Source organism: Microcaecilia unicolor, chromosome 2 (assembly GCF_901765095.1).
Source record: "Microcaecilia unicolor chromosome 2, aMicUni1.1, whole genome shotgun sequence".
Taxonomy (NCBI): Eukaryota; Metazoa; Chordata; class Amphibia; order Gymnophiona; family Siphonopidae; genus Microcaecilia; species Microcaecilia unicolor.
In genome coordinates this window covers 404,974,550-405,046,638 of record NC_044032.1, presented here as the reverse complement: position 1 = coordinate 405,046,638, position 72,089 = coordinate 404,974,550, and the positions used below count along the sequence as shown (strand labels likewise).

Here is a 72,089-nt window from a genome sequence, read left to right as displayed (position 1 = left end):
CAGTTGTCTCCTTCTCGCCCAGCGTCTTACTGATGGTTTTGTAGCCCATTCCAGCCTTGTGCAGGTGTATGATCTTGTCCCTGACATCCTTACACAGCTCCTTGCTCTTGGCCATTTTGTAGAGGTTAGAGTCTGACTGATTCACTGAGTCTGTGGACAGGTGTCTTTCATACAGGTGACCATTGCCGACAGCTGTCTGTCATGCAGGTAACGAGTTGATTTGGAGCATCTACCTGGTCTGTAGGGGCCAGATCTCTTACTGGTTGGTGGGGGATCAAATACTTATTTCCCTCTGCAGAATGCAAATAAATTCATATACTTTCCACAATGTGATTTTCCGGATTTAATTTGTGATGTGCTATCTCTCACTGTTACCAATAACCTACCCTTCAATTATGGGCTGCTCATGTCTTTGTCAGTGGGCAAACTTACAAAATCAGCAAGGGATCAAATACTTATTTCCCCCACTGTATCTCAGTAATATACTTTCTGAGCATTTCCCTTGGTAAAACTCCAACTTTTGGGGGGAAATTTAAAAAGCGGATATTGTTATTTCTGGTTACATTCTCCAAGAATTCAGTTCGTCTCCTCAAGGCAATTAAATCCTTAATCATAGTCTCCTGGTTTGAATGAACCTCTTTCACTTGTCTTTCCAATTCCTCTTGCCGATTCGATATTGTCTCTACCCTGAGTTCAGTCTGTTGAACCTTTTGGTCCAATTTAGACATTTCTTGAGATAGTTGTTTAATTTGTGGACTTAAGGAATTCCCCAAATTCACAATCAAGGTATACAGAGTCTCTAATATAATTTCAGTAGGTTTCTGAAACTTAGGAAATTGTACCTCTGCAGCTACAACAGCGGTCCGTTGTGCTTTATCTCCAGCCACAGCTTCCATCCGGTCCTGGATATTAGTTGTCATTTCTCCCCCTCGAGAGGCACCTGGGTCACGAAAAAGGTCCATACTGTCTGCAGTTCGACTCTCCTCCTCGGCCCGCTGAATGACTACACTCTTCGGTGGCGTCCTACTGGGATCCGGCGTCGACATGCTCGCTCCCGAGGGTTGCGGGGGAGGTGCCCTATCATCGGGGCTGAACGATAGCTCCAGTCCAGCGGTCTCCGAAGTGTTACCATTTCCACCCGGTCGACCTAGCGGACCTGCTCCCGATATCCCTGGAATCTATGCTCCACGAAGGTAATTAATCATAGTAGATTGAAGAGGAAGATTTTGCCGTGGAGGGGCAGCAGAGGAGGACAAGCGGCCCCTTCTCTTTGGCATTTTTACTCTCGGAGCTTTGCTGAGCGTCCGATTTAGTCAGTGGCCATTTTGAATCTCCGCTTTTTTTCATGTGCAACTTTCTTTAAGTTAGTTCCCTAATTTTCTAACTCATAGTAACATAGTAACATAGTAGATGACGGCAGAAAAAGACCTGCATGGTCCATCCAGTCTGCCCAACAAGATAAACTCATATGTGCCTCTTTTTGTGTATACCTTACCTTGATTTGTATCTGTCATTTTCAGGGCACAGACCGTATAAGTCTGCCCTGCACTATCCCTGCCTCTCAACCACCGGCTCTGGGACAGACCGTATAAGTCTGCCCAGCACTATCCTCGCCTCCCAACCACCAGCCCCACCTCCCACCACCGGCTCTGCCACCTAATCTCAGCTAAGCTTCTGAGGATCCATTCCCTCGGAACAGGATTCCTTTATGTTTATCCCACGAATGTTTGAATTCCGTTACCGTTTTCCTCTCCACCACCTCCCGCGGGAGAGCATTCCAAGCATCCACCAATCTCTCTGTGAAAAAATACTTCCTGACATTTTTCTTGAGTCTGCCCCCCTTCAATCTCGTATCATGCCCTCTAGTTCTACCGCCTTCCCATCTACGGAAAAGGTTTGTTTGCGGATTAATACCTTTCAGCTATTTGAACGTCTGTATCATATCACCCCTGTTTCTCTTTTCCTCCAGGGTATACATGTTCAGGTCAGCAAGTCTCTCCTCATACGTCTTGTAACGCAAATCCCGTACCATTCTCATAGCTTTTCTTTGCACCGCTTCAATTCTGTTTACATCCTTAGCAAAATACGACCTCCAGAACTGAACACAATACTCCAGGAGGGGCCTCACCAATGACTTATACAGGGGCATTAAAACCTCATTTCTTCTGCTGGTCACTCCCCTTTCTATACAGCCTAGCAACCTTCTACTTATGGCCACCGCCTTGTCACACTGTTTCGTCGCCTTCAGATCCTCAGATACTATCACCCCAAGATCCCTCTCCCCGTCGGTACCTATCAGACTCTCCCCGCCTAACACATACGTCTCCAGTGGATTTCTACTCCCTAAGTGCATCACTTTGCATTTCTTCGCATTGAATTTTAATTGCCAAACCTTAGACCATTCTTCTAGCTTCCGCAGATCCTTTTTCATGTTTTCCACTCTCTCCCGGGTGTCCACTCTGTTACAAATCTTAGTATCATCTGCAAAAGGCAAACTTTACCTTCTAACCCTTCAGTAATGTCACTCACAAATATATTGAACAGAATCTCCTCCTACTCTCTTACCTATCTATGGGGCCCTTTTACTAAGCCGCGTAAGCATCTACGAGAGCCCAATGTTGCCAAAATGGAGTTACTGCATGGCTACCGGGCGGCTCTTGCGGTAATTTCATTTTTGGCAAATGTCCGATACGTGCATCTGAAAAATAATTTTTATTTTCGGCCGCGCATATCAGATGGATCAAGTGGCATTTGGCACGCATAGGTCATTACCGCCTGGTTACCATGTCAGTCTTTATCGCTAGGTCAATGGCTGGCAGTAAGGTCTCAGACTCAAAATGGACATGCGGCAATTTTGATTTTGCCGCATGTCTATTTTTGGCAAAAATTATAAAAAGGCATTTTTTACAGGTGCACTGAAAAATGATTCTGCACACGCCCAAAACCCGCATCTAAGCTACCGCAGGCCATTTTTCAGTGCGCCTTTGTAAAAGGACCTCTATATGTTCCATCTTTGCTTTTACCCTACGCTGTCTATTAAAATGTTCTATTATGTATTGTGTTGACATTGTAAGTAGTATACTATGAGGGGCATAATCTAATGGGGACGACCATCTCTAAGGGAGCCCATCTCTAAGGACGTCCTGACGAGGGGGCGGGGAAACCGCTATTATCGAAACAAGATGGGCGTCCATCTTTCATTTCGATAATACGGTCGGGGACGCCCAAATCTCAACATTTAGGCCAACCTTAGAGATGTTTGACCTAAATGTTGAGATGGGCGACCTTAGAGATGGTCGTCCCCGGTTTTCAACGATAATGGAAACTGAGGACGCCCATCTCAAAAACGACCAAATCCAAGGCATTCGTAGTGCACTGGTCCCCCTGACATGCCAGGACACCAACCGGGCACCCTAGGAGGCACTGCAATGGACTTCACAAATTGCTCCTAGGTGCATAGCTCCCTTATCTTCGGTTCTGAGCCCCCCAAATCCTCCCAAATCCCACTCTCCACAGCTGTACACCACTACCATAGCCCTAAGGGGTGAAGGGGAGCATCTACATGTGGGTACAGTGGGTTTCAGGTGGGTTTTCAAGGGCTCACATTTACCAGCACAAGTGTAACAGGTAGGGAGGGGATGGGCTTGGGTCCGCCTGCCTGAAGTGCACTGCACCCACTAAAACTGCTCCAGGGACCTGCGTACTGCTGTCATGGAGCTGGATATGATATTTGAGGCTGGCATAGAGGCTAGAAAATTTTTTTTTTATTTTTCTTTAGGGTGGGAAGGGGTTGGTGACCACTGGGGGAGTAAGGGGAGGTGATCCCCGATTTCCTCCGTTGGTCATCTGGTCAGTTTGGGCACCTTTTTGAGGCTTGGTCATGAAAAAAATGGACCAAGTAAAGTCGGCCAAATGCTCGTCAGGGACGCCCTTCTTTTTTCCATTATCGGCCGAGGACGCCCATCTCTTAAGTATGCCCCAGTCCTGCTTTCGCTACGCCTCCAACATGCCCCTGTGAACTTTGGTCGTCCCCGTGATGGACTGCAGTTGAGTACACCCAAAATCGGCTTTCGATTATGCCAATTTGGGCGACCCTGAGAAAAGGACGCCCATCTCCCAATTTGTGTCTCCTCTTCTCTTTTGAAAATGCCCCTGTATGCCATACTTTGTATTGTTATTTGAATATTTTTACTGCTGTGCTTATGTTTGATTTATTATTATTGTACACTGCCTTGAGTGAATTCCTTCAAAAAGGTGTTAAATAAATAAATAAATAAATATAGATGTATTCTGCATGTATTTCAGAAGAGATCTACGATGGCAGATTCTTTTCAAAAATACTATTAGAATTGCATGTTTTTTTCCTAGTCATATCAATTCTGATTTCTATGTTCTATCTAACATGGACCTTATAATTAAAATTACTTGTAAGTTAATATGAAAAGAAGAGGTTTTTTTTAGAATCAATGATTGAAGAACTGACCGTATGAGTTTTTAACTCTGGAATGGAGGATATTTCTGAGGCCCTTTTCTTCTCTATGAAGTGACCATACTTCTTCCCGTTGCTGCCGAATTGATATAGATATTGATTGACTTATGTAAAGGCAACTGTAATTAAAAAAAACAAAACAAAAAAACAATGGTTTCCCAGGTGGGGACCACAAGGCCTTCATAGATTTTTGGCAATGTATAAATAATCATTTGTGTGGATGAGTCGAAGTAAAAATAAATAAATAAATGCTAAATATGCTTAACTGAAAGTAATACAACCATTATGCAAAGTTATTGGAATAGACTTCAAAGTAGTTCCCAAACAACTTATTGTTCATTTGGAACAAAAAAAATTGGGAAATGACTCATAGAATTTGTAACATATGTATTTTAATTTGACCTTTATGCAACCATGAATATGTTACCAAATTACACAGACTCTCACACAGAAAAGCAAAGTTAAGACAGTAACTTGACACTTAGCACACACTGATTCCCATGTTAACCGCATAGAAGGGCCTAATCGAACACGAACGCCCATCTCCATGGGCGTCTATGTCCGAGAACGGGTACGTGAAGAGGCGGGACAAACTGTATTTTCAAAAAAAATGGCTGCCCATCTTTTTTTTCGATGATACGGTTGGTGCCTGGCAAATGCATCGGATTTGTGTGGATTTGAGCTGGGCGGTTTCGTTTTTCAGCGATAATGGAAACCGAAGGTGCCCAGCTCAAAAATGAACAAATCCAAGGCATTGGGTCGTGGGAGGGGCCAGGATTCGTAGTGCACTGGTCCCCCTCACATGCCAGGACTCCAACCGGGCACCCTAGGGGGCACTTGTAACAAGTAAAAAAAAAGTTAAATACCTCCCAAGTCCATAGCTCCCATCCCTTGGGTGCTGAGCCCCTCAAATCCCCCCCAAAATCCACTGCCCACAACTCTACACCATTACCATAGCCCTTATGGATGAAGGGGGGCACCTACATGTGGGTACAGTGGGTTTTGGGGGCGGTTTGAAGGGCTCCCATTTTCCACCACGTGTAACAGGTAGGGGGGGATGGGCCTGGGTTCACCTGGGTGAAGTCCACTGCACCCACTAACAACTGCTCCAGGGACCTACATACTGCTGTGATGGAGCTGGTTATGGCATTTGAGGCTGGCATACAGGCTGGAAAAAAAGTTGTTAAAGTTGTTTCTTTAATGGTGGGAGGGGGTTAGTGACTACTGAGGGAGTCAGGGGTGGTCATCCCCGATTCCCTCCGGTGGTCATCTGATCATTTAGGGCACTGTTTTGGGACTTGTTCATGAAAAAAAGGGTAAAAAAATGACCCAAATTCGCGCTAAAAATGCCTTTCTTTTTTCGATTATCGGCTGAAGGCGCTCTTCTCTCCTCGGCCGATAAACACACCCCAGTCCCGCCTTCACCACGCCTCCGACACGCCACTGTCAACTTTGTTTGTTCCCGCAACGGAGTGCAGTTGAAGACGCCCAAAATCAGCTTTCGATTACACCGATTTGGGCACCTTTGCGAGATGGGCGCCTATCTCCTGATTTGGGTCGAAATCTGGGCGCCCATCACTTTCGAAAATAAGGCTGATAGTGTGAAATGGGCTGGGGAATGGGCACGGACCACACCTTGCAGTTAACATACGGTAACTTACTGCATGTAACTGTTAATGCTGCAGGATAATGCAGCCCACTTAAGACCAGTTCAATAAGTTGTGTTAAATGTATGGCAAGTTTATTGTTTCTGTGTTACCTCATGGGCAGATGCTGAGTACACCCTGGCACAATTAACAAAGAAGTTTTGCAGGTCCCACACAATAATTTGGACAATTATGTATGGTAATTATATAAAACTCTACTACACTTTAAGGGCCCTTAAGTGTCCTTGCCATATTGCTAGACGAAAAATGTCAGGTGCACAGTTCTGAAGGTTTTAAATGTGCAAAGATAATACTTTCAGGCACAAACCTCAGCACAAAGCTATCTGATCTCATTTGCAATTGGACATATACCCTCCTCTTGGAAGCATGCCCTAATTACCCCTTTGCTGAAGAAACCTAATCTTGACCCTTCTCTGTCCTCTACCTCCAATCTCTCATTCTTCAGGAAAATTTAGAGAAAATTGTCCTTGAACATTTTCTTGATCAGAGGAACATTCTTCATCCTTATCAGGCGGGCTTCTGGATTAATCATAGCACTGAAACTCTCCTTGTCTCCTTGTGTGATATTATCCGTGTGGCCCTCGACCAGCATTCTTCTGTCATAATTGTCTCATTAGATTTATCTTCTGCCTTTGGTCTGGTGGATCATTCCCTCTTTCTAAAGTATCTTTGTGCTATTTTAATTTGTGGCTCTGTTTTCTCTTGGTTTACCAGTTATCTCTCTTGTCACTCTTTCCAGCTCATTCGCTCCGATTTGAATTCAGCCATCTTTCTGGTCATGTCTGGTGCTCCCCAAGGAGCACCCAATGTTAAACAGGCATATAGCATCCTGTTTAACATATTTCTCACCCCATTGCTGTCATTCAAGAACAAGGTTGCTTGTCATTTTGTTATGCAGATAATATCTAAATTCTCTATCATACCACTGATCCCACCTCTTCTCCTGATCTCTTAAGTTCTTGCCTTGCCACTGTCTCTACATGGTCTCTCACCGGTCCCAAATGTTTCTCACCTCCTGTGCAAGTTTTGGATAATATTCAGCTTGCTTTTCAAAGATTCTGTCAGAATTTTGGGCGTAAGTTTTGACTCAAAACTCACCTTTAAGAAGCAAATAGATAATGTGGTCAAATCATCTTTCTTTGCACTACATCAGATCCATTCAGTTTGCCCTTTTCTCTCCCCCAAATCCATCAGCTCCCTCATCCTGGTCTTGGTCATTAGTCGAATAGATTATTATAATTCTCTGTATGCTGGCCTCCCATTATTCACTTTAAAACGCTTACAATTAGTCCACTCCATGGCTGAGAAACGTATTCATCGTGCTCATCGTTTTGACCCTGTGACGCCTCTCCTCCATTTGGAACTGGCTCCCCATTTCATATTGCATCCATTATAAACTCCTCATACTCACCTTCAAAGGGCCATTCACCTGATGCTCCTGTCTATTTGCACAGACTTCTTGTTCCCTATTATACCGCAAGACTTCTTCAGTTTTCCTCAGATAATCTTCTCCGTGTTCTATCCCTCATGGCTCTCCATCTCACACTCTCTCATGACACAGCTTTCAGTTATCTGGGTCCAAGCCCTTTTAGAAACCTTTTTATTTTCTTCTTCTTTCCCCTCTGCTAATTAGTTGTCTTCCACCCTTCTCCTTCCTCTTCACACTTCCATCCTTTCACGTCCATCAACGCATCCTCAGTGCAGACTTTTATGATTAGATGGTTGTATGTAACCCACTTAGTTTACCTGTAAAGGACTAATTTGTGGTATATCAAATGACTGGAATAAATAAAATAAATAATGCTCAAATATGAGCACTATTCTATAAAGGGCACATGACCTTTATTAGATGCACTTGATATACTGCTCAAAGCCTACACATAGGCACTTTCTGTCCCAAATGGGCTCACAATCTAAGTATTACTTGTACCTGGGGCAATGGAGGGTTAAGTGACTTGCCCAGAGTCACAAGTAGCTGCGGTGGGAATCGAACGCAGTTCTTGAGGATCTCAACACACTTCCCCACTTGTTAGGCAGCAGCGGGAATTGAACCCAGGTTCGCAGCCCACTGCATCTAATCACTAGGCCACTGCTGTTGATTCCTTTGGGTGCCAGACTTATGCCTGCTGAAACCTGGTGTAAATGCTGGCAGAGTTATGTGCACTTGTCCAGTGTTCTATATATAACTACATGTGTAACTTTTTGGGATGCCCCTGACATGCCCATGTCACTCCCATGGCCACACCTCTTTTGGTATACACGCTAACCTGCTTATAATCGAAAGAGAAAAACGCCTATATTGTGACCCAAATCGGGAGATAGACGTTTATCTCCCAAAAACGAATAAAGCGGTATAATCAAAAGCCGAATTTGGACGTTTTCAACTGCACTCCGTCGTGGATGCGGACAACATTGATGGGGGTGTGTCGAAGGCGTGGTGAAGGCGGAACTGGGGCGTGGTTATCTGCCGATCAGAGATGGGCGCCTTTCGCCGATAATGGAAAAAAAATATGCGTTTTTAGCGAGAATTTAGGGCACTTTTCCTGGACCCTGTTTTTCCACGAATAAGGCCCCAAAAAGTGCCCTAAATGACCAGATGACCACTGGAGGGAATCGGGGATGACCTCCCCTGACTCCCCCAGTGGTCACGAACCCCCTCCCACCACAAAATATGCCATTTCACAACTTTTTATTTTCACCCTCAAATGTCATACCCACCTCCCTGGCAGCAGTATGCAGGTCACTGGAGCAGTGGACTTCAGGCAGGTGGACCCAGGCTCATCCCCCCCCACCTGTTACACTTGTGCTGGTAAATGGGAGCCCTCCAAACCGCCCCCCAAACCCACTGTACCCACGTGTAGGTGCCCCCCTTCACCCCTTAGGGCTATAGTAATGGTGTAGACTTGTGGGCAGTGGGTTTTGAGGGGGATTTTAGGGGCTCAACACCCAAGGGAAGGGTGCTATGCACCTGGGAGCTGTTTTGCCTTTTTTTTTTTATTTGTAAACCTGCCCCCTAGGGTGCCCGGTTGGTGTCCTGGCATGTGAGGTGGACCGGTGCAGTACGAATCCTGGCCCCTCCCACTAATAAATGTCTTGGAGTTATTCGTTTTTGAGCTGGGCGTTTTCGGTTTCCATTATCGCTGAAAAACAAAAACGCCCAGCTCAAAAAAAGATAAACGTCCATGTTTTTTCGAAAATACGATTCGGTCCGCCCCTTCGCGGACCCGTTCTCGGAGATAAACGCCCATGGAGATAGGCGTTTCTGTTCGATTATGCCCCTCTATGGGAGTTAGGCATCCTGCCTTACAAAGTAGCATGTAGCCAGATGCATGTGCAATTTTTAATGTCAATTAATATCAATAATTGTTTGTTGGCACCCAATTATTGATGGTTACGAACTCGTTAACCAATTTATTTGCAAACACACATCTCAGTAGTGCGCTCAAATTTGGGTGCCATATATAAAATCTGGAGGATAATGTCAAAGAACTATTTCACTCTAATGCATTTTTAAAAATCTATATTTAAAGCACATCAAAAGCTTCAGCACACTGAGGCATCCTGGAGTTTAGTATTTGAACATATTAATTCCATCTTTTCAATGTCTGGAACAGCTGATGTACCAGTTCTACTGATTTGGGTGGTCAGATCACATGTATTTTTTGTTTATCAATTTTCTACAGCTGTTTTTCATGTTTTTGAGAGTTGGCTATAATGAAAGCTGAAGGAAAACAATTTGATCTTACTAAGTCTCCCACCACAACAATAATTAAGATGAAAACAGAAAACAATACGCCAGCAGTTAATGATTGATGGCCATGCTGAACAGCTCATGCCAGGTGCAGAGGAGATAGCAGTGCAGTCAGGTCATTTTGCAGTAATGATGAATTTTCTAATCCTTGACGTCATGCTAAGGGTCCTGCGAAAGTTTTCTCTTCCCACTTACTGCATGTCACTGAACCACACTATTCAGTAATTACACCCTGTGGCTCAGACAGGCAGCTTACTGTTCTGTTCTTATTAACTCGACAAAAGAGTCCCAGACAATGCTGCTAATCAGTTTCTCAACATTATCACAGTCTTCTGCTTTACCTTATGGACTAAATTGTGATCTCTGTCTGGAATGTCTGGAAGCAATACTCAGCCTCAATTTCTGGAGATGGTGCACAGAGTGCATGCATATAGAATATATATAGTTCTAATAGTTTTCTATAGTGCTGCAAAGAGTATATGTATTATTTATATCTCTTTTTTTATTCATTATTGTTCCACTAAAACAAATTAATTTACTGTATCAAAAATTTACAATATCATAACATTATCAATTTAATGCAATTGAAGGACTACAGATTAATAACTTAGGAGGGTAGTTATCAAACTATGTTAGGGCACTAGCCCATAATATTTGCCCCTTAGTGGGTGTTAAAGAGCTCTGACTCTGGTTTCAGTGCCCTAACACAGTTCTTTGCCCTTATATGGAAACACTAGTAAAAAAGGCCAGTTTCCGAAACCAATGAAACGGGCGCTAGCATGTGTTTTTTTTTTGTGTGTGTGTATGTGTCACAGAGTTATTTTGTGTGTGTGTTTGAGTGTATGAGGGTGCGGTGTGTGTGCAGGTTGTTGATGTGTGTCTTTTTTTGTTTTGTTTTTTGCTTGGGGGTTGGGGGATGTGCTGTGCTGTGCTGTGCTGGCAAAGTGGGTTGGATTGGTGTGTGGCTTTGACTGTGTGTTTCTGTTGCATTGTTATGTGTGGTTTTGTCTGTCAAGGAGGTTTGTGGAGGGGGGTCTTTCTGTTGGTGAAATGTAAATGTGGTTGTAGGGGGGGTCAGCCTTTGTTGAGTGTTGTTTTTTTTTTTCCATGTTTTTTTTTTTTTGTGTTGTGCTGAGGCAGCAGTGTTGTTTTAGATGGGCGGAAGGTAGAGGAGCACGTTCTTTGTCTGTCGGTATTTTTTGGCCGTTTCAGGGCTGCTGTAGGGGAATGCTGGAAGAGAAATGTGCTGTTGGAAGCAGCGCCATCTTTTTCCATTGGGCTGGGGTTCTGGGCATCCTGGAGGTGGGTGACGGCTTGCCTGAGGACGGGGATGGTTGTTTTAAGTTTGCGGAAGGGAGAAGAGCACGGTCTTGGGCCGTCGGGGGGTGATCCAGTATGTTTGGTCCATTTCAGGCCGGCTGCAGGGGAATGCTGGAACATTTATGCGCTGCAGGAATCAGCGCCGTCTTTTTCTGGGTGCTCGGGGAATCCCCGAGGTGGGAGACAGCTTGCCTGAGGCTGGGGATGGTTGGGCATGTCCTTGGCCGCTTCGGCAAAAGGGGAAGAGGAAGGGGGTGGGGAGTTACCTGCAGCCGCCTGAGAAACCATGTATTCTTTGTTTGTTTTGTATTATTAGTTTGCATTTCTGTTGAAGAAAGAGTGGATGCCTTTCGAATGATGAAGGTGGTGCGTCGGTGTGCGGTTTTTTCGTTAGTTTGGCAGCCAGTCTCCAGCGATTCCTAGGCAGGGAAGGAGTACTCCTCCCCCTTCCTTGGTCGCTGTTTGCTGCTGGCTGGGTCGTGGGTAATCCTTCCAGCTGGGCCACAGCTTGTCCTGTTCGCCCACGTCCCAGATGGTGACGGGCACGTTGTTTTCCGGCTCCTCTGACTCCATGTCAAGCAATCCCAAATATAGTCTGTGCTATAGGCCCTCTGGCACTCTTCAGTACTGGCATTAGGCATTTAAAAATTTCTCTCCCCCCCTCCCCCGGTCTATTTTTGCACATACCCACAGCAGGAATATTCTTCTCTCGTGCCAGCGGTGGTTCTGTGCTCTCCGTGCTGCACAGATAATGAGCCATTCTGCTGGGGAATGCTCCTCCCTTATTGTCACGCAGTTTCCTCTGATTGTTCCGTCTTACGTTGCTTAGTGTTGCCTGGGAATGGTGTTGTGATGGTCCTTTGTGTTACAGAATGTTGAGGGTGTTTTTTCTGATTGGTCCATCATGCGAGGGCGGGGCAGAGAGACATGGTCAGTGTTGTGGCTTCACCACCATGAATCCATGAACCCTTCAGTGAGTGACTGAGTGACTTCAGAACGTTGTCTTCAGAACGTTGAGGGTGAGTTTTATTATAGTAGATGGTCTCTAGTGCAGTACAGCAAGACTGCCACTAATGATCACTGGTGCCATTTTTAACCTGGCGCTGGTGAGGGCAGGAGCAACTGAGGTAGGGATCAGGGATTTTCAAAGGTAGGCCTGGGGAGCCTTCAGGATTGGGAGGCTGGCAGGGGGCCAGGAGTGTTTGAAGACTTGGGAGGTATTTTAGTTAGGAGGAACCTTCTGGGTAGGGGGTTCTACATGGGGGGGTCAGGTTGGGGGAGCTTCTGGTTAGGGGGGCTTGATTTGGAGAGGGTTTTTGTGCTTGAGGGTATGCTTGGGGAATAGTTATTTTGAAATGTTGCTGGCCTCTTTAAGATGTGGCCTGGAAGATCAGGCTTCAGCTGTGTGGCTCGATCCTCCTATGACAACGATATAACACTGCTTGTGAGGTGGTTCATAAACAGTGCTACTCATTTTACATGGGTATCAACAACCTAAGGTATTGAGATACAAGTTGGTGACTCTTGTGGTACATCAGGGTGCAGTAAAAGCTTGTCTTTTTTTACTGCATCTAGATAACTAAACCCTTAGAGGGGCATAATCGAACAGGGCGCCCTTCTATAAGGGTACCCATCTCTAAGGACGGCTCCGTAAAGGGATGGGGCATAACATATAATCGAAACAAGATGGGCGTCCATCTTTCGTTTCGCTAATATGGTCAGGCCGGCCAAATCTCAACATTTAGGTCAACCTAAATGTTGAGATCGCCGACCTTAGAGATGGGCGGCCTCGGTTTTCGCCTATAATGGAAACTGAGGACGCCCATCTCAAAAATGACCAAATCCAAGGCATTTGGTCATGGGAGAAGCCAGCAATTCGTAGTGCACTGGTCCCCCTCATATGCCAGGACACCAACTGGGCACCCTAGGGGGCACTGCAGTGGACTTCAGAAATTGCTCCCAGCTGCATAGTTCCCTTACCTTCGGTGCTGAGCCCTCCAAAACCCACTCCCCACAACTGTACACCACTACCATAGCCCTAAGGGGTGAAAGGGGGCACCTACATGTGGGTAAAGTGGGTTTCAGGTGGGTTTTGGAGGGCTCCCATTTACCACCACAAGTGTAACAGGTAGGGGGGATGGGCCTTGGTCCGCCTGTCTGAAGTGCACTGCACCCACTAAAAACTGCTCCAGGGACCTGCATACTGCTGTGATGGAGCTGGGTATGACATTTGAGGCTGGCATAGAGGCTGGCAAAAATGTTTTTTAATTTTTTTTTTTGGGGGGGGGGGTGTCAGGGGGTTGGTGACCACTGGGGGAGTAAGGGGAGGTCATCCCTGATTCCCTCCGGTGGTCATCTGGTCAGTTTGGGCAGCTTTTCGAGGCTTGGTCATGAAACAAAAGGGACCAAGTAATGTCGGCCATCTCTTAACCACGCCCCTGTCTCACCTTCAGTACACTGCCAACACGCCCCCTTGAACTATGGCCGTCCCCATGACGGAAAGCAGTTGAGGGCGGCCAAAATTGGCTTTCCATTATGCCGATTTGGCCGGCCCTGAGAGAAGGATGCCCATCTCCCAATTTGTGTCGGAAGATGGGCGCCCTTCTCTTTCAAAAATGAGCTGGATAGTCTCTGTATGCAAAGAAATTAAAACTTGTAACTTAGTTGAACAGAAAGCACATAACATTTTGGCAGTCTTAGGGGTCCTTTTACTAAGCTGCAGTAAGCACTAACGCATACTTACCGCAGCTTAAAATGCCTTACCATGGGTTGCGCTCAGGAGTTGCACGGTTATTTTGGTATCACCATGTGCTTCCCAGGTGCTAATAAATAGTTTTTATTTTTTAATGCTTGCGAGGATCCTGGGGCAGAGAGTAGGTGTGTCTTTTGCTAATTGATTAATGCAGATAGATTGGCACATGCTAGCCAATCAGTGCGTGGTTAGCGCATAGGTCCTTATCTCCTACAAAATAGGTAGCAGTAGGGGCTCGCAGGCTAATGGCCACGTGCAAATGGGAAAATTAATATGTGGCCATTAATTGAATAAATAGGAAATTTGGCCATTTTACCCATGCGGGAAAAATGGCGTTAGCACGTGGGAATGACCCATGTAAGCACGCGCTAAGGCCAACCTTTACAGCATAAGGTCCCCTTAGTCTAATAAATAAAAATCCTTTTCAATTACAAAACCACAAAATACAGTAAATAATCTTAGGTCAGCAAAACACGAAGCACTCCAGCATCTAACTAATAATACTGTACTCTCACAATAAATACCATTGTATTGGGGTGCTTTTGGTTTGAAGATGTATACTATGAACAAAGATATGGTGTGGCTATGAGAGCCTTCCACTGTTACTTTGCATGTAGCACTCTTCGAAGAAACATATTATGCTTCTTATTTTGAACACATGTTGGTCTGAAAAGCTTCCCTGGATGATGTGTTTTCCCTTTTTACAGGTTGTGCCTTGACCTATTATAGCTTTCGGGGTATACCAAGGTTGAATAAATGATAAATTTGTGGTTTACTTTAATATTTTGGATCTCCATGACATATGATTTTATGGAAATAGATTTTTTGGATTTACATATCTATAAGTCAAAGGGAGTTTTGCATACTACTTCACATCTTTATGGAAGCAGGATACTGAGCAAGATGGATCACTGGTCTGACCCAGTATGACTATTCATATGTTCTTAATTATAGCCTGCCTTTATCCAAGGTGGGTAACAACTCAACATACATAATCTAAAAAACAACAAAAAACAGATTATTCAAATGTAACAAATAAATAAATAAATAGGACTGTAGACCTTTACAAATTAACTAACATTTCATAGTTTCCATCTTTATTGATTTAAAGCCAGCTTACTTATAAGTCAGTTCCTATACTTTGCTTTGGAAGAAATTAAATTTCAAGTTTTTTTTTTTTTAACTTACAGAATGATGCTATCAGTGGGGATACTCAAAAGCTATTGTTAAAACGAGCATAACTTAGAGAGAGATGTAATTTTACACTCTCAAACAAAGCAGTCAGTGGATATTTTGTCATTTGTTCTACCATACTCTAGGCTATCTTGTGCCATCAGTGATATTGTGCACAGACATTGGTATTTATCAGGGCTGTTCCATATATTTCCAGAGACACTACAGTGAGGTAAGAATGTAAGAAAATTTCTGTGGACTGCCCATAGAAAGGATATTGGAGATACCCACCCTGTCATCATGTGAAATGTGGATGTTGTCAATGGTGTGCCTACACCTTGGAGGGACCACACTGGATTCATCCTACCACAAATATGAACACGTCACGAATCCCTACCTCCTGCACAACTAACTATGCTGTGTACTTTTTATATGTACATAAGTAATGCCATACTGGGAAAAGACCAAAGGTTTAGTCTTTGTACTGTGCACCACTCAACTCAATCAACTGGGGCGAGCAATGCACAGTATAAAAAATACAAGCCTACGGCTAAACTGAAAACTTAATGATGTAGTCAGTACAGGGCAGTGCATTGCCTGCAGACACATTCTTTGACTAAGAGCCACAACATGCAAAGGACTGTAGCCCCTCACTTGTCCTTTGCTCTCCCATTCTCTCTCTCTCTCTCTCTCTCTCTACCATTATAATTAGTTGATTCCAAAACATTACTTTGCTTCTAATCCAGTGCACTCCTATATCTTTTACTCACCTTCAGAAATGAATAGGTTATCATTATGTCCACATTTTTCTATATAGCCGTGTAATATCATTATGAATTTTGCCTTTAGTAATTAGCGTCTGTCTCCATGGTAATAGATTATTAGTATGAACATCTGTACTGAAGTGACCACCTTGCTAACTATTGAATGCAAGCACTTTTTCCATGACATCAACATTAAAGTATACAAAGTACTTAATAACTGTCATCTCATTAGGTCATGAATTAGCAAACCGGAAAAGTGTTCTCTTCTTCAGTTCACTTCAGACCACTTTTCACTGCCTCAATACACTTGTTTTTACACATTTAAGATGCAGTGTTGCCCACTGATATTTTGTGTTATTCAGGGTTCTGGAATCCTCTTACACAGAGAAAAAAAAAATCCTTCCTTCTTTTCAATTATAGGATGATATCATAGAAAACCATATCAGTTTGTCATTTGCAATATGCTGACAAGGCAACAAAAACCTGTCTATCATAACTCAAAAAACGTAGCTCAGGTACAGATGTTATGTTCTGGATGTGCTCTTTTCTGATTCATGTTGTCTGGATCCCATGGATTTTGAAATGCAATATCGTCAAATATTAATAAAGGACATTCGGGAACTGAAAAAGTTTGAAAGACATATCTAGATGGTACATTTTGTTTATGCACATTTGTGTCTCTGTGCAGTATGTGGTGTGTGTATTGTTTATGTATGTGTATATCTGCGTCTATGTGTTTGCATACGTTGTGTCTCTATTGTGTATATGTGCTCATCTGTGTGTGTGTCTGGTGTGTATATTTGTGAGTACGTATTTATCATCTAACATACAAGAGTGAGTCGCCCCAGGTGTAGACAGCAAGAGGATGCACTGAGCAGTCGTGTGGCTATCAGCTTTGCAGGTCCCCTGCCTACTCTGTCAATTTCCTGTTCCAGGGCAGGGGATCGGCAGCAGGACTGCTCAGTGCACCTCCCTTGCTCGGAGGAGGGGGAGGCAAGAGGCTCCACCCCAGGTGGCAACCAAGGTAGGTACACCACTGTATATATCCCTGTCTGTTTCTGTGTGAATAGGAAAGGGGAAAGGCAGTTTGAAAGGAGTAATTTTTTAATTTCTGTGTTTCAGTGTATCAAAGTTTCTATGCCTTAGAACGTGGAACTGATTCTTTTTTGGGAAGCTTATTTTTCTGAAACTTCCATTGTGATGCAGCTCATTTTAAAACACAGTCCCCCCCCCCCCCCCCCCCCCCCGATATTCAAAACCATTTAACCAGCTAGGAGATAACTGGCCATATCATGCGATATAGCCAGCTACCTTTGAATATTCAGCGCATAGTTGGCTATTGCAAACAGCCACATTGGGCCGCTTAAATAGCTGGAATATCTTTGTCCAGTTTAAACTTAACTGGTTATCTCCAGATATCATCTTAGCTGGTTAAGTTTAAACCAGCCAAAAATAAAATGGATATTCAACGCTGGTCACCGGAAACAGCCCGGCATTGAATACCTGGGCTGACTGTTGACCGAGGAGGTTGGCCGGGCTCCCTCCTGCAATCTGATTATCAGCCCCAGTGTCTTTTCACCATTTACAGAAACAAAACATAGAAGAACACCAGAACTTTGCTGTACCTCATAGGAGAAGAAAAGGCGGAGATGGCCAAAAGGAAACAGGGATGTCACAGGAGCCACACTTTTGGAATCAGTTTATTGATGAGACCCAATACGGACGTGTTTTGGTGTGTGCCTGCATCTGGGGTCCTTAATACACTTAGCTCAGAATGATCTGTATAATCTATCAGCACAGTGACGAATGTTCAGAAAGATGTATGGTCCCAATAACGTCTTTCCTATCTACCATGATGGAATAATAAACTTCACATGAAACATAAAATCACAACTGGCAATCATCTGTCAAGCTTTTTGTAAGAGCTTCAAAAAAACCTGACAGACTATTGCCAGTTGTGATTCGTTGTTTCATGTTCAAACCTAAATACTCCTCCCCCAATGAGGATTATCTTCCGCCAAATAAACACAAAATACAGCAGAATAAAACTCATTTACAGTTATACAAATACATAAGTACATAAGTATTGCCAAACTGGGAAAGACCAAAGGTCCATCAAGCCCAGTATCCTGTTTCCAACAGTGGCCAATCCAGATCACAAATACCTGGCAAGATCCCAAAAAAGTACAAAACATTTTATACTGCTTATCCCAGAAATAGTGGATTTTCCCCAAGTCCATTTAATAATGGTCTATGGACTTTTCCTTTAGGAAGCCGTGCAAAACTTTTTAAAACTCTGCTAAGCTAACCGCCTTTACCACATTCTCTGGCAACAAATTCCAGAGTTTAGTTACACGTTGAATGAAGGAAAATTTTCTCTGATTCGTTTTAAATTTACTACATTGTAGCTTCATTGCATGCCCCCTAGTCCTAGTATTTTTGGAAAACATAAACAGACGCTTCACATCTACCTGTTCAACTCCACTCATTATTTTATAGACCTCTATCATATCTCCCCTCAGCTGCCTTTTCTCCAAGCTGAAGAGCCTTAGCCACTTTAGCCTTTCCTCATAGGGAAGTCATCCCATCCCCTTTATCATTTTCGTCGCCCTTCTCTGTACCTTTTTTAATTCCACTATATCTTTTTTGAGATGCGGCAACCAGAATTGAACACAATATTCGAGGTGCGGTCGCACCATGGAGCGATACAAAGGCATTATAACATCCTCATTTTTGTTTTCCATTCCTTTCCTAATAATACCTAACATTCTATTTGCTGTCTTAGCCACAGCAGCACACTAAGCATAAGGTTTCAACGTATCATCAACGACGACACCTAGATCCCTTTCTTGGTCCGTGACTCCTAATGTGGAACCTTGCATGACGTTGCTATAATTTGGTTTCCTCTTTCCCACTTGCATCACTTTGCACTTGCTCACATTAAATGTCATCAGTCATTTAGATGCCCAGTCTCCCAGTCTCGTAAGGTCCTCTTGTAATTTTTCACAATCCTCCCGCGATTTGACTTTGAATAACTTTGTGTCATCAGCAAATTTAATTACCTCACTACTTACTCCCATCTCTAGGTCATTTATAAATATGTTAAAAATGTTCACAATGGGGCTCTGTTTTCATCAGGCTCACCCTTAGTGCTTTCTGATTGCAGTTTACACCATCCTAGTGAGCTGTTTCATCTGTCTCTGTCTAGGGAAATGTATAGCACCAGACTTACTTGGCACCTGGCTTTCCTAAGCCCCATCCACGGGCTGGCATTCCTTGCCTTGTACAGCTCCTCCAGCTTACCTAGGAGAGAATAGCACTAGGTACTACATTTCCCACTATTCCCTGGGACTTCTTTCTCTCTAAGAGCTGGAGTTGTCTGCTTTCTGGAGTCTTGCAACTAACCCTCCCCTATCATGGATCACAGCAATGCTTTTCTTTAGACTCTTACCTGTGACCTGGCTGCTGCTTCTTCAGGTAGGTAGGCTTATCTCAGTTTCTTATTGTCTTCCTTTCTTCTAAAAATAGAATTTCGGTGGTGCCTTATGGAGAAATACGCAACCCTATCCCTTGCAGCAGGCTGTGAGTGAGGCACTCAGTCACAATGCGTGGAACACCTTCACAATGTAGGTAGTGGACAACTATATCTGAATTCAGGAAAGCATGGGACAGGCACAAAGGATATCTGAGGGGAGGACAAGACTATAGAACTTGATAAGCTGTATGATCTTTATCTACTGTCATTTTCCATGTTTTTGTGTAAGGAACAACATAGTTACATAAAATTGTTTCAAATGAATTTATGAAAACTTCACAAAATAGAATCATAGGTGCCAGCTTTCTAGGTGCTGTGAGTACCTGCACACCCCCAATATTCTTTCCTGTAACTTTGTAAACTTGCAACAGAAAACTCCATGCAGCATAGCTACAGAGAAAGCAGGAAGAAAGTTTTCTGTATCCTAGCTACTGCTGCTCCTGCCTTCACCTGCAGCCTATTGGCTGACTGTGTCTGACCAATGGGCTGCAGGGAGAAGAGGGACCTGCTGCAGCCATTGGTTGGTTGTGTCTGACTGATGGGCTGTAGAAAGAGAATGAAGTTGTTGTAGCCTAGGATACACAAACTTCCTGCCTACAGCTGTTAGTGAGGGGAAGGACAACAGGTAGCTACTGAGGAAAAGAAAGAAGAAACAAAAGATAACTATATTGACATGACAATTTTTACATGTGTTGCCAAAGTAACACATTTAGTAGTTAAGGTGAAAAAGACATAGAAACATTGGGAGATGAATAGAAAAGCCAGGAAGTGGTGAAGGATAATGTGAAGGGCTGGAAGAGGCAGAAAGGAGCTATAAGGAGACTAGATGATAGGATAGTAGCTGGGAGTGGAGCTGTGGGAGGGGAATAGGAAGGTGTTACTGCCTTGGAGATAGAGGGGTCCTTTTACTAAGGTGCGCTGAAAAATGGCCTGAGGTAGTTTAGGCGCGTGTTTTGGCCGTGCGCAGAATCATTTTTCAGCATACCTGTAAAAAATGCCCTTTTGGCTGAAAATGGACTGCGGCAAAATGAAAATTGGTATGCATTAATTTTGGGTCTGAGACCTTACCGCCAGCCATTGACTTAGTGGTAAGGTCTCACACGTTAACCGGGCAGTAATGATCAACGCACGTTCAAATGCCGATTACCGCCCACGTGCCAGAAAATAAAAATATTTTCCGGTGCGCGTAGTGGACGCACATAAAAAAATGAAATTACTGCTCGAGCCACACGGTAGTCGGGCGGTAACTCAGAATTGATGCACATAGGCGCTTAAGCGGCTTAGTAAAAGGAATCCAAAATGCTGCTGTAAAGTGTTGGAAGAGGCAAAAAGGAGCTGAAAGGGGAAGATAGGCTGGATGATGGGGATAGGGACTGGGATTATGTAAAGGTTTTAACTGAAATCTGTGCTGAATAATTTAATGAATAAGCAAAGTTTGCAGAACATTTGCAAAACTGCAATGTTCAATTTTCATTCTGTACAAATCCTTGCTGTGCCTTTTTGAGAAAATCGATCTTCCAATATTCATGTGTCTTTGTTATGCATTGGTGTGCATCTGTATATAGTATTTATAGAAACAGATACTGTAGATATAATGGCTTCTCAGAATTTGTCTTGGTGACCCGACTGTGCCCTAACTGGGCTTTTAAGATATTCACACAGAATTTGTATGAGATAAATTTGCTTATGCTGGAGACCCAGTATATGAAAATGTATTATATGCATATCATTGTGGAAATTGTGAAACCCAACTGGCTGCGGGGTCACCAGGACAGGTTTGGAAAGATCTTAGGTACATTCTCTCTTTTTCTCTCAGTCTCTCTCTCTCCCCCCCCCCCCCCCCCCCCCATTTATATTGACACAGATATGTAGAGAAATGCATACATAGATGCACCATTCAATTAGAAAGCTTTTAAAAGTACATTTGAAAAGACTTATTATATTGTATACTATAGGTTGAAGCATCTCCACTGTCATCACTATTTGTGCTGGATTGCATAAAAATTCTGCTGAAGGGGGGATGTGAAATATAGCCATATTAGGAAGATATCAACTGGATTAATTTGCTTCTTGGCTGGGAATGACTCCTCCAGAGCAGTTACTATAAGTATAAATTACTGACGGAATACCTAAATGAGGTAATAATCATTTTGCTGAAGAATGGGAATCAACAAAATGCCTTGCAGATTATGGAAGGGGTAGTTAGCTGAATAATTGCTTGACACTGAGTCATCTTGCTCTAGGAATTATGATTGGCTGTTTGGAAGTGGAGACAGAGTTTAAAATGCATGGAAGAAGAATTTGCAAGCAAAGCCAAAACAAGAAGAAAGGAAGGGTGACCCTATCACTGTTCCATTTCCTATCATTGTGAGGCTAAAGGCAAGGTAAGGTTATGAATGAAATACAAAGCAAATTGAATATTTTTGTGTAAATATGTCCCTTTGTTGCACTTTACAATGGTTTTCTTTCAAGCCTTATTGAAGGGTACAGAAGTTTTTTTTTTTAATCAGTTCTGCAGGCAAAATAGTGTTTTACCGATCAAAATGAGTGGTTTCAAAGAACATTGTTCCTCAACATTGCACTACAACTCGGGCATTCGGCACACACTCAGACCCTTTATCGTATTCTATCGACCACGCTGCGAGGCCATATGTTTGTTAAAGTTGGATTTATTTTGGCTGCAGCCAGGAACATCAAACATTGAATGCCTGATCTGTGCCACAGGTTGGGCCGTCCCAAACCCCTGTGGCTCCACTGTGCTGTCTCTCATAGCACACGCTGTCACTTTGTGCCTTCCCTTGAAGGAGGCACTTGCCATCTTTTACAATCCGACCTTCTAGTCCTCCCGGCCGTCGAAACCGGGAGACAAGCTGTGTCCACGTTGCTTCCTGTTTATAAGGCTGCTAACATGCAAGCCTAACTTTGCATAAACTTGTAACTTGTTAAACAACTGTTTCTGCACACGTAGTTACCACAACACTTGCAAGTGTTAACTGCTAAGCTGCTGTGTACCCACTGCTGTCCCTGGGTAAAATTGTAGCCAGACGCCTTGCTGCGACAAGTTAGCCTTCGCAAAGTGGGTGGGTGGGCAGGTGAGCGCTGCTCTTCTCCTGCCTCCTAATTCTAAAATGATTTCCCTGTGTTTTTCCTATCCCTTGCCCCTGCTCCTCCCCTCTTCCTCCTCCCCTTCCTATCCCTCCCTTATCTTGTTAACCCTTTGTTGCCCTATCTGCTCCTACCTATACTCACTAGCTGGCCCACCCCACCCTATACCCTCCCTTTCTCCTCTGTCTTCGCCGGCCTTCAGCCCAGTTGTGTGTGTCCCCCCTTAACGGGTGTGCCTATTTCTTTACTTTCACTCACATTGAGAGGATGCATTCCCAGGGAAGTGAGCAGTTAGGGTGGAGATTATAACCCAACCAGGTGTCTGTATTTACAACACTCATCCTGTCATTTTAGGCTGGAAAACATACCTTCAGAAAAAGTATATGCAAGTGTCAGTGGGTACTTTCTCTGTGGAGGATTTTCAAAGTAAAAGCATACACATGATTTCCCTTACAAAACTGATGAAAAATCTGCCAGAAAATAAGTCTCTACAAACTTCAACAATATGGGCAGTTTGAAACTTGCATTCTAAAAACCTGTTTTTTTTCCCATTGATACAGAATGGGGAAAAGTCTTTTTTTTTTTTTTTTAATAAAGTCCTTGTATGGGAAAGGTTCTCCGAGAATTAGAAATTGTAGAAGTGAATTCTTTGCCAGTTATAATACCTTTGCTTGAATTACTATAACAATTATTACAAGCAATAATGTTGTTCCTGAGTGTTTGGGACCACAAAAATTGCAAAAATCTCTTGTACAGGACCATCTTTGGATAATTTTACAGTTTGTTAATTACATTTAACAACATAAACAAGATACAGTTTCCTTCAGTAAAAGCATTAACTGAAATTTTAATTTTGATGGCACAAAGCAAAATGCATTTATGTAGATTTAAGTGTAGATTGTTTAATCTGTGAATATGCAGAATGCTGTAAAAAAGTGTGGTCCAGCCTAGTGGCTCAGTGGCAGTGTTGTGTACTGCCATGCGCAAAATCCCCAGTTCAGTTCCCAAATTGGGTTTTCCAAAACCCAGATCAGCTGGATATAAGGATATTGTGCCCATATGGATGCCCACCTTGCATTTACCTGCTGTGTCTCTTACGTGCGCCATTACAAAATAATGAATAGGCATGCTGCTGTCACTTTCACAGGTACATGTACACTATGGGTGCTCAATGTCATTCCTCGAGGTCTACAACTTAGTCGGATTTTTAGGATTTCCACAATGAAGATGCATGAGATCTTTTGCATACAATGGAGGCATATGCACTGGGGAAATCCTGAAAACCCAACTGGAATACGAACCTCGTGGACTAATGTTGAGCAACCTGGTGTACACTTACACGTGGAACTGCTAGTATTCTAATCATTTACATGCACAAGGGATGTATGAATACAAGCACGTAGATTATAAGAAGTGCCCTTCAAAAGGGCAGGTCTGTAATCTAGGTATCCCTATTTGCATCCATTATGCACATAAATGTCTAGAACAGTGGTTCTCAAACCTGTACTGGGGGAGCTCCAGCCAGTTGGGTTTTCAGGATATCTGCAATGAATATGTATGAGAGAGCTTTACATGCCTATTACCTCCATTATAGGGGTTTGTTGGAGGCCCAAAATTAGGATGTCTTTCAGCAATAATGGATTGGGAAGAAATGTCCAAGGCAAAAAAGGAGGAAGTTTGTATTTCAATCATGTCCATTGTACAGAAAGGTGCCCTGCTTGAGCAACTGACCACTGGAGGGATGAAAGCATGACCCCTCCTACCCCCCCCCCAAGAAGTGAAACTGACAGTGGATACCAGGCTCTGACAGCTTCAGGTATTATGGCCATTCCTAATAGAGCAGCACGCAAGTGTAAGGAGTTGCCTCAGAAGCATAGCCAGGTTGTGTTGTCGGGGGTGGGGGGTGGGAACAGAGAGAAGATTGCATTGGCACACGTTTACTGCATAGGCATGGCACACTGCGTGAAAAATAGGCGCCTGTGCCGGCTCAAGTCCATTTGGGGGAGCAGTCGCTCCCTTTGCGCCCTACTAGCTACACCACTGAGTGGCCTAGTGGTCAGTGCAGTGGAATTTAAACAACAGGACCCAGGTGTAACTCCCACTTTAACTCTTTTTTTCTTTTTAAATATGTGAGCCCCCCCCCCCCCCCCCCCGGAACATAGAAATACTTACTGATTCTGAATTTATAAGACACCTGCAAGCTTGATGGCTGTTGTAGTGGTGTACCTTTAGTTACAGTAGGTTTTTATCTGTTCCTAAAAGGCTCACAATAACATCATGGAATTAAGGTAGGATCTGTATCTGGGTCACGTTGTTTAAAGTCCACTGCACTGACCATTAGGCTGCCCCTCTGCTCTTCAGCATCATATATGTTCATTTTTGTACACATGATGCCAGACAGATGTTTCATTTTGGGAAATGGCTGTTCATTTTGGAAGTTTTCAAGAACTTCCTTCTCATGTATTTTTGAACAGGAAATCTTAATGTTTTTTCTCGCAAAAATGGCTGCGAGATGGTCGTTTTGGGGGACATTATGAGCAAGACATTCTTTCACAAATGCCCCTTTAAGTATTATATTAAGAGGACATATTTAATAAGGGCTCTATTAAACTGCAGTCAGGTTTTGCAGTTACTGAGCGTAGTAACTTTAAAAAGCCTGTGTTAACTCTAAGGCAATGACACCAGCTGTTTCCCATTCATTTAATGCATAGAAAATGTCATTACCACCTTAACTTCATTGTTGATAATGCAATGCACTTAGCTACATTATTCATGTGGCATTAACTGTGCTGCCTTAACAGTTAACGCAGTTTAGGAAATATGGCCCTCAATGTTTTTCTCAATTTTGTGTCTATGGGAAAATGTTTAGTAACCATGGGGATCGATATTCAGCTGACAGAAATCAGTGTTTTGCCAACAGCCACCAACACTATACCTAGAAATTCAATGCCAGGCCATGTTCGGGCACTGGCATTGAATTTCTAAGTACATGGTGCTAGTGAAAACATAGCCAATTGAGTGCGATAATCGGCACGTAACCAGCTATGAAGAATTGCATAAAGATAGGTCTGTTTTTTATGTAGTCCCAAGGCCGCTGAGAGGGAGGGTAGGAGGAGCAAGATTCTCTTGGGCTCAGCCTCCAAGGTGGGCCCAGTGCCGGCAAGGCTTCTGATGCAGGCAGGCAGGCACACACAGATAGAAGAAGGCTGAATTGATCTCCTTCTCTTGTGTGCCAGGCCCGGGACCTGGGTTACTGTGTTAATGTGTTAACTCTGCTCTTCCACCACAGGTCCTTCTTCCTGCCTTGTCCCACCTCCTTCTTGTGAAGTACTTCCTGTTTCCGCATAGGCGGGAGGGGACGTGGCAGGAATAAGGACCTGTGGAACAGAGCACAGTACGCATTAACACGATAAATTGGGTCTCAGAACACAGGAACAGGAGACAAAAGACAGACCAAGGGAGCAGACGCAGTAAGTGGGGGTGTGGGGTGCGAGGATGGCACTGTGGGGGAGGGCACATGGGGCCCTTAAGATTGTTTGCTCCAGGCTCTGCCCCATCTCTCAGCAGCCCTGGGTGGTCCTATTTCTGTAGTTATCTTAGCCGATTAAGTGTTGAATATTGGCACTTAACTGGCTAAGTGCTGACTTCATCCCTGGAACACTTACAAAATAGCTGGTTTCAGCTTGAGCGCTAACCGGGCATTTTCAGCAGCATTATGCAGTTAAGTGCCATTAAAAATGTCCAGTTAGCCCCGGACAGGTAATTTGAACAGCCGGGAGCCTTTCCTGGCTGTTTTCATCATTTTGATTGTGGGATCCATTATCCTTCAGCTTTAATCAGTTCAATTGCACAGTAGTATCAGTATAATTGTAAAAATAAAGACAAATGTCACTGAAAAACATTTATTAATCTTTTTCAGCATTTTTCTTGAAAGATGAAGATTGTGACTCTTTTTGTTTGCTTATTTGGAACAGCATTTGCGTTACCAGTAAGTACCATTCTCAGGCTAAGATGCTGCATGCTATGTGCATGATAGTTTTTGGCATATTTAATGTATACAGAATTTGCATATGTAATCTGAACAGTAAACCATCATTGTTATATATCTTTTTGATTTTTCTTTTTCAGCTTATTCCACAACGCTTTGCATCTGGAAGTGCCAGCAATGAGGTCGGCCTAACATCTTTCTAAAGCATTGCATTTTCAAGTTTAAATCTCAAAATATGTTTAAAACTGAAAACTCTTCTTAACAGTAGAGCATTAACATATATTCAAGCTATATGAACCAGAAAGATTATCTGAAGTGAAATAAAATTTTATGATAATGGATACATCAATCAAATTTTCCAACAAATTAGGTTATTCATTTAGGGCCCTTTTACTAAAGGGTTGGTGTGTGGCAGTGGGCTTGCCGCTCGCCAATCTGGAACTACCGTCGGGCTACCACAGGAGCCCGTCAGTAGTTCCCACCCCCAGCATGCACCATTTCTGTCGCTACAAAAATATTTTCTATTTTTGTAGCGCTGGTGCTTATCCGGCGGTAATCGGGCAGTGCTGCGTGTTACCGCGGGAGCCCTTACTGCCACCTCAATGGGTGACAGGAAGTGCTCCCCCCCCAGTGGCGTAGCTAGGGGGGACACAGGGGGAGCAACTGCTCTCCCAAACAGATTTGGATAAAAATGACGCCTATTTTGCTGCTGGACCCAGTCCCTTCACTGGTCTCTCTTCCTCCCCTCTCTCCTGATCATCTTTTTACAGCTTTCAAGTTCAGCGGCAGAGCAGCAGCGATATCAGATAAGAACAAATTGAAAGCACGCAGGACCATTTTCCTGTATGCACCGCTGCTGCTCTGCCGGTCACGCGGCACACCCCTCTCTGATCTCATCTTTTCCCTACGCTATTTTCCAACTCACGGTTCAGGCACATATGCCCCTGTTCTGAGTTTGGACACGCTATTGGCACGCCACGATCATGCGTCCAAGTGTAATGCAATCTTATTCACTGACTGCAGGGAAGGCGTGCAGGCATTGGCTGTGACAAGCGCAGGGGCTGTTTTGTTTTTCCCTGCGCCTCCCTCCCTCACTGCTTGTCTGTTGTCTCTGTTTTTGGCCCTCCTCCCAGAGCTGTGGCTGCTCAGCTCCCAGCCATGATGCTGCTGAGGAGGCTGTTGCTTTTGCTCAGGTTGGCGGTGACTGGCACAGGTACTCATTGACTGTTAGTTGTGGATTGTGTGACTGATGCAGCTTCCTGGGTCAGAGGGAGCATGACTGCAGCAGCAGCATGTGCAGGCACGCACACAGGAAAATGGTCCCGTATATGCTTTCACTTTGTTTGCTAATACCACGCTACTCTTCCGCCGAACTTGAAAGATGTTAAAGAAGATGATGGTGAGAGAAAGGGGAAGAGACAAAGAGGATGACATTGAATGTTGGGGTAAAGAGACAGACAAAAGGGATAAGAGATTCAGAAATGAGGTGATGCTTGATGAGAGAGACGAGTGATGGGGAGATACTTGATGGGGTGGGTGGGGTGGGGTATGGGGAACAGACAGAAACTGCACCATGCTGGATGGGATAGCAGAGAAAGAGAGAGAGAGATGGGGTGATACTTGATTGGGGGGGGGGGGGGGGCAGAGGCACCAGAGAGAGAGAGAAAGAGTGAGAGAGAGAGAGTAATACTGGATAAGAAGAAGAGAGATGGTGATGCTGGGGGGGGGGGGGGAGAGAGAGAGACAGGATAATGCTGAAAGCGGAGATGGGATGATGCTGGATGGGGAGGAAGATTAAGAGATGCTGGATGGGGAATGAGAAAAGGTGATGGTGCATGGGAAGAGAGAGAAATGGGGGATGGAAGGGAGACAATGATGCTTGGTACGGGGTGGGAAGAGACAGACAAGGTGATGCTGTATGGGGGAGGAGAGAGGGGCTGATTTGGGATAGGGAGGAAGAGGGTGAGATGCTGGATGGGGGAAGAGAGAGAGACAGGGAGATGGTGGATGGGATGAGAGATAGATGGGGTGAAGCTGAATTGGATGGAAGAGAGAGAGAGCAATGATGGATGGGGGAAGAGAGACAGATCACAATGCTGGATGGGGTAGAAGAGAAAAAGACACTGTAATGGTGAATGGGGGAGGAGAGAGATATGGGGCAATTCTGGATAACAGGGAAGAGAGAGAAAGATGGGGCAATGCTAGAGATGGGGAAGTGAGAGAAAGAAAGAGAGATGTGGTGATGCTGGTTGGCAGGGGGAGAAAGAGATAGAGTGGTGATGCTGCATTTAGGTGGGGAAGAAAAAGAGATACTAAGAGGAGATGCTGCATAGTGGAGGGGGGGAGAAGGGAGAGAAAGAAACAGAGAGGAGATGTTATATGATGGAGGAAAGAGTTAATGAAAGACTGGGGACTAAGCAAAAGGGGAATGGATAGGCTTGAGTGAGGGGAACATATGGAAAAATGTAGGTAAGATTCAGTGGAATAAAAGGGAGCTTAGTACATAAGTAATGCCACACTGGGAAAAGACCAAGGGTCCATTGAGCCCAGCATCCTGTCCACGACAGTGGCCAATCCAGTCCAAGGGCACCTGGTGAGCTTCCCAAACGTACAAACATTCTATTCATGTTATTCCTGGAATTGTGGATTTTTCCCAAGTCCATTTAGTAGTGGTTTATGGACTTGTTCTTTAGGAAACCGTCTAACCCCTTTTTAAACTCTGCTAAGCTAACCGCCTTCACCACGTTCTCCAGCAACGAATTCCAGAGTTTAATTATGCGTTGGGTGAAGAAACATTTTCTCCGATTTGTTTTAAATTTACTACACTGTAGTTTCATCGCATGCCCCCTAGTCCTAGTATTTTTGGAAAGCGTGAACAGACACTTCACATCCACCTGTTCCACTCCACTCATTATTTTATATACCTCTATCATGTCTCCCCTCAGCCGTCTCTTCTCCAAGCTGAATAGCCCTAGCCTCCTTAGTCTTTCTTCATAGGGAAGTCGTCCCATACCCACTATCATTTTAGTCGCCCTTCGCTGCACCTTTTCTAATTCTACTATACCTTTCTTGAGATGCGGCGACCAGAATTGAACACAATACTCAAGGTGCGGTTGCACCATGGAGCGATACAACGGCATTATAACATCCTCACACCTGTTTTCCATACCTTTCCTAATAATACCCAACATTCTATTCGCTTTCCTAGCCGCAGCAGCACACTGAGCAGAAGGTTTCAGTGTATTATTGACGACGACACCCAGATCCCTTTCTTGGTCCGTAACTCCTAACGTGGAACCTTGCATGACGTAGCTATAATTCGGGTTCTTTTTTCCCACATGCATCACCTTGCACTTGCTCACATTAAACGTCATCTGCCATTTAGCCACCCAGTCTCCCAGTCTCGTAAGGTCCTTCTGTAATTTTTCACAATCCTGTTGCGAGTTACCGACTTTGAATAACTTTGTGTCATCAGCAAATTTAATTACCTCGCTAGTTACTCCCATCTCTAAATCATTTATAAATATATTAAAAAACAGAGGTCCTAGCACAGACCCCTGAGGAACCCCACTAACTACCCTTCTCCATTGTGAATACTGTCCATTTAACCCCACTCTCTGTTTCCTATCCTTCAACCAGTTTTTTAATCCACAATAGGACATTTCCTCCTATCCCATGACCCTCCAATTTCCTCTGTAGCCTTTCATGAAGCACCTTGCCAAACGCCTTTTGAAAATCCAGATACACGATATCAACCGGCTCCCCTTTGTCCACATGTTTGTTTACTCCTTCAAAGAATTGAAGTAAATTGGTCAGGCAAGATTTCCCCACACAAAAGCCGTGCTGACTTGGTCTCAGTAATCCATGTCCTCAGATGTGCTCTATAATTTTGTTTTTGATAATAGCCTCTACCATTTTCCCTGGCACTGACGTCAGACTCACCGGTTTATAATTTCCCGGATCTCCCCTGGAACCTTTTTTTTAAAATCGGCGTTACATTGGCCACCACTCCAATCTTCCGGTACCATGCTCGATTTTAAGGATAAATTGCATATCACTAACAGAAGCTCCGCAAGCTCATTTTTCAGTTCCATCAGTACTCTAGGATGAATACCATCCGGTCCAGGAGATTTGCTACTCTTCAGTTTGCTGAACTGCCCCATTACGTCCTCCAGGTTTACCGTGAAGTCAGTAAGTTTCTCCGACTTGTCCGCTTGAAATATCATTTCCGACACCGGTATCCCACCCAAATCTTCCTCGGTGAAGACCGAAGCAAAGAATTCATTCAATCTTTCCGCTACGTCTTTATCTTCCTTGATCGCCCCTTTTACCCCTCTGTCATCCAGCGGCCCAACCGATTCTTTTGCCGGCTTCCTGCTTTTAATATACCGAAAAAAAATGTTGGTATGTTTTTTTGCCTCTAATGTTATCTTTTTTTTGTAATCCCTCTTGGCCTTCTTTATCTGTGCCTTGCATTTGTTTTGACACTCCTTATGCTGCTTCTTGTTATTTTCAGACGGTTCCTTCTTCCATTTTCTGAAGGTGTTTCTTTTAGCCTAATAGCTGCCTTCACCTCACTTTTCAACCAAGCCAGCTGTCTTTTGGACTTCTGTCTTTCTTTTCTAATTCGCGGGATATGTTTGGCCTGGGCCTCCAGGATGGTATTTTTAAACAGCATTCACGTTTTCAGGCCTTTCGCAATGTATACATTTTTTTTTAAAAAAAGAAAAACCTCCTTCTTTTGGTAGCTTGAAAAAAATAGAGGGCTGACTAGCCTGAATTGGAGGTTCCATGGACCTCCTCCCTCAGAGGACTTTAATGATCTAGAGGCACAATGAGTTTGATCCCCCTCTAGTCCTGGCATAAGACTAAAGGAATGAAACCTCCTCTTCCCCAAAGCCTTGCCCCTTAAAAGTTGAGGGCATTGGCATAGACACAGGTGGGGCCTAGGAAAACCTAGCCCATCGTTTTTTGGCTGAAGCCTATGCACTAGAGGCGCTCCATTGGTTTGTCTGGAGGGGAATTCCCAAGCCCTGCCAAGTGAAGAGAACTGAGCATGTACAGGGTGCTGATGTTGGCAGCTGGGACTGCTGCAGCTGACTACCATGATGCTCTCTGATGGTTCAGGTGTTCAGTGGGCTGAAGATGTCTTCAGAAGGTAGGACTTGGGGAACCCTGCCAGCTAAGGTATTCAGGGGATCATTTACTAAGGCACACTCACGTTTTTAGCGCGCGCTAAACGTTAGAGACGCCCAAAGGAATGTATGGCATCTCTAACGTTTAGCGCGTGCCCAATTTTAGGGTATGCTAAAAACGTGAGCATGCCTTAGTAAAAGGGGGTCTCAGTTTTTAATTCTGGTAGAGTGGGGGGAGGGGGGGCTTAATGTTCAAGTAGCACTTGCACATGTAATAAATTTACATATGCAATTGGCACTTAGTTTTGGGCACCAAGTTTATTTATTTATTTATTTATAACATTTATATCCCACAATATTCCCGCCCATGGGCAGGCTCAATGTGGTGTACAATAGTAAATAAACAAACCATAATACAATAACATAAAGTATAGTGGACAAGGGCCACAGGAGGGAGAAAGAGATGACTGATGAGGGAAAGGAAGAGAGGGTGTGTGATAGGGAGTCACGGAGTGAGCTGTGGGCTAAAAGGCTGCAGCTCCTGCAGGACTCGTGGTAAACGCTCTGCCAAAAAGGAAGGTCTTGAGATGCTTCTTAAAGGTCGGGTGATCTGAAGTGAATTTGATCTCACGAGGCAGCCCGTTCCACAGTTGAGTGCTGAGATAAGGAAAAGAGGAGCCATAGATGGCCTTAAGTTGAGAATAATGGGGGTATATGGATAATGCTACAATGAACATAATGTCTAACTGCCTTAGCACTATCTATATAGTGAAGGGGTGGAGAGAAGTTACATAAGAATATAAGAGTAGCCATACTGGGTCAGACCTATGGTCCATCTAGCCCAGTATCCTGTTTTCCAAGCAGTGGTCAAGCCAGGTCACAAGTACCTGGCAGAAACCCAAATCGTGCTGCATTTAGTTTAGGCCTACTGAATAGCAGGACTAAACTAAATGGACAGCTGAGGCAGCAATCAATGGCGAATCACTATCTTTAGTGACACTGGCTATACATAATTTGAAACAGAATGTATAGCAATTTAATGCCATGGCTGGCATTTAAGTTAAAGCACTGACTGTCCGCTCTCCCCCATATATTGTCCATAATTTCTTAAGTAGAGGAGGAATGGTGAATTTGTTTGTAATATGTTTATGTTCTTTAAACAAATATTTTATTCTTTGTTTCATATCCTCTTTACTTTTTTTTCACAGTTGCTTGTAGGCCTGGGCTTAGGATTGGGTGCCGGTGCAGGTGGCCTGGTGCCACCACTGCAACAGGTACAGTTATACCAACTATCAAATCTTTTGTCTATATAGTAAAGAAATTTATTCAAAGTTCCTTTTTCCATAAACTCTCATTATCCAGAACAAATCACTTCTATTATCCACAACTCCCAGGATCCAGAACATCCATGTGAGCACTTACTGCCACGCATTTTATACATGATAAGGACTGAATTGGTATTTCTGTGCTAACCAGATAGCACATGGTATTATAGATGCGCTGTTTAATGCAGAAACTCCCACTCTCCACCCCCTGACACACCCCTAAAATGTATATTTTTTAATTCCATAATTGGACTGTGCTAATTTGGCAGTTATCGCTGGACGCCTGAATGCAATCAGTGGCACACAATTTTTAGCTGCCTTAGCTGCACATTAGCACTTAACACAGCTTAGTAAAAGGACCCCTTAGTAAGTATTTTTAATATGTTATAGTTTCAGCAGAATTAAAAAAAAACTGCAATATACTTCACTATAAGTCAAATTTAAAACAAACACAAGGGTTTCAGGCAGTAAATACAATATGGAAAAACACCCTTGTGAAGAAACTAGGTTAGATTGGTGTCATGCAATACATATTTATAAATATAAATTAACTTTAAAAAAGAGAGTATTATTCCAAATTAATAGGTGATCTATGAGATATAAAAAGAAATTTGCTAGTGGGGATGCCAAAGCCTTGCCAGTCGAAAGAATCCACTACCAAAGCAGTCCCCTTCCTCCTTGTGCTGCCTCAGAAGAGAGGAAGTCAGCAGGGTACCTCCAGCCACCGATGCCAGCACTCCTAGAGCATGCTCAGTTCATGCACGAACGAGGAGGAAGAGGGTGACTCAGGCAGCAGATTTCTTTGGCTAGCGGGGATTGAGCTACCTCACCAGCTATTGAACAGGTACTGCAGCTCTGGAGGGAGCCTGAGCCCCCAAAGGAGTTCTTCAAGGCCCTTCCCTCCCATCTCCTGTGCCTATGCCAAACATCTTCTTTTCTCCCACCTCCATGTCCAACTCTTTCTGTCTTCTTCTCTTCTACCCCCAGAGGTCCATTATCTCTCTCTCTCTTCACGCTCTCCCAACCCCCCCTCCTCTTTTTCTTCTTTCTTTCCAGACTCTGTACCCCAGGTAAATTATCCTTTCTCTCTGTCTCTGTCTCTCTCTCTGAGCCTAACATCTCTCCCTCTCTCTTCTTCCTCCACTTCCCTCCCTCCATCCTTCTCTCCATCAATTTGGCATCTCTCCCTATTTCCCCCTTCCCCCATGCACAGCCCAGCATCTCTCCCTCCCCTTTTAGCACTGCCTGAGGTTCTTTCTCCCTTCCCCCCAGCCACCCAATGTTCTTGTTCTCTCTCTCCTCCCCTCCGGCCACCTGAAGTTCTCTTTCCCTCTCCCCCAGCCACCCGAGGTTCTCTTTCTCTCCCCCCTGGCCACCCAAGGTTCTCTCTCCTGGCCACCCTTCCCACCCATTTTACCTTTTCAGTAAGTCTTTGGCCCAGCAGCAGCCATACTGAAAAGCTGCCTGCGGCTTGCACTAGGCTTTCCCTCTGATCTTTCCCGTTTCCCTGATGCAACTTCCTGTTTGGGATGGGTCAGAGGAAAGGCCCGGTGTAGGCTGCAGGCAGCTTTTCAGTACAGCTGCTGCTGCTGCATGGCCGAAGACTTACTATAAACTGAAAAAGTAAACCAGGTGGGAAGTGAAGGGGAGAGAGAGCCGCCGGCAGTCCAGGGGAGGGAGGGAAGGATGCCAGACCATGCTCAGCAGGAGGGAGGCAGAAGGTTAATTATTAATTGTAATTACATTTTTTAATCACAATTAATAATTAATGTGTTAATCACGTTAACCGCAATTTCAAAAGGCGTTTGACAAGGTACCTCATGAAAGGCTACAGAGGAAATTGGAGGGTCATGGGATAGGAGGAAATGTCCTATTGTGGATTAAAAACTGGTTGAAGGATAGGAAACAGAGAGTGGGGTTAAATGGGCAGTATTCACAATGGAGAAGGGTAGTTAGTGGGGTTCCTCAGGGGTCCATGCTAGGACCGCTGCTTTTTAATATATTTGTGAATGATTTAGAGGTGGGAGTGACTAGCGAGGTAATTAAATTTGCTAATGACACAAAGTTGTTCAAAGTCGTTAAATCGCGACAGGATTGTGAAAAATTACAAGAGGACCTTACGAGACTGGGAGACTGGGCGGCTAAATGGCAGATGATGTTTGGTGTGAGCAAGTGCAGGGTGATGCATGTGGGAAAAAGGAACCTGAATTGTGGCTACGTCATGCAAGGTTCCACGTTGGGAGTTGCGGACCAGGAAAGGGATCTGGGTGTCGTCGTCGATAACGCACTGAAACCTTCTGCTCAGTGTGCTGCTGCGGCTAGGAAAGCGAATAGAATGTTGGGTATTATCGGGAAGGGTGTGGAAAACAGGTGTGAGGATGTTATAATGCCGTTGTATCGCTCCATGGTGCGACCGCACCTTGAGTATTGTGTTCAATTCTGGTCGCCGCATCTCAAGAAAGATATAGTAGAATTGGAAAAGGTGCAGCGAAGGGCGACTAAAATGATAGCGGGGATGGGACGACTTCCCTATGAGGAAAGACTAAGGAGGCTAGGGCTATACAGCTTGGAGAGGAGACGGCTGAGGGGAGACATGATAGAGGTATATAGAATAATGAGTGGAGTGGAACAGGTGGATGTGAAGCGTCTGTTCACACTTTCCAAAAATACTAGGACTAGGGGGCATGCGATGAAACTACAGTGTAGTAAATTTAAAACAAATCAGAGAAAATCTTTCTTCACCCAACGTGTAATTAAACTCTGGAATTCATTGCCGGAGAAAGTGGTGAAGGCAGTTAGCTTAGCAGAGTTTAAAAAGGGGTTGAACGGTTTCCTAAAGGACAAGTCCATAAACCGCTACTAAACGTACTTGGAAAACTCCAAAATTCCAGGAATAACATGTATAGAATGTTTGTACGTTTGGGAAGCTTGCCAGGTGCCCTTGGCCTGGATTGGCCGCTGTCATGGACAGGATGCTGGGCTCGATGGACCCTTGGTCTTTTCCCAGTATGGCATTACTTATGTACTTATGTACTTATAATGTGCAGCCCCCCCCCCCCCCAAAAAAAAGAAAAATCAATGCAAGAGTAATAGGAATGCGGCGGAGAATCAAAAGTATATTCTTGATCTGTTGAATGAAAAAGTCACCATGGATCAGAAAGATTAAAATGTTTTATCAAATTATGTAGTTCATGCCACTTTAGATAATCTGTCTAATGTATGGTTTAGAATCATATTATAATCACCTCCAATTATATATGGAATATCAGTATCAGTGGAGAGTTGGTTGGCTAATGCATGAAAAAATTCAAGCTGATCACCATTAGGAATCCAAGGGCCCTGTTTACTAAGCCACACAAGCATTTTTAGCGCACAGTAAAATTAGTATGTGCTAAATGCTAAAGTCAACAAAAAACAAAACAGCGAAGATAACTAACAGGAACAAAAAAAATAAAAAAATATAAAACATCAAAATGTAAAAATAATCATAAAATATGTATTTAAAAATACATAAAGTGATAAAAATTACATTAAAAAGACAACACTTTGTTTGTTAAAATTAAAAAATCAACTTTATTAGCCAAAAGATAGCAGGGAGAAAAGGACTCGGCACAGCTGTGTTTCAGCCGTACAGGCATGCGTCAGGAGTCTATACAAATCAAAACACATAATGTGAAATAGATAATAACATGTTTATATAGTAATATAAAGAGACAATACAAATATCTAAAACAATCTTATTGCAAGAGATGTTATCAAATTAACATAAAACCAAATACAGTAAACAAGTACTGACTTAACAAATCTATTACAGATCAGAAACAGTCATACTTCTAGAAAAGTTCATGATATAGGAATAATATATGAATATTGAAAGAAATTTTTTTTTTAAATTATATTCTATTGACTGTACACAGGATTGTGTATATATATATCCCTACCAATTATCAAGCGCAATGGGCCATAAACAATGCACAGTAAATCATTTAAGAACTAATAAAAATGAAAACAATGTTCAATAACAGAACCTAATATCAAGTTAAGTATTAACAATTTTTAAAATAAATTTTTATATAAATAAAATTTTATATGAGCAGTATCTAATATTACATATTGCGAAAATCCAAAAACATAAAGAAAACCTAAGAAACTAACAACTTATGTTGTGCTAACAAAGCCTGTTAACTGTATGGAATAAAAGAAATATATAATTTACCTTCTCACCGTATGCTGATTTCTAATTCTATCCAATTGTAGAAGAAATATATGTGTCTACAAAAGATTGTCATAGTAAAGATTGTGGAAACCTAATGAAATTGTATAGAAATGTAAGTACTCTAATAAAATGAAATCTTCAAGGGTTAATCATATGATAACTTATAGAAACTTTCTTTTAAGCTTATAGTGGTAAAAAACGTATTATCAAATATGTTTTAAGTGTTTACCAATATCATAGTCAGAATCGTTATTACTAACCTAGATCGCTTTTTTTGGAAAATATGATAAATTTATTGAAAATAAATGTTTACCTTCTATAGATAGCAAACTACACTTTTCTGATATTAAAAACACGTTATAAAAGATAGCGAATAAAATAAAGCATTGCTGTTTAGAACCGCTAATCTTCCCTTCTTACTGATGTAATAGCGCTAGATAATACTCAGGACAATTTTACTCGCAAAAGCTCAAGACAGCATAACATATCTAAGCGACCAAACAGGGCTAGTGTTTTTTGTACCAAATGCTAAAGTCATCCATATGTTCTTATGGGCGACTTAGCATTTACCACATGCTAATCAGCGTGTGCTATAACTGCTACCATGCTGTTAGTGCTGCTTAGTAAAAAGGGCCCTAATTGTGATAAATAGATAAGGAAAAAGCACCCATTTTCAATGTGTAAGGTCTCTTTGCCTTCCCCACGTAACAAACAACCAGATATCTATGGCCTGGAGTGTCCACCATTCCAGACAATATCTGTACTTATCATTTACCAAGTGAGGAGACAAAAAGATACAGAAGGCTACGGATATATGAGAATACTCATTTATTTTTACTTACCATGCAATGTAATGATACAGGATATAATCAGATAAGCTGAGTAGTACAAGTGTGATCATTGACATCAGCTCTCTGTTTACTTTGGTTCATGTTTCTAATTTTTATAACTTCATGTCCCATATACTTATCATTGAAACTGCAAAATCATCATGTCATTGCATATTTCATTTGGGTTACAATGGGTTACATACAAGTCAATCAAATTGTTATTGCAGATTCATCATATAATAGTATTTTTACTTAACATCAGCAAGTCATTCTGCTTTGCAAAATCATCTTCCTTGTAACCATATTTGTGTTTCTCCACCCATCTGCTTCCGTGATTAACAGAAAATTCCCCTTACAGAAAATTCCCCTTGCATCAACAAAGTTATTAATCATGTTCTCCAGCAAAGCATATTTCTATTATTTGTTAATGTCAGCTTATTTTTCCTTAACATAAGCAGAAAAGTACATGATATTCTGTGTCACCCTTGTTAACCAGCTTCTCAGTAACTTGCCCTCTTGACCTGTACTGTGAGGCCTAGCTTTACTCATAACTGTTAGGCTGCCATAGCAGTCCTGTCCTTTAGGTTCATGTCCAGCATGTCCTATATCCACAAATGTGATCTTAACCCAGCAACCATTAGGATCAACAACTTGTGACAATAATCAACATCTGTCCTCTGTCTTAATAGAATTAAGACACCACACTTTTTGTGCACAGCAAGTGAGAATATAGAAGGTAAGGACCATGATTTTTTGATTTCACATCAGTAAGATATGTCTCCTGAAAAAGTACAGTCATAATATAATAACATAAAATTAATATCATTGTAACTTAAAAGTCAGGATTGGGACAACCCACAAAATATAGGCTTATCCTGTAAAAAATATAAAATTTCTGAGCAATGAAGGGAAAAAGTACAAATAACATATGAATAAGCTCATTCAATAAGTCAAACCTATCATAAAAACTAGAAACAACAGTGCACATAACCCCCAGTGTGGAGAGACAGCAAAATAAGATGGCCTCCTGTGTATAAATCTACCATAATGCAAAAATATTTTCAGTGTTCCACAACTAGTGTTGAAGTACAATGCAATCCATAAACCAAGATCAAAAAGATATGCTAAATAGGTAGAAAAAGGAATACAATGGAGCAGATAATCACACTATCAGTGCATAATATCATTAAGGTATAGAACTTGCATAGTACAACAAGATATAAAAAAAATGTAATCTATCATTCAAGTTAAAGTGTTGAATCATCTGGCAAAAGTAAGGTAATATAGAAAAGGCAATTCAAGAAAACCCTCACTCAAGCATTTTAGGATGATCAAGTTGCCTCCATATGCACAGAAGAGTTTTCATTCAAAAAACCTCCAAATGTTTTGGATCATCAACAATTTTTGTACAATTAAACAAAGTTATGCGCATACGTGCCAGAATAATCCAAAATGTGTATCAAAGATCTAAAAATTGTTTCCTTTTATGGACTGTCGTCTTATTATGATCAGGTAAGAATAATAGCGTGTGACCCTCGTATTTAATAGGAGATTTAATGCGCACTTTCTGCATAATTTAGACCACATGCGTATAATGCAAAACTTTTATAAAACAATGTCTGGGATATCTCTCTTGTTGTTTGTGTTGTGTTGGAATTCTATGTACACATTCAATTTCAAAATCTCTCTGAAATATTAAATGCAGAATAAGGTCTTCAAAATCTTTATAGGAATGCACAGAATATGAATATTATTCCTTTGTGCACTATTATTCATATCATCCAGGTTTTTTTTCAAAGTGTTTCACAGCTTTAGTGGTGTGTTGTAAGCCTGTAATAGTTTCCATTGCTACACCAGCCTTGATATCAAGGGTTTCAATGCATGAACAATAAAAACTCAGATCTCAATTCAGAAAGTTCAGCTTTTATTGCAGTTGTATCTTCTTTCATGTTGGTAAATAATGATTTTAATAAATGCATCTCTTCTAAGAAAGAATTTAAAGTAAGATCACTGCCCGTACTCAGTTCGCATTTCAATGGTGAAACTGTGTCAGATCTATTTCTCTATTACCAATTGTGAATGATGCAGAAGTGTCTTATTTTTCAGATTTGCCAAATGCCATACTAATTGTAAGTGGTTATAGATTGAAATTTGAGGGGAGGAAAGAAGTCTCCAGGAACTCACCAACTAAGTAGCTATCTCTTCCAGTGCTCACTAGAGCCCCATTAGGAAATTTTTTTATTCCTTTACTTTCAGGCTTTTGGTTCAGACTCTGATTCTATCAAAAATCTATTATTGAAATATTACTTATTCAGGATGCTCAAAAACGGCAATTAAGTAATTTCAAATTATTCAAAATTCAACTGTCCGCCTGTTTTTTCAACTGTATAAATGTGATTCTGTTTCTCCTTTTTACGTTAAACTTCACTGGCTTCCACTAGTCGCTATTGTGCAATTTAAACTATGTGTTATGATTTTTAAAATATTCAATAGTGAAGCTCCCTGCTGCATGTCAAGCTTAGCATTTCTTCAGGGGCCTAGTAAATTTTATTCTACACAAAATCCATTACTATTATGTTACCCAAATGTGAGTAAGATAACAACTGATAGACAGCATTCTCTTTTGTTGTCTTACCAGATTGTAACAGCTTGGAATTCTCTTACCTTTTTGAGATTAGATCATGAAATCATTATCTTATGTTTCAGAAAAGGCTTAAAACTTTTCTTTTTTGTAAATATCTGTCTCTAGATTGTTGATGGAATTTTCAGAATATGTTTGAATGTTTATTTATTTATTTTTTTACATTTTTGCTGTTATTCCTGGATTGTGCTCTGGCGTCTTTAACTGTAAGTCACCTAGAACTGATGTGGTATTTGGCAAACTATAAGACCTGGATATAATGTAAGATTGGGCTTAAAATTTGGCACCAAAAAAAATTGTCACTGAATGGTATTTGTAATGGGCATTCTGGGATCAGCATCTTTTATAGAAAAGCACATAACATTGGGATTCACACTCAACTTGGGCATGAGAAGTTACAACAACCAAAACCAGGTATAAATTAGAGAGCTGCACGGAAGCAGGGATCCTGCAGGACACGAGTCCATCCCTGCAGATCCCCGTAGACCTGGAGGGGATCTTCAGGGATCTCATCCAGGTCTACGGGGATCTACAGGGATGGACTTGGGTCCTGTTGGATCCCTGCAGAAGTGTCTTCCCTCCCCCAGGTGCAGGGTGCCCTCCCAGCACATACCTCAAGGTACCCTGGTGGTCTAGTGGCTTCTTCAGGGCAGGAAAGATCCCAACTGTTTCTTGCCCCTTTCTGCGGCATTGAGCCTCTCGTGTCTGCTTTTTAAAAATGGCTGCCAAGACTTCCAGTGGCTGCCTCGTGAGACTTCCGCTGAAGTTTTGCAAGGCTACCACTGGAAGTCTCGGCAGCCATTTAAAAAAAAGCAGAGACAGCAAGAGGATCAGCAGCAACAGGCAGGAAAGAGTGAGGCTCTTTCCTGCCTCAAAGAAGTCACTAGTCCATCAGGGTGCCTTGAGGTATGTGCCAGGGGGGCACCCAGGGCCGGAGGGGAGGTGGATGGATGGAGTTGGGATGATAAAAAGTTAAAGCCATTTAGGTGAGTCTCTGTTTCCCCTTTCTCACATAGCCATCATCACCGTACACTGAAAACAAAGCAACCAAAACAATGAGCTGCTGCATCCACATTGTCATTCTTTATTGTTGGTAGCATTTTTATTTAATCTCACTTATATTTTCAAACATGCTTACTTGTCAACATACGGATGAACACAGATGAAGTATAATAATAGAATAACGTTTCATAGGTAGAGTAATAATTTGTTATAAATCATAATCAGTGTTTCATTTAGAGGGGCTGGTTATAGGAACACCCAAGGACTGTTATATTCGTGCAGAGATTATTTTCTCCTGATAAAGGGCGACTAAAACAGACATCATATTATAAGAATCAGGTGTTCAATGTTGAGTTTCTATTTATTTATTTATTTATGACATTTATATCCTATATTAAACATGAATTAGATTGAAACCTGGGAGCATTTAAAATCCTTTTTTTTTTTTTCCTGAGCCTATATCAAAAGAAAAAGATGGCATGTGGGAACTTGCTTCTTTTGTTTTGTGGATTGCAGTGGTATATTATAAAAATACACTTGCCTTTTTTAGTACTACTTTTTCACAGAGAGGTATTGAATAATTAGAGAAGGGCTTCCTTCATGCAGAAGTTTTGTCCAGCATCATCATCAGTCTAAATGTGCCAGCATTTTGCAGTTCAACACACTATTAGCCACCAAGTTCATGCAAAGTTAATTATGTTCAGTAGAAAGTAAATCTGTTGTCTCAGGCTTCTTGCTATGTGAATAGTCCTTCACTGTTTCATTATTGCTACCAAGTATTTCATATTAAGGGCATTTGCTTTAAACTTTGCTTTAATTCATTTATCCAGTCCTCACATGCACATGATTTTTAAACCCAAAGGTGAATTCTAAGGGTGATTGAACAATTAGGTATAAACTGTGTTGTTTCTGACTTGTTTTTGAATTTGGACTTCTTTGGTTCCTGTGCTGATCTGTACATTTGCTGTCTTTGCAGAGTATTTTTACTGCATATAGAATTTGGCTTTCTTGGGAGGGGGGTCAAGATGACTGCAGCATGGCAAGGGTTGGGTGGGCCAGGAGCTGGGGTGGAGGAGATTACTTGTGGTGGGGATGGGTTAGATTCCTGCGGGGACAGGTTAGATTACCCATGGGGACGGGTTAGATTCTGGCGGGGATGGGTTAGATTTCTGTCCCCGTGCAACCCTCTAGTGTAAATCCTGGCACACAACTTGGGTGCAGATCCGCACTTTTTTCTAATACTGTGCACAATTTAAGGGAATGCTCCTCACCTGCCCATGCCCCTCCCATGTCCACTCCCCTTTGCAGATCCATAGGGAAGCACTTAAGCATTATTCTGTAAATGTATTCTATAAATGTTTTGCATGGATCTGCTGTTTCTGCCCCATTTCAGTGCCTTCATCTGTTAGAACACTTTTCCGCGCTGAATTTAGCACCTAATATTTGGCACCATATATAGAATTCCCCCGATTATGTGTAATTACATATGTAGTTTGTTTCTCAGATTAATGTCCAATAATTTTGTGCTCCCCTTGTGTTTGAAATATCTAGATGAAGAATGCATTACTGTATGTGGCCATCTGAAACACAGAACATTCCACATGGGAATATAATAAATCTCTATTGTTTTGCCTAGATGAAATGCTACATATAACATTGTGATAAATTGGTATCTCTGTATTTTTACTTTTTTAGCTGCGTACCATGAACCCATTCATCCCTCCTATTTTGGAGCTTGTTCAGCAGCAACAGCAGCAACCACAGAACCCTGTTATGCCCCAGAATCCGTTTGCAGTACGGATACCATTTGCTGCTCGACTCACAAATGCAGTTGGCATCCCAGGACAGATGCCTTTCCCAGGCCAGGGTCAATTTCCTCAGGTTCCTCAGGGAACCCAGCAAGGCCAACATGACCCCATGCAGTCTCAAATACCTCAACAGAACCAGCAGCAGCCTAATCAGGTACTGTAACATGTGCTTGCTTGTGTTTCAAGTGCAGGGCAAGAACCTCTCAATAATCCATTAATATACTTACTTCAGAGTAGATGGGATAATGTGTCAATTATAGTGAAAAATGTAAATAAATATTTCTAATAGTAAGGAATATGCCAGCCCGTATTCATAGAGCCCACTACTCTCAAGTCCCAATGCATCTGGCTACCCTTATCTCTCCTTACACTCCGTATCAGTCAATATGCTCCTCTCAAGCTGCTCTTCTTTCCCTTCCCTCACCTGTAGACATATCCAGAGACTCAGTATTGTCTTATTTGGACCCACACCTCTGGAATGCACTTCCTATGCACATTTATTTTGAACTGTCCTAAATGTAAAAAGCCATTAAAACTTGGCCGATTCAGCAGGTTTATTTATTTATTTATTTATTTATTTGTGACATTTGTATTCCACATTTTCCCACCTATTTGCAGGCTCAATGTGGCTTACATAGTACCATAAAGGCGTTCGGCAATTCCGCACTTTTTTCTGATACTGTGCACAATTTAAGGGAATGCTCCTCACCTGCCCATGCTCCTCCCATGGCCACTCCCCTTTGCAGATCCACAGGGAAGCACTTAAGCATTATAAAGAGCGCACTTACACAAGCGCGCTCCAATGCCAACCTTATACTAGTGTTCTATAATGCAATATTGGCACCATTATAGAATTGGCACAAAACGCGAAGCATTGAAGCGCATAGACTTTGGTGCCAGTTTATAGAATTACCCTGTTTGTAAACTAAATTATGAAACACCTTGTGCAGTGTACATGCATTGTAAAGGACGGGGACTAAACTTGCACTTGAAAATGTTTTACCTTGACTTACTTAGCAGTATAGAATATCAATTCCAGTATGCTCATCCTTTTCAGTATTCCTAGTTAGCACCTCTAATGGCTTCATTCTCTTTCATTAGTTGATGCCATACATTATCTCATATGGAATGCCACCAAGAATGGACCAGGTAACTTCAGAGTTATTTTTTTTCCAGTCAACTGACATTTTCAAAATGTTATGTTTGATCTTATCTTGAAAGATGCCAGGGAATATATTTTATAGAGTTTTGGAGGAGTAGCCTAATGGTTAGAGCATCAGGCTGAGAATTATGGATGTCCCATTCAAATCCCACCGTGGCTCCTTGTGATCTTGGGTAAGTCGCTTAACCCTCCATTCCCTCAGGTACCTGTATATATATACTATGCAAACTGCTATGAATATAGTTGCAAAAACCACAGAAAGGCGGTATATCAAGTTCCATTTCCCCTTTCAACTATTTGGAGGGCTCACGGTTTCCACCAAAACAGAACTAGATAAAGCGGCATTTGCACTGACCACTAGGCTACTTCTTGGACCTGCTTGCTGCTGTGTTGGGTTTGCCTACATTACCTGAAGCTGTCATAGGTCCTGGTATCCCCTTTCATTTTCACTTCTTAGGGGGGGTGGGAGGGAGACAGCAATCACTGGGGGATTCATGATTGAAACATGTCTAGATAAAAGTGCCCTTCTTTTACCCCTTGGGCATTTCTTCTCTTTCCATTATTGCTGTTGGATATCCTAAATTTGGGCCTTCTCTAGCCAAGCCCTAAACATGCCCCATTGCTACCGGATGAACTGCAGTTTAGGATGTCCAAATTTTGCCTTTCAAAATTCATGATTTGGTCATTTTTTGGCAAATGGACTATTTTTTAGGCATTTTGAGAGGTCCATCTGCTTCAAAAATGAGCTCAATTAGCACGTATGCTGCCTTAAGAAATAAAGTATGTAGGTGTCCTTCTATAAAATTACCCCCCATGTGTGTACATCGTGCATTTTATACAGTTGAATTGCATATCACAATGCTGCCCTAGCTCCAAAAAATCTACATCCCTGAGTATGCCTATGTGCAGTTGCTCTCTTTCGAAGTGCCTGAATTTTACAGGTTTGATTTTATAACAGGATGCCTATGTGAGAAGTCTGTAAAGGTGCTTCATTTAAGCCTGTTTTAGATAGACAACATAGATACCTACCTGTCTTTATGAAAATATGTATCTCCGATCCAGCTTCAACAGCACACAAATGCCAATGCATAACTTTACATCTGCTCTGAAAAAGGTACACATTTCAGCATGTACTCTACACTTATACACATGTATGTATGTATGTGTGTATTTATTTATTTTGCATTTATATTACATTCAAAATAAATTGAATAGGATAAAAGATTAATACAGAAAAATTAAATCTAATTAAGACATTAATTACTGTGCCAAAAACTAAGAAAACATTAATCCTATATAGTCTACAAATAGGGAGAGTCAAAATCCAATAACCTCGAGGGAATGGGGAAATCAAAGAACCATGTACACATGTATTTTATAAAATATGAGCTTATATCACAATTCTGCATCCACTCCAGCTAAGGTATACCCGCAGGAACACCTACATACAGAGGGAGAAATTCAATAAGTGGCATCTGAAGTAGAGAGCTGCACGGCTTCCATCCCCGCGGGAATCCCGCGGAACCCGCGGGATTCCCGCGGGGACGGAGGCAGTTCCTGCGGGGTTCCCACGGGGATGGAAGCAGTTCTGCGGGGTTCCCGTGGAAGTGTAAGCTGCACCTGCACCAGCCTCTCATCTACCGAATACCAATTTATTTGAGTGCTGTCTCCTCCTCCTCCTCCTGCTTCTTCCTTGCTTTAACAGCATAAATGTGGAAAGTCTTCCATTAAGGAGGTGGTAGAGTCACAAATGATGACGGAATTCAAAAAGGTGTGGGATGAACACAGAGGATCTCTAATTAGAAAATGGAAGTTATATAAAAGCTAACCTTAAATGGCTGCATGTGTGTGGATATGTCAAGTGACACTTAGATGGCGACTCTGGCTGTGATTAACTAGAGCTGATACCTGGCAGACTTGTATGGTCTGTGTCTCATACATGGCAATCTGGTGTAGGATGGGCTGGAAAGGGCTTAGACAGCAACTTCAGTGGCTGGAACATGAGGACAGTGCTGGACAGACTTTTACGGTCTGTGTCCCACAAATGAGAACATGACTAGGCTGGAGTGGGCTTCGATGGCAACTACAGCAGTTGGAACATAAGGATGGGCCAGATAGACTCCTGTGGTCTTTGTTCCAGAAACACGAAAGAAAGACCATAATCAAGTATATAATATCACACTCGTTGATTTAATGATGAATTGATCATGAGTGTGACTATTGGGCAGAGTGGATGGACCGTTCAGGTCTATTTGCTGTCACTTACTATGTTACTATTAATCCTCTTTGCTCCCAGGCTGGTGCACAGACCTCAGCTCTGACACAGGCACGAGAATCAGATGTCACCTGACCTACTGGCGCGTGCATGTGGCGGCCTCTCAGCACACACTGCCAATGAATCAGAGACAAATCTTACATGTGCGCACCAGAGTGTTCCAAGTTCCAACGTCCATTCCTTCCTTGCCTACAGTGCTGTGGCTCAAATCCAGAAAGAGACTGAGGGAGCTGACTGGAACTTTCTTTTATGTACTATTAAATTCTTACGAGGATGGGTGGGGATGGGTTAAATTCTTACGGGGATGGGTGGGGATGGGTTAAATTCTTGCGGGGACGGGTGGGGACGGGTTGGGATGGTTTAAATTTTTGCGGGGATGGGTGGGGATGGGTAAGATTCCAGTGGGGATGGGTGGGGACGGGTAAGATTCCAGCAGGGATGGGCGGGGATGAGTTGGATTTCTGTCCCCGTGCAACTCTCTAATCTGAAGTTAGATGCCGGGGTGTTCTGTGCTAAGCTAGTATTTTGTAAAGGGCGTGCTAAATGCTAGAGACGCCCATATGAAAGTTGTTGGTTCTGATACAATTTGAAGGACTAATAGAAAAATAATATAGTACTTTAGATTTTAAGACCACCTCATAGGCTTCTCTTTTACAGGTTCCTAAGGTCTTGGATAATAATGTGCTCCAGCTTGAGTTGGTCCTTCCCTTGATATCACAACTATGAAGATTCCAGTTTTCTCTAGAATACCGCACTAAACTAAGGCCCATATGTACTAAGCTGTTACCATTACAATTAACTCTCACTAACAACACAGGGTTTGTTTTACAAAGTCGCACTACCGATTCTTGGTGCGGCAAATGAGAGGAAGCCCATTCAATTCCTAAGGGCTTTGTCTCAGTTGCCAAGCGGAAATTGCTAGTGTGGCTTTGTAAAAGAAGCCCTCAGTGTCTTAGCTGTTAGTGTGTCATAATTTCCATTGTAAGCTTAAATTTGTTCATACTTGTGCAATGTATATTTTTATAATGATGATGATCATCCTGATGATCCATGTTAGTCTGGAAAGTTATTTTGTGATTACAGTATAGAAAATATTTATAAACATTTGAATTTTGTTGTTGTTTTGACAGAACATGCCCCCTTTCACTCAGTTTGGATTCATTCCTCAGCGAGGAGGTTTTGTAAGTAGAAAACAAATAAAAACAATATTGCTTTTCATTCCTTTGTTTATGTCTGACAAAATGCTATGCTATCTATCAAGCATGGTTATGGTAAGAAGAAATTAATCAATAACCAAGGAAGAAGAGGCCTCGTAGTTAGAACAATAGACTGCAAGCTAGGCAGTGCCGTAATGAGAATTGAATATACTCTTGGAGGAGAAATCAAGTTGGGTTCCTAGGAGAAAATGAAACTGATTATAATTGCTGAAGTCAATTGTCCATCCTGCAAAGTTTTAGTAGCCATATTTTTCATTGAACAAATTGGAGTCTCTGTAGGCTGTAATGCTTTATAATGGACCAAAACCAACAAAAGAATAATGGATTGCATAGGGTTTTGAGACCATATAAGTAGGTCACATCTGAAGAAGACACTTATGTGGTCTGATAAAATAATGTTGCATACCTGTAACAAGTTTTTGTCTGTAGACAGCAAGATTGATAGGGCACACAAGTAGGTGGCATCATTTGACAGTGCAGGACAGAACTGCTCCCCCAGAACTCAGCATCTTAAAAATGACATGGAGAGGAATTCACATATGCAGGTCAGGGAGGATATCCAATGTTTGGTATGGTCATCAAGAGGGGATGTGATCAGGGTGGCCCAAACCTTAGTCTTTACATTTGCCTCATCAAGCAAGCACTTATGTGTATCTTGCAGCAGCTGCAATGCCAACATCTACTTTTATAATCACCATGAATTTCCCTTGTAAGCTGGGGGATCCATGTCGATATTGCAGGACTAACCTTACCATTCCATCTCACTATCATCTCCATACCTCCTAGAAGTTTAAACATGGTACATCCTCACATTTAAACATTCCCTGCTTTAAAATGGCATTTTCACTTGTAGGTCAATCTACATGTGTAAATGCTACCATCTACATGTGGGGATGCTTGTAGAATAACCTCCTTAGTATAAAGTTCTGAGCATATGGATCCTTCCCACTCACCAGCAGTCTCTTCAGCTCACCAGTTAGTTTCAAAGCTAGAAAAGAAACAAATAACAGTTAGGGAGGGGGTGGGATTGTGTGCCAATTCAGTCCTGCTGTCTGTGGAAAGCCCCTATTACAAGTAAGCAATAGTGCTTTTCCTGTCGACAAGCAGGATTGAATGAGGTGCAAACTCCCTAATCCTGTGTAGTGGGCCACAGCTTAGTTGCCAATTAGGTGCCTCACTTCAGGTGTTGAAAAAGAAGTTAGGCGCACAAATGAGGGTAAACAGCAGTCAGACGCCTAAGTGCACTAAGCCACCATTCTATAAGTTAATGCCTAAGTGTTTTGGTGCATAACTGCAAAGGGGTGTGCATGTAGGTAGGTCATGGGTGGGTCACATATTTAGGTGTCAAACTTATAAAATACTGTAAGTTGACCACTTATGTGCCAACATTTAGGCATTAATATTCAAACTTATCTTTTACGTGGAGGGGCATAATCGAAAGGGGCACCCAAGTTTTCCTGAGGATGTCCTCGCAGGACATCCCGGTGAAGGGGTGGGGAAACCCGTATTATCAAAACAAGATGGGCGTCCATCTTTCGTTTCGATAATATGGTCGGGGATGCCCAAATCATGAAATTTAGGTCGACCTTAGAGATGGTCGTCCTTAGAGATGGTCATCCCTGATTTTTCGCTGATAATGGGAACCGAAGACGCCCATCTCAGAAACGACCAAATCCAAACCATGTGGTCATGGGAGGAGCCAGCATTCGTAGTGCACTGGTCCCCCTGACATTCCAGGACATCAACCGGGCACCCTAGGGGGCACTGCAGTGGACTTCAGAAATTGCTCCCAGGTGCATAGCTCCCTTACATTGGGTGCTGAGCCCCCAAAACCCACTCCCCAAAACTGTACAACACTACCATAGCCCTAAGGGGTAAAGGGGGGCACCTAGATGTAGGTACAGTGGGTTTGTGGTGAGTTTTGAAGGGCTCACATTTACCACCACAAGTGTAAGGTAGGGGGGGATGGGCCTGGGTCCACCTGCCTGAAGTGCACTGCAGTACCCACTAAAACTGCTCCAGGGACCTGCATACTGCTGTTATGGAGCTAGGTATGACATTTGAGGCTGGCATAGAGGCTGGCAAAAATATTTTAAAGATTTTTTTAGGGTGGGAGGGGGTTAGTGACCACTGGGGGAGTAAGGAGAGGTCATCCACGATTCCCTCCAGTGGTCATCTGGTCAGTTGGGGCACCTTTTTGAGGCTTGGTCGTAAGAAAAAATGGACCAAGTAAAGTCGCCCAAGTGCTCGTCAGGGACGCCCTTCTTTTTTCAATTATCAATCGAGGACGCCCATGTGTTAGGCACTCCCCAGTCCCGCCTTCGCTATGCTTCCGACACGCCCCCGTGAACTTTGGTCATCCCTGCGACGGAAAGCAGTTGAGGATGCCCAAAATCAGCTTTCAATTATGCCAATTTGGGCGACCCGGGGAGAAGGACGCCCATCTTCCGATTTGTGTCGAAAGATAAGCGCCCTTCTCTTTCGAAAATAAGCCTGATAGTGTACATGTTGGTGCCTAAATGCCAATGTAGGATTTATTCTATAATGGAATCTAGACACCCAGATGCCCTTATAGAATACTGTCTTAGCACACAGATTCTAGGCGTCTAATTTTTAGTGCTTTTTATAGAATTGCCCCCAAAGGGACAGATTCTATATATGGCGCTTAAAAATCCACACAGAAAACATTTCCACCTAAGCATATTCTATAAGTGGCACCTAAATTTAGGTGTGATATATAGAATACGCGTAGTTGATATCCTAGCACCTAAAACTACATGCATCCATTTACACCAATGAAAATTGGCATAAATCCTGGCATGTAGATTTAGACGCAGAGGGCCATATTCTATAACAATGTGCGTAAATGTTGCAACACCCACGAAATGCCCATTTCCCCGCCCATAACGCCTCTTTTTTCCTGCACGCTAATGGTTATCATATGCTAAATGCTAAGAAGCCCATTTTAATCCTATGGACTTCTTATCGTTTAGCGTGCACTAATCATTTGTGCGTACTGAATCCATTAACGTGCACCTTAGTAAAACGAGCCTTTATAGACCTATTTATTAAGGGGCACTATGGTTTTCTACCTAATGTGCCAACAGCAAATTCAATTTCATAAGGTACAAAACCTCTGTGTTAATTGTTGGGGACATTCTCAGGATTTGGCAAAAATCACTATTCAATTACTGGAGAGAAACCATTACTAACAAGAGGTAATGGCAAGGTCAATGGGTGGCAGTAATTGCTCCCCTGTAAGGCCATGTGGTAAGAGCAATCTTACCGCATGGCTATGTCTTTTTTCAGCATTTTTACCCGCTGCAGTAAAAGGGGCCTCAGCGCATGGAACAAATGGCCCCAGCTGCTAGCGCAGGGCCATTTTTACCACATCTTAGTAAAAGGGCTTCTTAGACTGTAAACTCCTTTGAGAAGAGGCTTTATAGTATTGTTTCAAAGGTTATAAACTGTCCTGAGCTAAAATTTGGAAAAGCAGTCTAGAAATTCAAAAACATACATGGAGTGGCATTTTTGAAAGGACATGTAAGTTGGAATTGAGATGTCCAGGTCAGGATGTCTCCAGTTCTGCTAGTATTTTAGAACAATATCTCCCGACGTGGAGCCTGTTCTTAAATACATGGAGAAATGGATGCTTATGTGTTGGGTACATGTGGCATGAACAGCTATTTTGCTGTAAAATAGCAGCGTAAATATTTATGTGCTAGAATATAAACATTTATTTTGGCTAGAAACAAAAATGTTTATTTTTCCTGAAGCTGCCACAGAGCCGCTATCCCCTTGGCAGCTTGGCTTTCAGAGAGGACATCAATTGGGAGATTAAGGGGTCAATCTAAAACATGAATGGTGCTTCTAAAATAAACACCATAAGGTTATACAATATCAAAAAGCAGAAGAATTTAATCAGTGGTAAAAAAAATTCCTAAGCCTTATGGGTAGCCAAAACACACTATTTTCTAATGCCAAAAAAAAAAGATCAGGAGCATTTGACTGTCCTGTGGAGATTTATATGTGTAAATGGCACGTACATGATTTTTAAAGACAAAATTGTGGCTGCTCAATCCTTTTCTATATATTTTAGTTATGTACAATTCATCATTGTTTTCTGTATGGATTAGGTAATGCCTGGAGGGCAGCAACAGCCAATGCCAAATGACGTTGTACCAGGAGGTGCTACTGTGACCCAAGTCATGGTAAGTTCACTCTTAATTCATCACAAATTAAGTTCTGATAGAGTTAGTCTTTTTGTCCATTAGTGCTCATCATTAAAGTATTATATAGGTATTATATTTTTAACCCATTAATATTTGACTATTCCTCTAGCACTATCCGGCTTAGCTGTCATTCAAGAAGGATAAATGTTTAAGACATAGCAATATCTGCTGCATTAACAGTTAATGTGTGATAACCATCCATACATTAATTGTATGTCACATTCTCCACCTATCCCATGCCCCTTACCTGTTATGTGGCTAATGTGTGGATTACTTCATGCTAACATTGTGGATTGTGCAGGTTATAAATATTTGTTAAATAAATAAATAACATGAATAATTATTGATCAATGGCTATAACTTTGGAATCCAGGGTCCTTCAGGGTTTGATTTGATTTGATTTGCTTATTTTTTATTTTTTGTCTATTAGATTGTAAGCTCTTTGAGCAGGGACTGTCTTTCTTCTATGTTTGTGCAGCGCTGCGTATGCCTTGTAGCGCTATAGAAATGCTAAATAGTAGTAGTAGTAGTAGTAGTAGGGTTGGTGTTGTCATGATCTATGGGTGTCCCCTTTCAATGAGTTAAACCCTATGTGCTGGAATATTTTACATACACCGATGGTGTGCAGCTGTATTTGGCAGCGGGTTCAGATCAACAAGCAGCTATCCGTACTATGAATGATTATGTAAAGGCTGTTGTGGATTGATTGATGTGTGCTAAGTTGAAAATTAACTCTAAGGCGGCCTGAAGGGAGGACGGCGAGGCAGCTCGGCGGTGTTTGCTTACCTAACTACTGTTTGCCTGGAGAATGCCGAAGAGGAAGGGAAAGCGGGTGCCTGGTCCTGGGGCACTCGCGGGACCCGCTTTGGGAACGCTGGACCGCTTCGTTGTGGTGGGCGGCAGCCAGCTGAGTTCGGGTGTCTCGTTGTTGGGAGGGGCGGAGAGAGGCGAAGCGTCCCTGCTGCCTGAGACGGAGCTCAGCCAGGAGGTGCGGGAACCGCCTCCCATGCCTGCGTCGGTTCGGGCTGTAAGCGGACAGGGTTTCCTGGCTCCCGAAGAAGGGGCGGTTGGCTCTGTGATGGGACCCGCTGCAGCTGGGAGCACGCAAGATTCCCCGGAAGGGGGGAGTTTCAGCTTGCAGGGAGAAACTGCTTTGGTGGGATCGCTTCTGGAGGAGGGAGCTGGTATTGCCTTGGGATCCGAGAGGAGTGCTGCAGTCTTGCGTAAGTCCTCACTGTTACCTAAGCCTCCTAACTTTACGTTGGAAACGATTTGGGATGCTTTATTAACACTGGAAACTTCATTATCTACTAAAATGTTGTTACTGTCGCAGGCCTCTCAGCTTCCAACTGAGACTGTTACTCAGTTGGGTCTGCAAGTGAAGAAGGTGGGAGAAAGAACTGAGGCCCATGACCGGGCCATTCAATCGGTTCAAGAGGTGCAAGCCACCATGATAACGGAAAATAAATGGTTGCATAGGAAGATTGAGGCGCTTGAAAACCGGCAGAGGGTAAATACTCTGCGGTTGATTAATTTTCCTAAGGTACAGCTGACTGCACCGTTACAGACTTTTACAAAATACCTTATTGAAGTGTTAAAAGTGCCTGAACCGGCATGCCCGCCTATCTCGCAGATTTATTATCTGCAGCCCTTTAAGCGAGCGGTCCAGGGTGAGCGGGCTGCTGGTGAGGATATCACTGGGCAGTTTGACACGTTGGACTTTATTCGGGAGTTGGAGGGTGAAGAGGAGCGGCAGGAGCGAGCTACTCTTATAGTGACATTTGTTTCTCAGTTTGATAGAGATAGGATTTTGAAGTTATTCTTTAAGTTTCGGAAAGAAAAGTTTCTGAATGTACAAGTACGGATGTATCCTGATGTGACCAAGGTAACGCAGAGGAGGCGACAAGCTTTTCTTAAGTTGCGCCCTACTGTGTTTCAGTTGGGGGGCCTCTTTTGGCTCAATTATCCCTGTAAATGTGTGGTGAAGATGAACGCTGTTAAGTATGTGTTTTTTGAACCTATGCAGTTGAAAGCATTCCTGGAGTCCCGGGGGGATAGGGGAGCGCCTTCTCTGGAGGCAGGGGCGGAGAATGCATCCCCACCTCGGTTATAATTGCTGCCACTACTCCCTTCAGAGTCATTTTTTGTGTTGGATTATATGGTTTTAATTTGCCCAAGATGGTGATTGGTTCCTTGGCTTTATTTGTGGACTAATGGGGGAGGCGGGTGAGTGTGTGTGGGTTGTGATTTCCTGTGAAAAGATGTTCTTACAGTTCTCCTAGATTGTACAAGAGGTGTTCTTGTTCTTGTATATGTGAAATGTATAAATAAAGAATTAAAAAAAAAAAGAAAATGAACTCTAAGAAAATGTAGATTTTGTGGATGAGTCAAAGGGAAAGGTTTCTACTCTGGTATCTGCAGATTATTGGGGAGATCCTGGTTCTAAAAGAGGTGGTCTAAAATTTGAGGATGCATCTAGAGGTCCCTTTGCCCTTCAATGCATTTGAACTGATTCTTCTTCAGTGCAGGAATTGCAGTATATATTGGCTACTTATGCATTTACCAGTGAATATATTTGTTAACCAGTGTGACCTCTGACGAAGCTTATCCAAAACTTGACCAGGTTGGGTCTAGTTTCCATTAAAGTTATATTTGAGTGAACCTTTGCTGTCTCGTCCTTCCTTGGATCACTGCTGCTGTTTGTACTAGCTGCTTGGATACTGCAGCGGGTTGTCTCCTGCTTTGTTTCTCTTAGTGTTGTGCAAATAATGACAGAAATGAACTTCACTCCAAAGCTAGAGCAGGTGGCGTGTGATCTCAGTCTCTCAAATTTACTGCTAACGCTTGCCATAGTACTTGCATTGTGCCAAAAGAGAGCTTCTTTCTGGAGTGCATAACATGGACAAGCACTTTATCCAGTTGTGCTTAGAAGCTCTTTTTGATCAAGCCTATGGCACCCAAAACGATGAGAAATATTTCTGTATCTTTTTGTCACATTTTCTTGGTCTCTAACTGCATTTCTTGGTACTTCTGGATCTACTCTCTCTCTCTCTCCATGTGATTCACTGAGTAATCGCTTGGGACCGACACCTCTATAATAAATGCCATTCTGGTGCTTTTCTCCTTTACCACTATATCTGGTTTTCTTGCATCCAGCTTTTTATTAGTTGGGATGGAATGTCCCAAGTGATCATTACCTCTTCATTTTCCACAGTTCTCATAGGGTCACTGATGTTCTAATGCTTAAAGAGTTTCCAGTGAATGAGATGTGTTCATCCTTTGTGATGGATAAATTGATTATTGCAATGTGCTTTATTTGGGGCTACCTTTTGTATAGTTTGTATGGCCTGCAAGTTTTGCAAAACACTGCAGCTAGACTTCTGAGTGGGAAGAAGGCTAGTGATCATGTGACCCTGATTTTGAAAGGGTTTCATTGGCTACCAGTTAAGTAGCAGAATCAGTTCAAAGTTCTGACTTTGGTTTATAAAGTTCTGTATATAAACAGGCCTTCATATTTGGCACATTTATTTTCTCACTTTTGACTGGGACAGGTTATGAGATCATCCCAGCAGGATATGCTAGCTGTTCCACAGTTCTCTGCAATCCAATCGGAAGTCATATGATGTTTGGCTTTTGGTTGTACAGATCTTGCCTTATCAAGTGGTACTTCCTTGGGGATTAAGTTAGAACAAAATTATTTGATCTTTTTATCTCTGCAGGCATTTATCTAAATTTCGAGAGGGGATTTCTGTCTAGTAGTTTCTTTCTGTATGGTGGGTTTTTGTATGATTTTGTAATGTGTTTATATGGAGGCTGATGTGATAAATAGGGTGTTATAGGAGGGTAAGTTTTGATGTTAGGAAGGATTCATGAACATTTATAAACTGTACACCATTGACTCTCCCTGGAGTATTAGTTAATCAAATGTTGTTAAATAAACAAACTGTTAAGGTGTCATGTTAATTGCCCCTAACACTTAAGGGGGATATTTATTTACTAAGCCATACTAAGGAGCTAGCGTGGGTGTTAGTGTGCAGTAGTCATTAGCATGGATCAATGCTAATGGCTACCTTATGTTAAAACCAGCCAGCATGTTAAAAATCCCACATTGGCTGATACTAATAGCTAGCATACAGGATGGTATCAGGTGCCATCTGACATAACTTGCAAGAATTAATGCCACTTCTTGAGGCCCTTATATAGTGGCTTAAGACATAGTAGTAATACTGCAGGGCTGCCGCTAGAGGCAGCAGGTGCCATTTTGATTCTGATGCCAGCAGGGGCAGGATCAACTGGGGATCACTCCTGCCCCAGACCTCGTAAGCTACCAAGAATTGAATGAAGTAGACCTCAAGGATCCTAGGGGTAAGGTCTTTTGAGGGATTCCAGGGGGGGGGGGTCCTACATAGAGATCAGAGTCTTCATGGGGCTTTTTGACAGGAGTGGGAAAATGCTTTGTTGAGCTCTGGCCCTTTAAAGCTTGATGCGCTAGAGCAAATATTTGTTGCATTGGTATCCCACATTTTCCCACTTATTTGCAGGCTCAATGTGGCTTACATAGTACCGGAGAGGCGTTCGCAGACTCCGGTGTGAACAAATACAAAATGATGTTGTGGTAAGATAGGTTCTCGTGGAAGAGTCTCATTAGGGTGTCATAAAGCGGAAGAGTTGTGTTGTGACTATTACGTACTTTGGTTCTGATGTGTTGCAGAGTTTGAGCATTTAAGTTGGATCGGTAGGGTATGCCTTTTGGAACAAGTTAGTTTTTAGTGATTTCCGGAAGTTTAAATGGCCGTATGTTATCATCACGGTTTTCGGTAATGCGCTCCGCAGTTGTGTGCTTATAAAGGAGAAACTGGATGCATAAGTTGATTTGTATTTAAGTCCTTTGCAACTTGGGTAGTGGAGATTTAGATATGTTTGTGATGATTCGTATGTGTTTCTGGTTGGTAGGTCTGTGAGTTCTGTCATGTATCTCGGGGCTTCGCCGAAGATTATTTAATGAACTAGGGTGCAGATTTTGAAAGTGATACATTCTTTGATTGGGAGCCAGTGTAGTTTTTCACGGAGGAGTTTTGCGCTTTCAAATTACGTTTTTCCAAATATAAACCTGGCTGCCGTGTTTTGAGCGGTCTGAAGTGTCTTTAGATTTGTTCTTTGCATCCCGCATAAATTCCATTACAGTAGTCAGCGTGACTTAGTACCATTGATTGTATCAGGTTGCAAAATGTTTCCCTTGGGAAGAATGGTTTCAGTTGTTTGAGTTTCCACATTGAGTGGAACATTTTCTTTGTTGTGGATTTCGCTTGGCTTTCTAGTGTTGGGTTACGGTCCAATATGACACCGAGGATTTTCAGGCTGTCTGAGATAGGGAGGGTATGATCTGGGGTGTTGATGCTTGTGGGGTTGTATGCATTGTGTTGGGATGAGAGGATGAGACAATGTGTTTTTTCTTTATTGAGTTTTAGTTGAAATGCGTTAGCCCATGAGTCCATGATGTTCAGGCTGAGCTTGATTTTGTTGGCGATTTGTCAGATCATGTTTGTATGGAATGTATATTGTGACATTGTCTGCTTAGATAAAAGGGTTAAGGCCTTGGTTGTATAATGCCTTGGCTAGTGGGGTCATCATTAGGTTGAAGAGGATCGGTGATAGTGGTGATCCTTGGGGTACTCCACAGTCTGCTTTCCACGGTGATGATATGTTGGAGTTTGATTTCACTTGATATGTTCTTGTGGTTAGGAAACCCTTGATCCAGCTAAGTATATTTCCACTTATTCCGAAGTATTCTAGTAGTCTTAGTAATATATTATGGTTTACCATGTTGAATGCACTGGACATGTCGAATTGGAGGAGAAGGATACTTTTGCCTGTTGCTATTTCCTGTTGAATTTGGCTAGGAGCATAATTAGTACTGTTTCTGTGCTGTGGAGGGGGCAAAATCCTGATTGTGATTCATGTAGTATTGAGAATTTGTTTATATAGTCAGTAAGTTTGGTTACCAGGCTTTCCATCAGTTTGACTACCAGTGGGATAGATGCTACTGGACAGTAATTAGTGATTTTGTTAGTTTTTTTCTTGATGTCTTTTGGTATTGGGGTGAGTAGGATGTTGCCGTTTTCCTTAGGGAAGAGGCCTTGCTGTAATTTAGGTGGGATGTGAGGTCTGTTGTGAAGTGGTCAGGTGCGGATTTTATTAGGTAGCAGGGACAGGTATCTAGTTGACAATGGGTGTTGGTGAACCTACTAATCGCCTGGGTGACTGTTGGGACACTGTTTCCTCCTGAGGGATTAAGCCATTACTGGAATTAGGGTCAGGAGATGTTAATGAGTGAAAGATGGAGTAGAGTTCTTTAGATGGGTTAGGGGCAATCTTTAAGGTGGGTGGAGAAGTATTGAGCCTTTGCTTTTCTGAGATTGAAGTTTTAGTCTCTAAGATTGAGTTCAAAGGCCATTAAGTCAGTCTTAACGTTGTGCAATGTTTCCTTGTCCTTACAGCCAGCTGTAAACGTGGTACCTCATTTTCCAAATGAAATATTGAATTTTGGAAATGCAAACCCTGGGGCTCTAATTCTCTTACCCTCTCAAGCGCCCACCACTCCTGGTGCCTTGACTTCCTCTACAGATCCTGCTGTGGACCCTTCACATGTAGAAAACAAGGTAATTTAGTTCTTCGTACAAATCTATATTTTGGAACAGGAATTGACAACGTTTATACAGTGGCAATATTGTTATATGAAAATTTATAGATATTAAAAAATATCACAAAATAACTATGGAAATACATACTTTTGCATAACTTGCATAAATAATTGTTTATGAATGTCAGATCACAAGAACTGTGAATACCATTGAATTAAACTGATTATAATGAACTTATCTAAATCTTTGTGAAACATGGTGAAATTTTGTGGGCACAGTAAATGAACTTCCTAGTGAAGTGATGCCAGTCTTCATGGCTAAGCTGACTGACAACATTGTTGCATTTACTTTACTTGGAAAACTGTTTCCAAAGCCCTGGGTAGATTAGACTTGGATTATCACGGGCATTAGAGTAAGGTATCTTGGTGTGTATATAGTGAATCCCTCAGGTGAATGTCTTCCTTCCAAATGCTATAGGGATAGAGGTGGAGACCAGTCCTTTCCTTCTGTGTATGGCCCTTAAGACTTATTTCAAGGCCTTCCATCTGTGTAGGACCAAACATGGGCAACATGATCTCACTTTCTCCTCAGTTTCACCTCCACTTACCCAAAAGATTTAAACTCTAGTTCACTTTCAGGCATATTTTCGAAAGTGATCGCCGGCGATCTTCTGACATAAATCGGGAGATGGTCGGCAATCTCTCAAAAGCGGCGAAATCCGTATAATCAAAAGCGACTTTTTTGACACCATCGCTGCTTTCCTGTCGCCACACCGGCGAAAGTTCAAGGGGGCGTGTCGGCGGCGTAGCGAAGGCAGGACATGGGCGGGCATGGGCGTGGCTACCAGATGGCTGCCTTTTGCAGATAATGGAAAAAATAAAGCGGCGCTAAGCAGTATTTCGTCAGGTTTACTTGGTTCTTTGATTTTCACGACCAAGCCTCAAAAAGGTGCCCCAACTGACCACCGGAGGGAATGGCGGATGACCTCCCCGTAGTCTCCCAGTGGTCACCAACCCCCTCCCACACTAAAAAAATAAAAATAAAAACCTTTTTTTACCAGCCTGTATGCCAGCCTCAAATGTCATACCCAGCTCCCTGACAGCAGTATGCAAGTCCCTGGAGCAGTTTTTAATGGGTGCAGTGCACTTCAGGCAGGCAGACCCAGGTCCATCCCCCCCTACCTTTTACACTTGTGGTGCTAAGTGTTGAGCCCTCCAAACCCACCCCAAAACCCACTGTACCCACATGTAGGTGCCCCCCTTTACCCATAAGGGCTGTGGTAATGGTGTAGAGTTGTGGGGAGTGGGTTTTGGGGGGCTCAGCACACAAGGTAAGGGAGCTATGCACCTGGGAGCTTTTTCTGAAGTCCACTGCAGTGTCCCCTAGGGTGCCCGGTTGGTGTCCTGGCATGTGAGAAGGACCAGTGCACTACGAATGCTGGCTGCTCCCATGACCAAATGCCTTGGATTTCGCCGGGTTTGAGATGGCAGGATTTTTTTCCATTATTGCTGAAAAACAAAACCGGCCATCTCAAACCCAGCGAACTCTGGCATTTGGCTGGGCTAAACCGTATTATCGAAAAAAAAGATGGCCGGCCATCTTTTTTGAAAATACGGTTCCGGCCAGCTGTTGCGCCGCCGCCAAAATAGATCGCCAGCGATCTATTTCGCAGACGACGTTCGATTATTCCCCTCTTTGACTCCATATAGAGAAGCATATTGTTTCCTGGGTGATTTAAAAGTAGAATAAATATTCTGTCAACTCCACAAACACAGTAGTCAAAAGACAAAAAAAAAGAGTAGATACTTGGAAACTTCTTCTATCTTCTTTTTTCTTGAGTGGGAGTGGGGCTCCTACTCCATATGCCAGTCCAAAATTGGCAAGCTCCTCTGTCAAAATTCTCTCTTCTTTATTTCACAACAGGAAACTCCTCCTGGAACCTACAAAACCAGTTCATCACAATTCTAAGTTTGCAGGTTTATTAAAGGCTTATATCCCGCCCATCATAGTAGTATCTGGGCGGCTTTTAGGAAGAAGGTAGAGAGAGCAGAGTGACAGACTGTGAGGGAAGGGGGGGGGGGGGAAATACAATGTTTCTCTCATGTTTCTTTGAACCACAAAGGAACGCCAAATAAAAAATATCCCAAACTTGAATATTAGGGGATGTGCATTCGTTTGAAATGGCATAGGAAATGTACACCATTCAAGAATAGCATGCACTTTGGAAGAATGGTATGTGTTGTTGAGAACTTGACTACCCAATACAAAATTCCTTTTAAAACAAATCCAAACAAATAAGAAAAATGAAAACAACAAGACAAAGAGAATGAAACAAACAAAAATTTCCAATGTACATCCCTACGAAATGTACTTTCTGGCATGCAAGGCACTTCCTAACCTGGGCCATCTTCCTCTGAGGCAGACTTAGGCTTGAATGAAAGAAACATGTTTCATGGCCCCTACTCTAGCTGACTCCAACCTTCACTAGCTAGAGGACTCCAGCAGCCCCAACTATTTTTTCTTAGGGTGAAAAGGAGGTAAAAGATCACTACCTCTCAACTTTTCCTTTGACTAGGGACTAGTGGCCATGACCCACCAACCTGGGTAGCTTGTCAGAAAGGAGGCAAAGACAATTTTTCTCTCATAAACTTCTCGCTTTATACTTTTAATGACATCAATAACTCCTCCCCTGGCATATATCCTAGTTAGGAAAGCCAGAAAATCAGTTCTACATAATTTCTAATTCTTTTAAACCTTTGTGAGGGCAAGTGATACCCCTGCATCACAGTAGCACATTTCAGGGCATCAGCACTTGAATTAAAACTGAGGCAAATACATAGGGGGCAATTCTATAAAGTGGTGCATCAAAGGGGCCATCAATTGGCAGGCACTATTCTATAAGGTAGTCCCTAAGTACCATAGTGCCTAACTGCAAGGGAGAGCTTATACATGGGCAGGGCATGAACATGTTTCTCAGGGACATGTATAGCTTATAGAAAACGACTGCATACATATTATGTCTTATGTGTTATAGGGCACTGTCACTTCTAAGTAGTGGGGGCCCAGCAGGGGGAGAGGGGGTTAGATGCACATTTTGCAGAGCTGACATATTACAGTTAATAAATTCAGGAAAAATAATACTTTTTTTTCTCACTTTGTGATCCGAGTATTGCTGTGGCCCCACTGTCTCTCTTCTGCTTTTCTCTAGTTTTTCTTAAGGGTCTCCAGTCCTTTTGACATTTCTTGTCTCTCTATATCCAGCAGTCATCTTTTTGGATGTTTGTATCCCCTTATCCATCTTGTCCAGCATCTACCCTCTGTGTCCCTGTCCCTATCCCTTTTCTCCCCCCATGTTCAGTATGTGTTCTCTGTGTTTCTATCTTACTCTGTCAGGCATCCTACTCTGTGCCCCTATCCCTCCCCTTGTGTCCAGTATTGCCCCTCTGTGTCCCTGTCCCTGTGTTCTTTCCACGGTCAGCATGTCTTCTGTGTGCCTGCTCCTCCCCATGTCCAGTGTCTGTCCCTCTCTTTCCCCTGGTTCAGTCTTTCTCTATCTCTTCACCCCCCCCCCCAGTCCAGCATCTCCCCCTTTGCTCCAGATTTCTCTCTCTCTTCCCTCTGTGCCCCTAGCCCTGGTAAAGCATCTTTCCTTTCTCTTCCCCCTCAGGTCTCTCTCTCTCTTTTCCCTCTGCTCTCCCCCCAAGTTCTGTATCTCTCCCCCTCTGCCTTCTCCACCAGTTCAACATCTCTCCCTTCCTTCAACCTCCCCTCTCCCCCCCCCCCCCCCTCCGTGCCGAGGTTCAACATCACTCCAGCTCCGCCCCCCCCCAACACACCACCAGTCCTCCATAGACTGCAGCAGGTCATGGCAGAGAAAGCACTGAAAGCTGCTTCTCTGGCTGGCAGAGCCTTTCCGTTGCCATGTCCTACCATCAGGCAATTGTATCAGAGAGGCGGAATGTGTCAAAGGTAAAGCTCTGCTGGCCGAAGCGTCAGTCTTTAGCATTATTTGTGCCACAACCTGCTGCAGCATTTGTAGGACTCTTGTGGGATGGGGAAGAAGCTGGAGTGATGCTGAACCTCGACATGGGGGGGAAGGGAGGTGTTTAGGAAGGAATAGGGTTACCATATTTTGCCCCCCCCCCAAAAGGAGGGTGTATACCCCGCCCCCTTTTGATGCCCACCCCACCCCCTTTCACGCCCTCGCTCCGCCCCTGTCACATTTTCCCCTCCCCCCTGTCACACACCCCGTCACTCCCCCTCCCCGTCACCCCCCTCCCCTTACTACTTCCCTGGTGGTCTAGTGACCCCTTCGGGGCAGGAAAGATCCCCCTCTTTCCTGCCCGGAGCGCTGCCCTGCATGCATCCTTCCTGTTCGTGATCTCGGCGCCGATTCAAAATGGCCACCGAGAGTTGAAGTCTCACGAGGTCACTTCAACTCTCAGCGGCCATTTTGAATCGGTGCCGCGATCACGAACAGGAAGGATGCATGCAGGGCAGCGCTCCGGGCAAGAAAGAGGGGGCTCTTTCCTGCCCCGGTCGGAAGAGGTCACTAGACCATCAGGGCAGTAGTAAGTAAGGGGAGGGGAGGCTAGCAATCTACCCGTTTGTCTGGATTTCTGGACAAATGGGCAGGCTGGCGGGCGGGACGGCCCGCCCGCCAGCCTGCCCGTTTGTCCAGAAATCCAGACAAACGGGCAGATTGGCAAAACCCGCCCGGTTGCCCGGACATGTCCTCAAAAAGAGGACATGTCCGGGTAAATCCGGACATATGGTAACCCTAGGAAGGGAGAGATGCTGAAATGGCCAAGGGAGACTTGGAGGAGAGCAGAGGGAAAAGAGAGCGAAAGAAGGAGTTGGAGATGCAGCTGCAATGGCACCTATGCCATAAGGACTGTAGGAGGAAGAGCAGAACCCTTAATACCAGCACTGCAAGCACATTCAATATTGGCAGGTTAGCATTGTTTAGCGGCTCAGCATTGAGAAGTGATCCTTTGGTCACTGACTAAGCTCACAATGCCAGCCATGCTCCTGCTACTCCTCCTGTAGTTTTCATGCTGGTGGTGGTGCTGCAGCTGGTGCACCCAATTTATTTTCAGCTGCCAGGCCCTAGGGATCCCTGCCAGCTACAGTATAATTCAAGAATGGTGCAATCCAGCTAGGGAGTGAGTTCTAAGCCAAAAGAGGAGGGGTTCAGGATCCCAAGCCCCCCCCCCCCCCCTCACTTCGTCAGCACCATATTACTTAAAGGTATATTCTGTGCTAATCTTCACCTTCAAATTTATCTTTACAACCTACCTTTATCGGTAGTTCAAAATGGGGAACAATAAAATCACATTAAAATGAGAAAGTTCAGCCTCCCCTAGCTTTATAATATATATGGATTAAGGCAACTGAAAGTAAAATAGATAAAACACTTAGGTTTAATGATTTTGTGTGTGTGTTTTTTTTTTTTTCTAAATTTCATTTACTTATTGGGATTGTCTTCATCAGGTCAACACCAATCTCACTAATGAACCATAAAAGAGATTAAGCAGAAGAATGGAAATCAACCAATCTCCCAGTAAGTATTGTTGGAAAAACCCTACCCAGTACTCCTTATCAAGCCATTAGAAATGCTATGAGCTCTGTAGCCATAATGAGAACAGTTCTATAAAGGGAACCTGTACACCTACCCCCGGATGCTATATATGGCAACTAAAGTTGCACACGCAAATCAGTGTACATTGCTGATATGCACATGCAACTTGTTTAACAAGCTAATCAGCGTTGGAATTGGCCACTTACAAGCAATTATCGGCACTAATTAGAATTTAAGCATGCAACTGTCTATGCGTATGTTGTAAAATGGTGCACCTAAATCCTAATGCACAGATCACAAAAGGAGGTGTGGCCATGGGAGGGTCATGTGCAGGTAATAGGCATTCCTGAAAATTACATGCACTGTTACAGAATATGCCCGATCCGCACTTAAATGAGACATAGGCATTTGCACCAGATTATAGTTGACGTAAATGGCTATGCCTAAATTTTAGTCACAGGGATGGCCACTATGCATATTCTATAAACCATGCCCAACGTTAGACAAGGCTTATAGAATACTACTAAGGGCAGATTTTTTCAGCACCATAGATAGAATCTGTCCCTTAGAAGGTGCCTAATTTGAACCTATTCTGTAAAGAAAAGAAGCCTCTATTTTCCTTTATAGAATCCTAGTACAATTGGGTATATACACGTGTATGTGGATAGATATGATCACTGATGTAAATGCTTGCACCTAGAATTGGGAGATACGCACATAACTCTCACTATTTTAGAAGTTACGGGTGTAAGTGTGAGTCCTGCCCATGCTCTGCCTAGACTCTGATCTTGTGAATACCCACTTATCAAATACATGCTTTCAAAAATGTACACATACTTATAAAACAGTGCTTAGTCATTTTTGTTTTTTTTTGTTTGAGCATTTATGTGCATATGTTTATTTATTAACTTTTTAAAAAATTTATTTTATTGAGCTTGTTATACCGCAAGGTGCGTCTATACAGTTTACAAGTAAGACTAAAAAGAAAAATAGAAATGGTGGTGGAGGAGGTAGAATCAGAGAAAGGGGAGTGTGACGAAACAGTGGGATTCTATGTCTATAAACTGTATTGATTTGCTGATATATGTGTTTCTCCTGGTTGGCCAGCAGATGGCGATTGTTTTCTTTAAAGCTGTACCAAAAGTGATTGTTTTTTTCTTCCCCCCCCCCCCCCCCTGCCTAACTGAGGTAATTAGTCAGTCTCATTTTGGAAGTAGAGGGGGAAAGACCTCTCTGCTGAGACCCTGTATATTCTGTAACTGGTGACAGGCTATATTTCCTGTACTTCACAGGCATTATTCAGGTAGTGATAAAATGTTTAGATAGTTTATAATTAATCTTTTTTCAGTTACCTGTTATTGAGGGGCATTTTCAAAAGAAACGTCTAAGTTGGAATTTGGACATCTTTGTAAAACGTCCAAATTCGGAGGCGGGGAAAAGATCATTTTCGAAAAAAGATGGACGTCCATCTTTGTTTTCAAAAATACCATGGACGTCCTTGGATGTGGATGTCTTTGTTTTTCTGCCATTTTCAAACACAAAGACGTCTAAATGCAAGATGACCAAAACAGAGGAGGAGTGGTTTAATGGTTAGTGCAGTGGGCTTTGATCATGGCAACATGGGTTCAATTCCCACTGCTGCTCCTTGAGACTTTGGGCAAGCCAAATACAGAGAGGACATTTTTAGATATGATATCTAAGTCTGAATTTGGACGTTTTTTTGTAAAACGTCCAAAATCAGAACAGGAAAGGTCATTTTCTACAAAAAAAAGTCTATCTTTTCCTTTTGAAAGTGCTGTTTGGAAAAATGGTTTGTGATTTGGGGGAATAAGGGGAGGTGATCCATGAGTCCCTCCAGTGGTCATCTGGTCATTTGGGGCACCTCTTGTTTGGAGTAGAGGAGTAGCCTAGTGGTTAGTGCAGCAGACTTTGATCCTAGGGAAGTGGGTTCAATCTCCACTGTAGCTATTCATTATAAAAACAGGTCTAGCTCTAAACGTCTAAGTTTTAGTCCTGGACATCTTTGTTTTGTTCCATTATTGCTGGAAGACGTCCATGTCTTAGGAACACCCAAGTCCCACCTTGAACACACCCCTGGCATGCCCCCTTTTGATTTGGACGTCCTTCTGACGGACTGCAGTTGGAGACGTCCAAAATCAGGTTTCGATTATACCAATTTGGACCTTCCTGGGAGATGGATGTCCATGTTCCGATTTATGTCGAAAAATGGACATCCATCTCTTTTGAAAATGAGCCCGATTGTGTGCTGTTTTTTTTTTTCCATCTGTTTTATAGTTCACTGTTCAATAATGTATGAGAATAAATGTAATTGTTTGTTCACTCTGCTTGTCTGGACTGACTAAGAATCAATGGGGCGAATTAAATTGGATTGTGGATTGTGGTTTGGGTCTGTGAGTGCTTTCTGGGAACTGTGGGACCCCTGGGAGTGTGGCATCCAGTAACCTAGAAATCACTGGGAACTAATTTGAAAGCAGGAGACTCTCCCAGAGGCGGTTGTGACCCAGTCGCTGGGAGGAGGATGTTAGCGTAGAGCAAAAGCATCAGGTGCAGTCAGACCTGAGCAGTGCTGAGGACACACCCTACAGGTGGCCACAGGGTTAGCCTCAGTTGGGTAACTAGGCGTTTCATAACAGGGAGGCAGAAGGAAAGAGAAAGAAGAGGTTTATGGTACCAAAAGCTTTTGAGAAAAGATGTGCCTTTGAAGAGCTTCTTTAATAGGTTCATGGAGGGTTGAGATTTGATATGTTGAGTGAAGTGTGTTCCAAAGTTTAGGTCCTATATAACTAAATGCAGTTTCTTGAGAAATAAGTGTAGGGCTGAGAGTGAAGGGAGGGTGAGTAAATTGCTGGAGGCTGACCGGAGGGAACAGGAGAGGATGTAAGGAATGAGCAGGTTGCTAATGTAGGATGGGGCAGAGGGAGAGCAGCACTTGTAGACCATGCATATATCTGCCTATATTTGGATTAGTTATGTGCATATTTGCCTGGTAAATATTAGCACCTTGTTTATAAATTTAGGCGTGGGGTTATTCTATAAAGAGCTGTCTAGTTTTAGGCAGCAAGAACACATTTGAAAACCAATATTCTAGTCAGTTATGTACATATGGGGACATAGGATTGCTTAAATGAGCAGTTGCCGTATATGCTGTATTCTAATATTTGATGATCCATGCTTTGCAGGAGGCAATCACATAGTCAGAGTTTGGGCAGATTGTGGGTTAGGCACACATTTCTAAGGGTAATTTTAAAAATATAATCTATGCACATTCTTTCACAGTCAGTCAACTTAGTGAAGACATACAAAATATCAGTAAATATGGCTCTTCAAATCAGTGTTTGATAATAACTGCAGAGGCAGTCAATTATAGTGGAAACATCCACATATATAATTTTGAGTGAAAAAAGTGGACATTCAGTATAAAACTTTGATGGGAAAGCACCAACCAGTACTAAGTAGTACATACCAACGATTGCAGGACCCCAAAAGGTCTCACCCGCTACAGTGTACATACTGTCATAATAAACTTACATCCTTGTGTTCCACAAATATGGTGAAAAAGAAAGACTTCACACTGTAGTGTTTCAAACCCACAAGTAATGTGATTTAACATGCCCAAATCAAAATGCTAACAGTAAGGGCCCTGTTTACTAAGCAGCGCTTAGCAGTGCTAGCGTTTTTAGCGTGTCTTTAGCATTTAATGCGGGCTAAAAACGCTAGCGCGTCTTAGTAAACAGGGCCCTAAATGTCCAGATAAAACTGAATGAATAGTTCAAATAATACTGAAACAATAACCCAAACAGACTTATTGTAATCAATCCATCAATGTGGGACATTCACAGGCAGTACAAAAATGGACCCAACAAGCCTTGTTTCACTTCTTCAGGAGTCCAATAGTTATTATAATCCGCTTACACAGCCCCTTGCCAGAACAATCCAAAATCCTGAAGCAAAGAATGCCTTCTTGAACCTTCGAAGCACAGTAGCATTTATAGTGCACCAGGTTTAAGCCTGTAAATTACCTAAAATATAGGTATTCAGAAGCGGAGCCAGGTTGTGCCAGGTTGGTGCGGGGGAAGCGAGAGTGGACTTCCGCTGGTGCACATTTTCAGTGCAACATGACAAGAAAAAATAGGCACCGGCAGAGCTCCATTTGGGGGAGCGGTTGCTCCCCTGGCGCCCCACTTAACTACGCCACTGCTGGTATTCTATAAAGAAGCTGTTAAAATTCTTGGTGTTACCTTTGACTATTGACTGTCCTTGAAGCCTCAGATTGACTCTGCTGTCCGTTCTGCCTTTTTTGCTCTCCATCGCATTTGTCCTGTGGCTCCCTACTTGATCCTTCTGTTATACGCACCCTCCTTCTTTCCCTTATCTCCCACATAGACTATTGCAACTCACTGTATGCTGGTCTCCCTCTTCAGTCTTTTAAATGTCTTTAACTTGTTCAGTCTACCACCATAAAAATTCTCCATGCCGCATGTTTTTTTAACCATATCACCCCCCCCCCCCCCCCCATTTCTTTGTTCTGAGCATTGGCTTCCCGTTTCAAGCTTGTTTGTCTTGCTTTCAAGTCTCGCCTCTCTTCAGCCCAACCCTATCTTTCTTCCCTTTTTACTCCCGATGTTCCTTCATGCTCCCTCTGTTCCTCCTCTGGTAACCTTTTTACCATCCCCTCTCTCCCCTCCTTCCATCTTTCAATATCCCGAGAGGCCAGTTTCAGCTGTCTGGTTCCCTCTCTCTGGAACTCTTTGCCATCTTACATCTGCTTAGAAACCTGTTACCCCAAGTTCAAATCATTACTCAAGACTTATCTGTTCACTGAGTCTTCTGGCTCATCCTCTTAGCTCTGGCCCCCTTCCCTTTTGTTTTCACCCCAAACTGTTTTTCATATTGTAAAACATATAGTCACCTCTGTGGATAAATTGCAGTATATGAAGCACTGGAAATAAATAGTTGGTGTAAACCTGTCACGACCCTGGCTGTGATCCCCGCCCCAACCTACCAGAGACATGCCCCATGGTTAGTGCTGGGGCTTCAGGCTGCTCTTTCCATGCAACAGACTGTTGGCACCATGGCCTTCGGTGTGTCGGGACTTCCTATTGCTGGGTGGACCATTACTGTGCTGCTTTCCCGATGCCAGCCGACGCTGGGCTCCTCTAGGAGTACACGCACGCCTTGGGGCAACATTTAAAGGGCCATGGTGGGAAGATCTCCAGAAACAACTGTTGATGACATCATTGCTAGGGCCCATATAAGGATTCCAGGGACTCTACTATGATGCCTTTGCCTAGTGTGAGTTGCAGCCTTCTTCCAGTCTGAGTCTTCAACCTTGTTCCAGTCTGAGTCTTCAGCCAACTTGTTCCAGTCTTGTTCCAGTTGGCATCCTCTGCCTTGTTTCAGCCAGCTCACCTAGCCCTGGGCCTCTAGGGTACAGTTCCTGTTGTCTAAAATTGTGTGCATAAATTTTAATTAATGCCAATTAATAGCACCCAATTATCGGCACTAATTGGCTTGTTCAGTTAAATTGCATGCGCAAATTGGGGGTGCATCCAAGTTTCCATGTTCAATCTTTAGCATCATATATAGAATTCAGGGGTTTATGTTTGAAAATAAAACAGTGAATGCATGCTATAGCTCATAGCAAGACAGGCCCAAAATACTTCTGTTCATTATTTCACAATTTATCGATATATATGACCTTCTGCACTGCCCCTTTTATTTAAAGGTTTTCTCAGGTAGATATTCACCTCATTTTCTTTATGATATTTGCTTTTGGTAATCAACCTGTTGATCAATCCCAAAAATTTGATCACATATTGGTGGCATGAATGGTTAATATGCTGATAATGTTTGATAGTGTATAGGTCTAAAAATATGCTAAATTTTGGGAGTAAACATCCATTAAATGTTTTGTCAATAAGAAACAGAAATTTGAAAGTTAATTTTCTAATATATTGGAGTTATTAGTAAGAATGAATAAGGTGGATGAATGTTTAGCTAATGATGTCTTTCTTTATCTTTTAGGGAGAAGATTCCTAAATACTCATTCTTTAATATCAAATTAAAGCCACTACTCAAGCTTTTTAATGTTAGTAGCATAGGTCAGTAAATTTTCCACTGACACTTCTAAGCATTTGTATTCATCAACTTAGAACTTGTTGTTAGAAAAGTAATATGCTTTATAGCTAAAGGTTAGAAGAATTGTCAAGGCCCAATGGTACTGTAATTTGTATATCTTTATGTATCTAGCATGACAAAGTAATAATTGTTAAAAGAAATTGCTGAACTTATTGTACAAAAGGCCAAACTGAGTCAGCTGTGACAAATGTGATTAATAAATGATTATTAAAGCAAAATGTAGCCTTCTTTCCCAGCAGTTGTGAAAAACACTCTGTAAAAGCTATTTAACTGGCTAGAACGGCTCCTGGCCAGTTATATAGGGTTTAAGCGCCTAATTGCAGATATGCAACAGGAGATAACTGCTAATCTGCTGAATATCCCAATTAGTGGCTAGCTATATTACGTGACTTATCTGGTAAGACATGAATATTCAGCTCCAAACTAGCTATGCTGAGCAGTGAAAATAGGCCACTTAAATAGCAGACCTATCTTTGACCTCTAAAAAGTTAACCTGTTAACACTGAATAGCCCCAAGAGTAACAATTTCCTTGCCTGTGCCCCACCTGCTGTAAGGTGGTTTAACTTCAACACCAGTGAGGGATCATTCCTAGGAACACCTACTGCTATAACGTTCACTCCTTCTCTGTGTGTCCCCCTTGCACATTTATTTTACTTTATTAAGATTTTGCTTACACCTTTTTCAGTAGTAGCTCAAGGTTAGTTACATTTATTTATTTATTGTATTTGTATCCCACATTTTCCCACCTCTTTCAGGTACACTGGGTATTTCCCTGTCCCTAGAGGATTGTACCTGAGGCAAAGGATGGTTAAGTGACTTGCCCATTTTCACAAGGAGCAGCAGTAGGATTTGAACCAGCCACCTCTGGATGTCAAGACTGGCACTCTAACCACTAGGCCACTCCTCCACCAGAGTCATATAAGGCAGGCAAGATGTGCACATATTTACAGAACTTCAGTTAGGTGAACTATAGGCATACACATATATGTGAATATATAAATGTGTATTAGCTAGTATTCTAAACATTTGTATGTGTAACATGCATGTAAATGTTAGCATTTATTTTATAAAATTGCCTTCATAATGTATCCCTAAAAGAACAAATTAATCAAGCGAATATGAAAAAATGCCACAAACAGAAACATTCATTTTAAATAAGCAAAAACCAACATTTTTTTGGCCACACATATCACTAGTGGTTAAAATGTTAAGTTACCCAGTCCTCAGAGAACAGTTACTTCCTTGTTATGATTCCTCAAAACTGCAAGCCATATCCATTTTGCAATCCAAACTCAAATGATTTTATTTTCAAAAGTTAAA

The 72,089-nt window shown here is 42.6% G+C and overlaps 1 protein-coding gene across 1 annotated transcript; it reads left to right on the top strand.

Annotated features, from left to right (window-relative positions):
* Nucleotides 1-21,748: 21,748 nt before the first annotated feature.
* Nucleotides 21,749-70,877, top strand: LOC115462109 (odontogenic ameloblast-associated protein-like). Its single transcript, XM_030192145.1, has 11 exons — nt 21,749-21,835; nt 26,476-26,544; nt 26,685-26,726; nt 32,888-32,953; nt 43,389-43,655; nt 44,603-44,650; nt 48,069-48,119; nt 52,292-52,366; nt 58,885-59,046; nt 64,522-64,591; nt 70,655-70,877. Exons 2-10 carry the CDS (start codon nt 26,491-26,493, stop codon nt 64,549-64,551), a joined length of 795 nt encoding a protein of 264 aa, XP_030048005.1. The 5' UTR covers nt 21,749-21,835; nt 26,476-26,490; the 3' UTR covers nt 64,552-64,591; nt 70,655-70,877.
* Nucleotides 70,878-72,089: the final 1,212 nt, after the last annotated feature.

What these genes read in the sequence shown, in the direction of transcription:
- LOC115462109 (XM_030192145.1), top strand. Translation starts at nt 26,491, where the DNA reads ATGAAGATTGTGACTCTTTTTGTTTGCTTATTTGGAACAGCATTTGCG. An exon ending in GAACAGCATTTGCGTTACCA is followed by an intron (nt 26,545 to 26,684) that starts GTAAGTACCATT and finishes TTTCTTTTTCAG; the next exon opens with CTTATTCCACAACGCTTTGC. An exon ending in CTACTGTGACCCAAGTCATG is followed by an intron (nt 52,367 to 58,884) that starts GTAAGTTCACTC and finishes TTGTCCTTACAG; the next exon opens with CCAGCTGTAAACGTGGTACC.